Source organism: Ascaphus truei, chromosome 5, assembly GCF_040206685.1.
Source record: "Ascaphus truei isolate aAscTru1 chromosome 5, aAscTru1.hap1, whole genome shotgun sequence".
Taxonomy (NCBI): Eukaryota; Metazoa; Chordata; class Amphibia; order Anura; family Ascaphidae; genus Ascaphus; species Ascaphus truei.
The window spans coordinates 289,718,527-289,790,615 of record NC_134487.1 but is presented as its reverse complement, the minus strand read 5'-3'; positions in this window follow the sequence as shown (position 1 = coordinate 289,790,615).

Sequence of the window (72,089 nt, the reverse complement as noted above, 5' to 3'; positions counted from 1 at the left end):
CCCTCTTACCATTAACCTTTACAAATGCCCACAGATGGTTATTCAAGGGGTCCTCTGGGCTAGGGCCCATACATTGGGACAACAGCGAATAAGGTTCCACGCTGTTGCATTGCATGGGCTCATCATTTAGTGGGCAGATTTTTGCTGTGTGGCCCCTCTCATGACAATTTACACATTTAGGTACATAGTCTGTGTCCCACTTAGAGCCTTTTCCCGGCTCCCCATGTTGGCTATTGCCCTTAGTGTGCGAACCACTGTTGCTTGTGCTGCGTGAAGGGGGTCGCCGCTCTTCAGCGCCCCTTAACCCCGGTACCCTTTTACCGTCTCTGGAAGAGTCCTGGAACCTCGGGTAGTGGGGTTGCTCCACGACTGTGGGTTGCGGGTGCTCTTCTGCTGCATTGTACCTTTCTACGAGGGCCACAAGCTCATCCGCATTGTGGGGGTCACTCCGACTGACCCAACGGCGTAAGGCAGAGGGAAGTTTCCTCAAGAACTGGTCCATGACCAACCGTTCCACGATGTGGCTGGCTGAGTTGATCTCGGGTTGTAGCCACTTCCGGGCGAGGTGGATGAGGTCATACATCTGGCTTCGGGTGGCTTTATCCATCGTGAAGGACCATGCGTGAAACCTTTGGGCGCGAACAGCCGTGGTTACGCCGAGGCGGGCGAGGATCTCGAACTTCAATTTTGCATAGACGTTTGCTTCGGCTGGCTCTAGATCAAAGTAAGCCTTCTGGGGTTCGCCGCTTAGGAAGGGTGCGATTAGACCAGCCCACTCAGCTTCTGGCCATCCCTCTCTCTGTGCCGTGCGTTCAAACGTGAGAAGATAGGCTTCCACATCATCCGAGGGTCCCATCTTCTGAAGGTAGTGGCTTGCCCTGGTCATTTTCGGAACTGGGGCTGCCGCTGCCAGTGGAAGGTTACTGATAGTCCCCCTCAGGATCTCGAGTTCCTGCTGTAAGCCCTGAGCGAACCGCTGTTGCTCCTCTCTCAGCAAGCGGTTTGTCTCTTGCTGGTTTGCATTCGCGTTTTGCAGGGCTTCATTCGTCTGTTGCTGGTTTGCATTCGCCTGTTGCTGGTTTGCATTAATCTCTTGCTGGGCTATTAGCAGCTGTTGCTGGGCTGCATTCGTCTGCTGCTGGTTTGCATTAGTTTCTTGCTGGGCTATTAACAGCTGTTGCTGGGTTTCATTCACGTCTTTCTGGGCAGCGACATTGCGTACCAGCGCACCCACCACGTCTTCCATCTTGTTTGCAGAGGATGAAAAAAACTTTTTTTTTTTTTTTTTTTTCTTTCAAAGTTCTTCAACCCGCAGACCCCCTAGTGCTCTGCCCGCATTCTCCACCATATGTGACAAACGGCTTACTCCGGGGCTCCGTCGTTTGTCCGGGACTGTTTAGAACACGGTCTTTTAGGGTAGGTTAAATGATGAGGCGTCACGTACTGTTCCTTTAAACAGGCTATGCCTGGTTTATTCAGTCCCAGGCACTGAGACTGCCACAGTGCATACAACAGAAAACAGATCAAAACAAAAGCTGCTCACCTGAGCGATAACTTAACTTAGATATCCCTGACTCAGGGTTGGAAGTGGCTTTTCCACTCCCAACAACAAAACAAGGTACTTTTGCAGTCTTACACAAATGAACAGAAAGATTGAACCTGTTTGGGGAAGAGGCTTCTCCCCTCTGTAGTTCAGCAGCCTTCCAGCCTCCTGGCTCTTGTGGAGAGACCAGAGCAAACAGGAAATCAGTCTTACATACCTGATTCCTAATTAGCATGACAGGTGACAGAAATCAGGCAGCAGACAAACTCTGGTCTGGATCTCTCATCCCTCAGTTCCAGCGCTTGCCAAACTGTGGGATGGAGTGTATGTATTATAAGGCTGCACTCCCAGGCCAAACAGGATAGAAACTGTCTAGTATCCTGGGAGCCCTATATACGGAATTTATTACCATCCCCTGGTTTCTGTCACAATACATACACACATACATACACACATACATACACACATACATACATACATACATACGCACATACATACGCACATACATACGCACATACATACGCACATACATACGCACATACATACACACATACATACACACATACATACACACATACATACACACATACATACATACATACACACATACATACACACACATACATTTAATCGGCGTTAGCGGTGCAAAATCTTTATTTTCTGGTCTTCCCCGCTGTCTGTCGGCTCCACGCTTCATGCCGCGCGCACGGCCCTTGTGTAGAAGGGCTAACTAACCTCAGCCATTTATAACTGCCGTGCGCACGCACGGTGTAGCACGCGCCCGCACTATAGAACCAGCCTCAGGGGCCTCTGAATTGGGAAGTGTTTGTCAATCAAGTGTTATCTTTCCCCTTATCCCACCCTGTCCTTATCAGAGAGCCAATAAAGATAAGGGGAGGTGGGGAGGTGGGACTCTGGCTGTACAAGCACTTGCTGATCTCACAGTGACATCACACAGTGACATCACACCCCTTCCTGGCTGCAGGGATACGCACTCAGGGAACACTACTTTTAGCTTCCCTATTCACTATTATTTCTCTTCTCATGGGCTTATCTTAAGCGTTTGCAATGTGACTGCATAAAATAAGTAGGCACCAGGAACGTTTCAAAAAAAAAAAAATCAACTGACATTTATTTAAAAGTTCACAGAAAAAAATAAAAATACTTGACATTTTACAAACAGTAATATTGGTTGTTTCACTCATACAAATGCATCTTTAAAGAACAGGAGGTAAACTAGAAATCCCATCAGGCTGTTTGTAGTTGCGTCTTAATAGACCATCCCGAGGTGGGGTTTTGTCCTTTGTCAAAATTAACAATGCCTTTTGTTGGTTGCTTGTTCTCAAATACAAAAAGAGCTGAGGCAGCGCACAGCCAGACGGAGCAAGGGTCGGTGGAAATACAAAAATCATTTTATTGATCCATGGACAAAAAGAAGGCACAAAAATCCTCCAACGCGTTTTGCGCATCTCCTTGATAAAGCATCAGCCGGTGCGAAACGCATTGGATAGTTTTTGTAACTGATGCTTCTAATTTTCAATGGTGTCTTTCTGAAGATTGCTGACTTGAACTGAAGAACGAGGTTTTAGTGATGAGAATCTTGACAGATTTTTAATTTTCTATACCTCACTGGTTACAAGTTACAACTTACAAAGAAGAGGGTAAGACCCATTTAATATATTAAATGGGAAATTCCGGGAAATGGATTTGGACTGGTTCGTGTATCTCTAGAGATATGTCCCTGCGTCAGGTGTACAGTAATATGTATTTAGAAATCTACGCCTACTGTATAGCAGAATATACAGCACATATATTCTAATTAACATTTTTAAATTTAATTTAATTATTTATATTATATTATTTTATATTCTATTATATTATTAATCTTACTATATATTTCTGAAAGCATTGTATGTATGTATGTTTCCCTGGTGTGATCCCTGTCCCTAGCGGCAATCTCATTGGTCCCTTGGCCCGCCCGCCCCCGCATACCTCTCATTGGCCTCACACACTCACACCACTGCTTCAGGCCCCCTTGGCCCGCCCCCGCACACCTCTCATTGGCCTCACACACTCACACCACTGCTTCAGGCCCCCTTGCAGCTCACCTTCCCCCCTCCCGGTGGCCGTCACTCTCCCCCGTCACCCGGACCGCAGCTCACCTTCCCCCCCCCCCGGACAGGCCCCGCACCTTCCCCCCTTCCTGGTGGCCGTCACTCTCCCCCGTCACACGGACAGGCCCTGCACCTTCCCTGCTGCACGTTTCCCGGCGGCTCGCGCTCACAGGTGCAGAGAGGGGGCGCGTGCGCAGCGCTCCCCGGACGGGAGGAGGGAGAGCAGAGAAGGGCCAGGCGCGCGACAATCAGAGGAGCGCGGGAGAGAGGAGTGGTGCTGTGAGTCCTGGCAGAGGTGAGGGGGCTTTATGTGTGCGTGGGGAGAGGGGGGAACAGTGTGTGTGGGACACTGTGTGTGTGGGGGGGGGAGGGACAGTGTGTGTGTGGGGGATGGGGGGACAGTGTGTGTGTGGGGGTGGGGGGGACAGTGTGTGTGGGGGGGAGGGGGGACAGTGTGTGTGTGGGGGAGGGGGGGAAAGTGTGTGTGTGGGGGGGACAGTGTGTGGGGGAGAGTGGACAGTGTGTGTGTGTGTGAGGGGGGGAACAGTGTGTGTGTGTGGGGGGGGACAGTGTGTGGGGGGGAGAGGGGGGGACAGTGTGTGTGGGACACCGTGTGTGTGTGTGTGGGGGGGAGGGACAGTGTGTGTTGGGGGGAGGGACAGTGTGTGTGGGGGGAGGGACAGTGTGTGTGGGGGGGAGGGACAGTGTGTGTGGGGGGAGGGGGGGGACAGTTTGTGTGTGTGGGGGGGGACAGTGTGTGTGTGGGGGAGGGGGGGACAGTGTGTGTGTGTGTGGGGGGGAGGGGGAGGCAGTGTGTGTGAGGGGGGGGACAGTGTGTGGGGGAGGGGGGACAGTGTGTGTGGGGGGGGGGGACAGTGTGACTCCCGGGCAACGCCTGGTCTCTCAGCTAGTATATTATATTCATTTAAATTACATGTTTGCGAATTTGGATCCACAGCAAATTGGCCGGTTCCTTTGGTCTCCGGATTTCAGCGGCTCAATGTCAAAAATGGCGATTTGCGCTTTGTGGATTTTTACATTATTATTACAACTACATTATGCAGATTCCGCAACCCGCGGACGGATTTGTAGAATACAATCTGTGGATTCAGCGATCAGTTGCATGGATTATTAAGAAACCGCCAACGGATTGCATTCTACAAATCCGTCCATGGCTTGTATCCAATGGCGGATTTTGATGATCCGCTTGGATTGAAACGGCCCAAATTTGTTTGTGGATTTTACACCGCAAAACGGATTTTGGGGGGTAACATCAGCGAACATCCAGGAAATGGATTCTGGCGGATTCGCCCGTCTCTATTATACTCACTTTCTTCATGCAAGACCAATAACCAATAACCTCAGCTGATATGACATGGATCTAATTGCATTCTCTTCACAGGTATGTTCCTGATGTTGAAACCCTGTGTAAAAGACTGAATCTGGCCTTGTAGAATTGATATAAGTATGTTCCTGATGTTGAAACCCTGTGTAAAAGACTGAATCTGGCCTTGTAGAATTGATATAAGTTAGTATGTTTGAATTTAAAAAAAAAATTCTCCTCTTAACTCTGTGCTGTTAATTGACCAAATGGAACAAGCTGACTGATTGGGGAGGGGGAGGGTCATGTGACTGTTTTAGTTAAAGACTAAATTTGTAAAGCTTCCTGTGACTGAGCTCCTGATTAGAACCAACGCCAACACCACCCTAACACCTGTCACTAGTTTTAAATACCTGGGCTTATGGTTTGACTCCCACTTAACATTCGGGATGCACATTGATACCCTGACAACCAAGACCTATGCCAAACTAGGGGTACTTTACAGGAACAAATCCTCCCTAAGTCTCCTGGTCAGAAAGCGTATTGCACAGCAGATGCTAATGCCAATTATTGACTATGGAGACATAGTATATGGCTCGGCTCCTCAAACCCACCTCAGCAAACTTGACACCCTCTACAATTCAATTTGTCATTTTGTTCTCCAATGCAACTACAACACACATCACTGCGAAATGCTCAAAGAACTAAATTGGTCATCACTAGAGTCTAGGCGCAAAGTTCACCTTTCCTGTCTCACCCTCAAATACTTTCTGGGCAAGCTACCCAGCTACCTGAACAAGCTCCTCACCCCTACCACATGCAGCACCTACACTGGCGACACATTTTATTCTCAGTGGGCTAGTTCCGCAAGCCGGGAGATTTCCCGGCTTGTTAGCCAAATCCCCTCGGCATGCCGCACGTCACAGATGCGCGGTCACGCTTCATCGGGTGCCTGCGCCCCATGCGCGTGTGCCCAGGGCTCCCTCGGGGTGTCCCGCGATGTGGGGGACGGAGGTGGGGGGTTCCGGGGGACCCGGCAGACCCGGAGAGGGGAGGGAGAAGCCCCGATCGGAGGACCGCTCCTCCGAGGCTTCGGCGCGCGCACGGGACACCCCGGCGCGCGCCCGGTTACTGTCACAGCCGAGACCGGGTAAATGTAAGAATAAACTTGGCCGTGACAGTATCACCTGAGATCAGACTCCAAAAGACTATTCATGGTCCCAAGTCTCAACAAAGTATCCGGACGTTCCTCCTTCTCCTTCCGTGCACCCCAAAACTGGAACAACCTACCAGAGACTCTCATATCCACCACCAGCTTAAGTTCTTTCAAATCTAAGGCTGTCTCACACTTTAATCTGGTCTGTAACTGTTTCATACGCTCATAATATATATTTTCTTTAACTGTGCACGCAATGTCTTGTATATAATGTATACCTTGTTCATTTATGTAACTGTACTGTACTGTAACCATGTATTATTTGTTTTACTCTGTGCCCAGGACATACTTGAAAACGAGAGGTAAATCTCAATGTATTACTTCCTGGTAAAATATCTCGTGCTAGTCATATCTAAAGTGCCTTCTCTTTTTATGTTAGTGTTGTCTCTGCGGGTATTTAAATATACTGATTACAAGTACTGATGTTAGAGATGCTCTTCTTTACCCTTAAAGTTCGTTTCAAAATTAGATTATGCTGAGTTACTATAGTATATGACCATCCCAACATTTGATTTTGAGATTTTACTCAAGACCTATCAGGGTGTTGTTCTTTAGACCAGGGGTGCATAAACAAGATCATATATATATATATATATATATATATATATATATATATATATATATATATATATATATATATATATATATATATATATGCAAATACAACTGTATGCTCATCTGCATGTCTTAGGCAGTTCTGCAACCCCGCCTACATATATATATATATATATATATATATATATATATATATATATATATATATATATATATATATATATACAGTGTTCGACAAACCTATACATTTGCTCGCCCCGGGCGAGTGGATTTAACATCGTGGTGAGCTCCTATTGGCCCAAGCAGCACACGTGTGGTACTAGGTGGCGAGTAGATTTTTTTGTTCGGCGAGTAGATTTTTTGGCGATTTGTCGACCAATATATATATATTTATATATATATTAAGGTTATGGTGGGTAAAAAAAGTGACAAAAACCCTCCACAGTAAAGCATAAAGCAACTGTAAATATTCCTGTATATTCATTTGCATGTCTTAGACAGGTCTGCAACCCTGTCTTTCACCATTATCACCCAGCACTTCAACTGCAGCAAGGGATTCTGGGAAATGACATGCAAATGAGCACACAGTGCCACCTTTTATCTCAAGCTCACATTACATGAGCAACCCTTAGCCAATGCATACTGCTTTAGACATAGCTTTTAAGCAAGGGCTTGGGAGATGCAAAGCCAGTAATCCCACTCACAGACATGTTTCAACCTTGATGGGTATCATCAGTGTGAGGTTGCTGGCATTTGCTCAAATGAGATAAGAGTCGTAATCACCACACTTATTAAGGTTATGGTGGGTAAAAAAAGTGACAAAAACCCTCCACAGTAAAGCATAAAGCAGCTGTAGATATTCCTGTATATTCCTGTGTGCTCATTTGCATGTCATTTCCCAGAATCCCTTGCTGCAGTGGAAGTGCTGTGTGCTGGGTGATAATGGTGAAAGACAGGGTTGCAGACCTGTCTAAGACATGCAAATGAATATACAGGAATATTTACAGTTGATATATATATATATGGAAGAAGTGGGTCCATGGGAGGGAGAGGGTGAGTAAAATGGGTAGGGTGACATAGGGAAGAGAGAGTGATATAAAGGGAGGACGTGGAAGGGGGGAGAGAGTGACATGGGGGGAAGGACATGTAAGGGGTGAGAGAGTGACATAGGGGGAGGACATGGAATGGGAGAGAAAGTGACAGGGGATAATGTCCATACCTTCTCTCGTGCAACTGCATGGTCCTCAGGAATGAATTGCAAATCGAATTGGATTTAGGGAGGGTTATGTGTATTTACCAGCAATACAACAGGTCTGCACTGTAGCTAAGACTATTATTGTCTTGTCTGATGAATGTTTTCATGCATTTTTTTGTTTGTTTTGTGTTGACTAAAGATGAATATTTAACATTTTGTTGAATATAGCTACATACAGCAAGTTTGGTATACAACTAACTTATATAAGGAATTGTAATGCTAAAAATGATCACATTGCAGCTTTATCGGGTATTAGCTAATATTGGAGGCTGTGTTATCATTGCAGTTTTCTAAATTGTCAATAGAGGGCGCTGTTAATGTTTAACCTAATTGACTCCTTATGAGCACCCGTACCCCCAGTGAGAACGATTATCGCATAACATTGTGGCCTTTCAGAACTGGTGAAAGTTGACCATGTTCAATATCATTCTCTGATGGCACGTCCCTTGCCCAGCCCTCACTTTCTGTGACACTTTCATACCCAGCGCCAGCAAGTTGACAGACTCAAGGGAAGTAATGAGTAACTGATCCTGGTATGAATAGGTAAGACACCCAGTGCCAATGAACAGGCAAACAATTATTACATTAAAACAATGTAATTCATGCTTAGTCGGCATTTGAAACTATGTCTTATCCTAGTTCTCATTTGTGTATAGCAGTGGTGGGCAACTCAAGGGCCAGAGTTCCGGACCCTCAGATTCAGGCTGATTATCGATAACTGGAGTCCAGGTTCTTTGAAAGAGAGAGTGAGTTTATTGATACTTACTATACAAACGAGTGCAGGGAGAATCAGTTTTTCATGCAAGAATTCAGGCTGATTCTCAAGAAAGGCATTTTCTCTTCCGTCTTTCTACAATTTGCTACACATCACATGTTACGTTACCAAGCAGATTACAAAAAACTGAGTTGTCATTCCTTAGCAATTCTATATTAAAAGGCTGACTTGTCTTTTCTCAACAATTCTATATTAAAAGGCTGACTTGTTTTTTTCTCTGCAATTCTACATCTATCTTTATCTTGTAAAAACAGGCCACAACAGAATACCGTCTATCACCTGCTCTGTAAGATTCACCAATCCTGCTGTTGATTGTAAACTGCCTAGTGACAGTTTTTTAACTGAGCGCTGAGCCATTAGTCATCCGAACATACATACAGACACATTTAACTCTGGCCACCCTCTGTCAGCCAAAAGACCTTCATAGTCCAAATTTTCATATCACCACCAACAGGTCAGATTTTTAGGATATCCCTGCTTCCGCACAGGTAGCTTAATCAAACACTGAGCCACTGATTGAGACACCTGTGCTGAAGCAGGGGTATCCTGAAGACCTAACTTGTTGGCGGCCCTTGAGTACTGGGTTACTAATCCCAGGTGTAGAGGCTATGGCTATAGCTAGCTTTGTTGTTTCTAATCTGAGAATGTGAGAAAATACACATTGTCACAGTCTAGGAGATGGAGATGTTTTAAAGGTCAGCAGTGTCAACTCAGGAAGATGAAATACTCAATGGAATGACCGGCAAGGACAATACTAGCAGGGTACCACGTCAGGCACTCTACCAATCAGAGGCAATTCTGCAGCTCTAGAAAGGAGTATTTGTATTAGCCTGGCATTATTCTGATGAGAGTGAGAGGGAGAGACACAGCTTCTGAAACTGAGTTTGTTTGTTTGTTGGTGAGTTTCACTTAGATCACGAGAAGGGGAAAAGGGAAGAAGAGAATGAGCAGTTATTGCCTGGGATTGTACAGATACTATGAATTAACTAAGGAGGGCCTGGTGTTAAGGTATGCGTGTGTTGTGTATGGGAAGAGTGGGTTGTGGTCTGGGGTGAGGATGTTAGTGGGGCAATGATCAGAATAATGTGAGTTTAAAAGCCATAGTAAATAATGGTGAAGGGAATTGTGAAAAATAAACATGGGAAGTCAGATAATCTCATTATCAATGCTCAAGTTTTTCCCCAGCTCTGCTTTTTTGATATCACTGCCATTTTCCCACAATGGACCACCCAGAAAATTAATGGGCCAAGCAGGCTCACCTGCAGGGAGGCAGGTGGGAGAGCGCTGATATCTATCCCGGGCCCGGTGGCGAAGAGGTTCTCACCCCAGCAGTTTGATCCCGGAAGTCAGGCTCAACTTCCAGTGTCAGTCGTACCTGTCAGAACTGAACCTTTCTCTCCATTCCCACAGGTAGGGCCCGGAACAGTAGGAGGGAGAAAGAAGGGGAGGGTGAGATAGAGGAGGCAGAGGGAGAGTCAGAGAGGGGTGGAGTGTGAGAGTGAGAAGAGGGAGGATAGCAAGAGAAAGGGGGAGGAGAGAGAGAAAAGTGGGGAGATAGGGCACTGAGTGTGAGAGAGTGAGGAGTGAGACTGTTCAGGGCCGCTAAACAGGGGGGAGAGCAGACACCTCCTCCCCGCTCAAAAACCTGGGGCCCCAGTGGAGACTATAGTCCTGGGCACCAGGAAAGCTGTTGGCTGCCCTGGGGCCAAGGAATGCTTGGTTGAGTATGACATTTTCAAAGGTAGCGTTTTCTCAAAGCTGTGCCTATTATACATCATCACTGCCTGTGACATTTTCCTTCTCTGGACCATCTAGGGATGGGGAGATACAGGACCGGATATGACCTCATGAGTAGCACTTTCTAATTGGACATCACTGTGTGTGAGATTTTCCGTACCTGGGTCAAACAGAAAATGATGGCTCCAAGCAATGCTGGAGCAGGTATGGCATCCTCACAGGTAGCACTATCTTACCGCTCTGTCTGTAGTAAAGTGTTACCTCATGGTACAAATGTTCACAGGTAGCATTTTATCACAGCGTTGTTTGTAAATAATTCCTACCGGCAGGAAAATGTCGCAGGGTAGCGATTTCTCACACTACAACTGAGCATGTGTGAGACTGAAGTACTTAAAACTGCAGAGAGGAGGAATTATCACATGGTCGCTATGTTCCGCAGCTGTAAGTGTTCAGAGTAAATGTGACACATTTTTCCAAAGGTTCGTCACTATGACTTATGCAGCAATTTGGCGCCCTGGGAGATTGGTGTTGTCATTAAAGCTGTGTTAAAAATAAAAACATGAAACTGTAGTCACTAATTACGGTCCTGTAATCACTAATCACATACTGAGCCTTGTGCTTCCTCATGTGATAGCCTAACTTGGCTCTGTTTGCTTTGAAACCCTTTCTGCAAAAGTGCGAGCCCTCCCACTCATTAGCAGCAGCGTCGTTAGAAAGTGGCTGATGGCAAGTTGTTAACGAGATGGTAGTCTCAGCGATAAATAAAGAGAGGTGTGTAAACACTGCCGATGATGGAGCACAGCACAGAAACCTTCATGTTCCTTCTATACTGTAGCATGGCCCTAAACTTTGAGCTGAACACAATAGAACACAGCCACAAGGAATCAGTGCATTGAAGCACTCGTCACTAAGGATGGGCAAAACAGCCCAAATCTGTGTGTCAGAATTCCGGGCAATGTTACAGGAGAGCTTCAAATATAATAAGTGTTTCTAGTTTTGTATATACCCCCTTAAATGTTCCTCCGCTTAAATTAGGGAGACATGCCTGTGCTGAAGAAGGCGCACACCTCAGGTACCTAGCTGGGAGATATGCTAATGACCATGCAAAGTATATTTAAATGAGGAGAGAGAAAATGTATTTAATTTGAGTATTCTCGTTGCGTGAACTTTCATTTTTTCGCAACCAAACGAAATTAAAGTTGGCAGAAACTAATTTTTAAAAGGCGCATTTCCATGCTTTGTTTTACAGCTGGGAATTGTGTCATCAGAAACTGCGCTGATGAACCTTCGTGAGTTTGCGAAGACTGACGAAAGTTTGCACAAATGTCCATGGGTCAAACTTCAATAAATTCGCCAGTTTCTAATCTCGTTTGGATCTTCGGGTCGAACTTCGTAATGAACTTCAATCCGAGCAAAACTCGTCCTTGAATTCATTTTTGTTTTATAAACTGGGTGAACTTGACTGTTTGGATCATTTTTTTTTTTTTTTAATTTTCAGAAAAAAAGATGACAGTAAATAAAAATACCACTTGTGAGCACATTCGCATGTCTGAGACAGGTCTGCAACCCTGTCTCTCCCCATTATCTCCCAGCATGCAATGCTTCGACGGCAGCCAGGGATTCTGGGTAATGACCGGCAAATGAGCATAGTGGTCTCTTTACTTCTCATTCCTTTTAGCATAGTGCCCCTATAAGCTTATGCCTGCTGTATTACACAGCCTTCCAAGCACAGTCTGGGTTAAAGATGTGCATAGCCAGGTAAACTGCTTACAGACAGCTATTACAAAAAGATCGAGAGACACCTTTGTTTAAATGTAAAAGAAGAGAAAACAGACGAGCACAGCTTGTATAAGAAAATTGTATTTGTACACCGATAAAAATAATATCCTTCACTACATGTGAGAAAACACCGGCGGGTGTGGGATAGCGCGGGCACAGGGATGCGTAGAACACGGAGATCGCGCTGGCAGTCCAAACAGATGTCCGGCTGTTCCTCCAATGTTGGCGTCCTGCGCCCAATCCCGGAAGTGAGGGGAAGCAGTCTCGCACGTCTTTGCATCCATCGTCTCTTTGGCGCCAAGATTCAAACGGCGAGATTGCTGCTGTCCGTGACCACTCCTTCTCCTTGATGCTTTGTGATGTTTTCTTGTATTTCCTCTTGCTCCGTGACTTGTATGCATGAGGTCCGATCGCGAAAGATTGAGCCACCTGTGCTGAAGCAGAGATATCCTGAACACCTGACCTGTTGGAGGGTCTTAAGGACTAGAGTTGAGAACCCCATATCTAGATGTTTAGGTAGAGGTCCATAGAAGCACATGATTACTTACAGATATATATTCCATTGGGAGCTGTGTAGAAGGTGAGGCTGTGTTAAAATAAGGCCGCGTCCATACTCCGCGCGGTCAAATGGCCGCACTTCTATGAGGCAGGCAATAGACCGCGCTAGCGATGCAGAGCGACCGTGCTGCAGATTTTCCAGGCGACAAATAAATTTGTTTTGGTCACATGAGCAGTTCAGCCAATGAGGGCAAACCAGCTGTGTGATGTCACGGCCAAGCCTCTGACACGCCTCCCCATCGCGTCTCGCCCTCCCCATCCCAAAGGCCACGAATCGCCTCTGGGGCTGGCACGCGTGCCTACTATATCCACGGCCTAATGGAGGCATGGAAGGAGATAAGAGGTATGAAAACCTATCTCAAGACAAATGCCCTTTTTGTAACATACAAGACATTGAGGAATATCTGTCAGGGCACATCGTCATGCGTTTAAAAAAAATTAGCATTAGCAGAGGGGAGAGGAAGAGGTGTGGAGAAAGTAGAATAATTAAGACATGACTAATTGCTCATCAGTTACACCCCCCACACGAAGAACACACACCATAACGAGACATTTCATCAAGCGGTTAATTATACTAAGACGAGCAGGGCATCCATGCTAACACTTTTGCAAATGAAAAAAAAAAAAAAAACAAGAAGAAAAATCAGGTTACTGAATTATCTAATGCTGCTATTAGAGCTCAGAAAATTAAGTTTGCATCACTATACAGTACATTTCGATGCCTCTGCAATGGAGCAGTGTGCGAGTTTAACTTAATTGGGAATAAGTTCATTCATCAAAACCGCTTGTGCTTTGCCATGTTTCACTGCTGGGGCTTTTCATTGTGGACGTGTATTGATGCCGCAGCGAGAAGGAGTGGTTTCTGTTTTCCTGATCCCTTTGAGTGCCAAAGGGGCCCCAGCCTGAGGGAGCCAGGGTCCCAGGGGCCCTCGTGGTCACGTGACGGTGTCTCCAGAGTGATCACATGATCGCTCCATCGATGATGACACGGAGCGGGAGGAGTCCTCCCCGATGCGTTCTGCGCTCCATGGGAACAATGAGTAATAAAATGAGGATGTAGCTACTACATCAGAGGTGCACAAACTGGGGGGCATGAGATTTTTCAGGGAGGGGCACGGCGGTTGCAAAAGCCCCGTGCTCTTCCCCAAGGCATTTAAATTAAATGCCGGGGGATCGCGTGAGGCCTCTGTAACTTCACTTACCTTGTCTCTGGCGAAGTGTCGCCAGAGCAACAAGGTGTCAAATGATGCCACGGGATCATGCGACGTCACGTTGCCATGTATATATATATTTTTATTTATTTTTTGATAAATTGAAGTGACCCCCCACTGCTGTATGTAATGATCAATCATGTAATAATTGTTTTCATTATTATTATTTTTTATGTGGAATGGTAAGAAATGTTATGTCTATGAGCTTGGTGCATTGCCACTTAATCCCAGGGATGATTCCCTAGTGGCTCTTATCATGTAAGTAGATGTGTGCAATTTTAATCAGTTTATTCGCTTTTAATCAATTAATTTGCAATAAATTTGCAATTAGTATTCATCACCTTCCAGGGTATATATATCAGTAGGTAGCAACTCCCCCCTCATCCACTGATGAAGTGACCACATTGCATCACGAAACGCGTATGGAGAGGGAGGAGCTAGAACTGACACGGTCTTCAGAAGCAGGAGCATAGAGATCAGGAGAGACGCCAGAGTGTGACATCACGAGGCTTAGCGCGGGATGACGGCAGTTACCCAGAGAGGTGAGCAGAGCACATTCTGCAGTGCTGGCCACCTCAAGCTGAGATAGAGGATGCTATAGCAAATAGAGGGGGCGAATCTCCCAGAGTAACTACTGAGAGTTAGACGCCACTTCAGGGTTTGCAAACAACAATAGCGCCATCCTCCCAGAAGCCTGTCTACCTGATTGTATCAAGCTGCGGACGGCACGTTGTCAGCTGTTTTTATACAGCCTGGTTTATGTGAGTAAGCCCTTGGCTGTTTTTTATTTTTATTGTAATAAATTTTTATCAATCTGCACCATCATCTTTCATGTTATTTCCTTTCTGGGAACACATGGGAACTATGACCAAGTGGTAATGCTGTGAACAGACAGAAAACCTGGAGGATAGACATACAACACGTGGGATTCGTGATATCTGGAAGAGAAGAGGTTAAAAGCACAGATTGTCTCAAAGGAACAATAACACAGCAAGTCTGTAAGTTCATTACTTTAATCTGTTGTGGAGTTATTTATGGATTCTTGTGGCTGCGCAATGGTCTTTTCCTTTTTGTCCATTACATACTAGGAGTTCGGAACCAGCAGCCAGCAATTGGATCACCATCGCTCCATCAGCTGGAAGATTGAAAAGAACTTTCCATATCCATATGGACTAATCATTGAACTGGGGTATTGTTGTAGCCTGAAGCGCCGGGTCATTGCATTTTTTGTATAATTGTCTGTAATGAGTTTGTGAGGAATTTGTTTGGCAGAGACCCCGTGGCAGCTTTCACTTAGCAATAAGCTTATTATTCACATGTTGTATTTACACTTTATATATTTTTTTGCGCTGAGTTATAGGGTATATCTTTTTTTAGTTTATCGTCACGTTGCCACAGTGTCATTTGATGCCGGAGACATGGTATGGAGGAGGGCGCGAGCAGGGGGAGTGCAGACAGCGGGGCACAGTGGGGAATATTTGCGCACCCCTGTACTAGGTGTCATAGTGCCCCGGAGTGCCAGACTCCATAATGTACCAGCTACATCCATAGGCACCCAAAGTGTTACAGCACCAATCTGTAGCACTCCCTGGGGAAATAATGAACATATTATGTACAGCACTGTCCTTAATTATCACTAAGACCACTTGCTTTGGTATGTACATATTGCCTTGCAAACCAGGACTGTTACCGGTCAGGACTGAATCTGGGAATTCCCGTTCTAGTAGAACACCCCTATCATCCCTTCTACTCTTCCTGCTTCTCAATAAACCCCTCACTGCCGTTTCTGAGCATTTATTTTTGCCTGTATTAAATCCCACCGCTGTAATATTACGTGTATTCTTTTCGCAGGACTAGCACTTGTGTTTTCTTGATTTGACAACAGCTGGAAACTGTAAAAATCACATTTTAATTACTGAATTGTACAGCACCTTTTGCAACAGTAATTGACATCCTATGCCAAATAGCTCTAAAATACTTGTAACCAGTGTTCCAGTAATCCAGGACCACTCCTCTATTCAGGATTAATGCAATTTTAACTTGCGTACATCGGGAAAGGTTTGCTGTACATAGTCCACAATCTGTTGTTTATTATTATTTTAGTAGCCTCTCGTCTTTGACGGAAAACATACAATATTGTGTCCAAGTCCACATAAAACAAACTTTTCGCCCTAAAAGTTCCAAAATGAGTGCAAAACACAAACATTCTTCCTCTTGATTTCTTGCCCAGACCCATGATGGGCACCAAATATAACCCTCCCGCCCAACTACTAGGGAGATACATTGGTGTGTTATATATGGCTACTCCACATGGGTAACGTTGAATCAGGGTGCTGGATTCAGGCGGCTGGGCGATGAGGAAGCACGGTTGTAAAATAATGAGCGCCATGAACATTTGTGGTACTACTGTCATTTATTCGTGTCCCCAAGCACGGACTTCTTATACACATGTTGACAACGTTGCACTGTATTTTATACTAGACATACATGAATACGTTTCTTCCATCAGTGCCCACTCTTAACACTCAAATGAAGGTACTGTGACTTAGTTTCTCTGAGTAGATGTGGGACCCGGTGCCCCTTGTTGCTTCGGAATCATCATCGATACTAATCTGATTACCCTGGTCCCCTACAGGTGGGTCTATATTACCGAAACCATTACCAGCAGCGGATTTGAAGATCTGCCACCCCATGGCACTTGCCTGTTGGGGCCGCCTCCTTGCTGCCGCCCCCCTTCTCCTTCCGAATCATGACGTCACGACTCAATTTGACGTCGCGAAGTCATGCTGCCATGGCAACATGACGCCATGTGATGTCACATCGGTGATGTCTGCGCGACATTCCCGATTTACGGTAATAGCTGATCTGCCGACACCCAGGAACTATCTTTCCGGAGGACCTCTGTGGTGTGCTGTATTCCTTTACCTTAACTATTTAGGATTCCATTCCTTACTTCTTTTGTGGATCCTAACTTAAGGGGTACTGTCCCTATCTACAACATAATAAACATGGGGTGTCTGGTCTATGCTATTACTTTATAAATATACTTATCTACTCTCCCCGATACTGCTCTCGTCTTGACCTTCGGGAACCTAACTTTCTAGAATAGTCCCTCCTCCTTAAATACCCCTTTGTGACGTCTGGATCCCCGTTGCAACCCAGGGTGGGGCCCTGCCCTTAAGGATGTGGGTTACAATTAGTTTAAAGATATTGGGAAAGAACAATATATGCCAGATATTTAAACTAAACAGACCTGGAACAAATAGGTGAGGTATGAATATTTTTAAAGAAGTCCAACTACACTAATACAAGAAGTTGTTTAGAAAAATACAACATTCTGAGCCAGTTATAGATGCGACTGCCGGTTGTAGACTGCTTGCCAAGGAAAATCTGTGACCATCAAGCAGTAACTCCTGAGATGGTCCACAGCAGGCTGCAATGGCCCATCAGATTAAGACAGCAGGGGTACCTGCATTTGAATGGGACTCGCAGACCAGAAAGATTCACACAGCGTGAGTTCCATTCAAATGCAACTGTGTTAACCCGATGGGTCATTAGTCTGGCTGCAGGAATCTCGCAGCATGGGATGGGTTTAAGTGCAGAAAGGGCAGTTGCAGCTGTATGTGAGATTGCCTCTTGAAGACTTCCTACAAAGTTTGACCCATATATTTATTAAGTGGTGCTATGGCTGGAAAACGCTATTCACTTGAACAGGCCCAATGTGCTTTTGCAACCCTGGTACTGACAGTGATAATCATCCAGGTTCAAACCCTAAACATGCCACTGCCATTGATCCATGCCGGTCCTACCAGGGACTGCACCATTTGGTTGTAAGCTCTTCGGGGCAGGAACTCCTTTACCTTTTGTTTTGTCTGAAGCTCTTATTCCCATTGTGTTATAATATGATGTCACATGTATGTAAACACACACACACACACACACACACACCTTTAAAAAAAAAACAAGTCCATGCCATCTCCAATAACTGCTAATGAATCATTGTGAATTCATTGTTGTGGGGAGGCAGATGCTGCTGCTAATTATCCTGATGAGAGTCGCGCGTTCTCACAAGTGGGCTCTTTCAATCAATTATATTCTACTTGGTGTTTTCATTATTTTTTTTTATGTACATTTTTGCTCCTAAATGCAGCTTCGGCTTGATTACCGGGGAAAGGAAAATCTCCCTTATCACAGAGGTGTTCTCAGGGTAAGATGTAGCCTTCAGCTCCGGTGAAACCCCATGCTTTCTATAGCGGATAGAAAAAGGGGATGTTAAAAAAAAACATAGTGAACATGGACAGCTGCTTTACCAGAAAGCCAAACAGTAGGAGATTCCACGTGTGGCAGCTTCTCATTGCATAACCAGCAAACCATCCTCACACTGACGAGACCCAAAAGGTCAAAACCTCGGTCTGTGAGAAGGTTTGCTGGCTATGTACTACTTGAACCCAGGCTGTGCTGGATTCCCTTTTTCTTTAAAAAGAAAACAGTTAAGCGTGACAATAAAAAAAAGGTGTGGGGTACTCTGGATCGGTAAATAAAAAAGTTAGGGTGGGTACGTTCATTGGTGTTTTGGTCCTTAAAAACAAATGTCTTTTGGTTTTGCTGGAATTCAATGTGTGTGTGTGTGTGTGTGTGTGTGTGTGTGTGTGTGTGTGTGTGTGTGTGTGTGTGTGTGTGTGTGTGTGTGTGTGTATATATATATATAATTTATGGGAAAAAAACTAAAAAGCAGCACATTAAAAAAATATTTCCTACAATCTTTTTGTAATAGTTGTGAGTCGTTTAAGTGGCTCTGCACTTCTTTAACCCAGGCGGTGCTGAAAAGTTGTGTAATACGGCAGGAATAAGTCTATAGGGATCCATGTTTGAATGGACAACAAGCAAAAAGTGACACACTGCTCATTTGCATGTCATTACCCAGAATCCCTGGCTGCAGTGGAAGCATTGTATGATAATGGGGAAGGGCAGAGGGTTGTGGACCTGTCTGAGACGTGTGAATGTGCTCACAAGTGAGATTTTTATTTGCCGTTCACGTGTGGTACAGAAGGGGAGCGCAATCTTCTTTCCCCTGCGCCCCCCGCCGGCTGTCCCCTTCTCCGCGCACTCCCCTTACAGTACCTCGGCTCCGGTGTTCTGGGCGTCATGACTTCACGTTGCCATGGCAATGTGATGCCACATGACCCCGCTGTGTCACTTGACACCACGTTGCCATGGCGACGCATCTCCAGAAGCCATCTGCGCCAAGGTAAGTGAAGCCGCTGCTTCCCCGGCATTTCATGTAAGTGCCTTCGGGTGGCGCACGGGGCCTCTGTAAACCCTGCGCCCCCCAGTTTGCGCACCCCTATGGCAGAGGATGTTTATTCAACTAAAGGAAGTGAACCCTCTGACACGTCTTAGCTCACCAGGTTTACAATCTAATAATTAAAAGTTCTTTCAAAATATAGGACGCGCAGGTTCAGAGGTTCGAATGTCAAAGTGTGTTCGGAAGTTGGTCTTGAACATTATTTTGAGCTTTCGTACTCCCTCCGCTCCCCTCTCTCTCACACACTCCACCCACCTCACACTCCCTTCTCCCTCTCTTCCTATCTCTCCCTCCCTCCTCTCACACTACCCTCTCTCCCACACACTCCCCCACCCTCTCATCACCCTCTCTTCCTATATCTCCCTCCCTCCTCTCACATTCTCATCTCTCTCACACTTTCCCCCTCTCTTGCACTCCCCCCACCCTCCCCTCTTACACCCGTCCCTTTCTCTCACACTCCCCCTCCCTCCTTCTCTCACTATCCACTATCTCACACTCCCCTCTCTCTCTAACATTCCTCCCACCCTCTCACACACTCCCCTCTATCTAACACACTACCCCTCCCTCCTTCTAACACATCCCCACCCTCACTCACACTCCCCCACCCTAGCTAACACTCCCCAACCCTCGCTCACACTCCCCAACCCTCACTCACACTCCCTCTCTTTCTCACACTCCCTCTCTCTCACACTCCCCCTTTCTCTCACACACACTCCCCCCTCTCTCATACTCCCCCCTCTCACACACACTCCCCCCTCTCTCACACACACTCCCCCCTCTCTCACACACTCCCCCCTCTCTCACACACTCCCCCTCTCTCACACACACCCCCTCTCTCTCACACACTCCTGTCTCTCTCACACACTCCTCTCTCTTTCACACTCCTGTTTCTCTCTCTCTTTCACACTCCCCTCTCACTCCCCCCTCTCTCACACACTCCCCTCACATTTCTCTCACACACTCCTGTCTCTCTTTCATATTCCTGTCTCCTCCTCTCTCTCACACACTTCCCTCTCTCACACACTTCTCTCTCTCTCTCTCTCTCTCTCACCTCTCTCTCACACACACTTCCCCTCTCACTCACACACTTCCCCTCACACTCCCCTTCTTCCTCTCACCTTCCTCTCTCTCTCTCTCTCTCTCTCTCTCTCTCTCTCTCTCTCTCTCACCTCTCTCTCACACACACTTCCCCTCACACTCCCCTTCTTCCTCTCACCTTCCTCTCTCTCTCTCTCACTCTCTCTCTCTCACTTTCTCTCAAACACACACACACTCTTCCCTCTCTCTCACACTCTTCCCTCTCTCTCACACTCTCCCCACTCTCTCACTCTCCCCCCTCTCTCTCTCACACTCCCACTCACTCTCTCCCACTCACTCTGCCCTCTCGCTCTGTCTCCCCGGGCACACACTCACATTTGGCAAATAGATGGCTTTAGTGGACCAGTTTAATTTGAATTTGTTTTTTGTCAAATATCTGGTACATTTTTATAATCTCTTGTAATTTCCACTGGCTACATACAGTACCTCCAGGGGTTTTGAAACTGTAGTGGCGACACCCTCCGGGAACCTGACCCGAGCGCAGGTGGCTGATCTACCACTCCACTGGGTACAGAGGGAGAATGGACATACGCTACAGCAGATCTACCCACTCGCTCTGATCAGCTGTTTTATTAAAGCCACAATACTACATTCCCCCTCTTTTTTTCTTATTTGTATATGTAAAGCATGTGACAATATGTAATTCTACATTCTTACCTAAACTTGCAATCGTGTAGTGCTCCTGTTATACAGTAAATCTGTCAAAATCCTCATTGTGTGCCTACCATAATGGCTGCTTTAGTCCGTGTAACTCAGCAGCTACAATGTATCCTTAAATTACTAAGATAACTTTACTATTGTTACAGTTTACAGCCTAAACTGCTGGGAAATTTGGCAACAACTTATCACAAAAACATTAAAGTGTTGCAAAGATCTGGCACTGCAGGGGAGTTGGGCTAAAACCGGCTATGGAAATCAGAAGATGCTTTAAAACTCATTAAAAATGGCATTAATGAAAAATAAAATAAAAATATTGCAACTAGCTTACTAATGGTAGGAGAAAGTGTAGGACACTGCATGGGTAAGTAGAGGGCATGTCCTGTCCTGCACACTGTGGTCGGAGGCGCTAAAGGAGAATAAACTCCTTCCAAGTATCAGGTTAAAATGCGTACTCAATGCAATCATTAAAGAAACCATGAACGCTTGCATAAAAACAAACTTTGGTCACAAAGATTTAGCTCCTTAAATACGTCCGTGGCACTGGTTCAGTTTGGAGACACGGCGCCTTTTAGTAAGAAAGGAAAAAGTAAAGCACCCGTTTTATCTGTAAATCATAATTCAAATCCTACAACAGAATTCTGTTGTCAGGGGCAAGTTATAATTGCAAGTGTATGATTAATTATTGATTAGGAGCGTGTTTCTTGTCATGCACATTTGTAAGGATTTATGGATCAGCTATAGAAAAGATGACAGTGGAACACAAGAGAAGATGATTCATCAACATATTACAGCAGGGCAAGCAGACAAAGATTTATACACGAAAATATCGTGTTGGTTTTTTTTGCCAGGCTGAAAATGGAGAAAGAAGGTCCTATTTAAAAACTTATCATCAATGGTAATTGTTATAGCGATGCAGAAACAATGGTTTGTACAGTTATCACCACATTCACAAAGCTGATACTGTAACATGCAAAATCATGGATGTATTGTACTTATTCATTTCTTGCAAGACAGAGTAGCCAGGGAAGCATTGCGAATCCATGCCTAGATGGACACAATGGCGTACAAGGGAAGGTCATACGCCACCTATCAGAAGACCTGTCAAATTTGTCTAATGCAGGGGTGGCCAACTCCAGTCCTCAAGGGCCATCAGCATCAGGTTTTAAGGATATCCCATGCCTTATTTCCCAGGGTTCAAAGTGACTTCATTGGAGATTCCCTTCTTAACACTGCATTCTGCGTTAACATTTTCTGAGCTTTAAATATATACGGTCACCAACATTTTAATCTTTTCCCCCGAAATGTGTTGCTACAGGTATAGTGATATATTTTAGCCTCACAGTATCTCAATGTCACCACCAATCTAAGGCTGCGCTTATTGTGCCGGAGACAGCGACGTCGCATTAAAACAAATGCATTGCCGCCATCGCATGTGCTTATAGTAAGCGTGATGCGACAGCGCAACAGGGCGACGGCTTGGTCGCGATCGCTGGAAGTCTTCTCAATTTGATTTTTCCAGCGACCGCAGCCTGACGTCGCCGTTGCCGTCACTATAAGCGCAGCCTGACGTCGCCGTCACTATAAGCGTAACCTTAGTTCTTTTAAAACTAGTTGTCTCACATTTTAATCTGGTCGGTAACTGTTACATACTGTACACCATAACATATATTAACTGTAACTGTTCCTGCTAATGTCTTTAAATATAACGCATAACCTCTGTTCATTTAATGTAACCATGTACTGTATTATTTGTCACCATAACTCTGTGCCCAGGACATACTTTAAAATGAGAGGTAACTCTCAATGTATTACTTCCTGGCAACACATTTTATAAATACAAATAAATAAATAAAATACTTTGCCTCGTGTTTAATTTGTGATGGGAGAGTATCAGTAGAAGTTCAGAAATGCACTTATTGCATGGAGATGTAATCAGTTCTGCATCTCTCATGTAGTTACCCATTCCTTACTTTGCTGTTACAGATGTAGCATTGTACGGAGGCACACAATGCACGTGTGGGAGCAGACACTATTGTCCTTCCATTTGCCGCGTGTTAAAAGGGGCGTGACTAATGTGTTATTGCACCCAATGGGCTAGTCGGTGCACTAACTGCTGCTACATCTGTATGAGGTGGCCAGTGATCCATGTCAAATGTAAGACTTAATCAAGAACCTTCTGACAATTGACCAAGCCAGTGGAATATTTTGATCAAAAAGAAATGGTCACCCTCCTCAGAACATGTTTCTGTGTATTGATAGAGGCGCTTTGCTACACAGCCACCACTGGCAGTTAAGGGGTTAGACTGCACAGAAACAGATCACGGCGTGACAGCTAACGCATGAGTGAAATTAATATTTTGGGGAAAATGAAGGGCCAAGTTCTAAATAAATAGGACACTGATTCAAGCATTTGTGTCTGTTGAAGGAATGTGGGATGCTGAGTTTCACCAGCTGAGTCCTGTCTGAACACACATTTTACCCTGAAGCTGTGTAGCTGTATTTACAAGAGCTTGGAGATATAGGGGAGCAGCTGGATAGGCCGAGCTTAGTGACCTGCACAGGGGAGGAACGTAACACTGGAATTTGATGTCCTCCTTTCAACTAATGTCGACAGCTGTTCTGGACATAAGAAATAGAGACATTAGGGCCTATTCTAGTAGCTTCGCTTCTATAGGGCCCTCTCTGATCGGCTTGGCAGGCTTTGCTATTCTGTAACCCATTCTCGCATGTCCAATCCGTGCCTTAAAAGATTTTTTGGAAGCATTTTCACTCCGGCTCTGACAATCCGGTCAGTTTGTCAAAAATCCTCCAACTCGCTTTTTTTTACAAAACCTGTTTTTCTCGTAGCTCTGTTTTGCAAACCGCTTCTAAAAACTGGCATTTTCTTCACACCACCTCTAGGTCGGTGAGATTGGTTAGAGAGTTACATCTAGAGCCTGAGATATGTGTTTGGCTGAGAGAGCAAAACCCATAAGTCAGACTGGGGATGGCGTTAGCACCACCTCTGATGATTCCGCTTCTAAAGAACGTACAATCCGGGCAGTTTGGTTGTTAAACCGGGCGGTTTCTCACTTTTTTATAGACATGTTGTAGAAGCTGTGATTTGCAGTAAAGAATAGAGCTTAATCTCACATTTCATTCCGCTAATGCTGAATATGCCAAACCATGCGGTTCGGCACTGACAACTTCGGAGCTATGAGTATAGGTCCCATTAATTACTGTATCTGGTGTTGTACAACAAGAGGTATTGCCGCTCTCCACCAGTAGTGTGCAGTATGAAAAATAGGGTGCATACTGGATAGATGATTACATATGAGGGGGGGAGGGTACAAAGAGGGTAGCCCAAAAAGAACCAATTTGCACTCGCTATTTCAGATAACACGATAACACGATAGTAGTTACTACATAATTGGTGTGCAGAATTTTGATACCCCAAAACAGGCTATGTATGTTGCTGTGCAGTGGGTTTATGAGCAGGAGCAAAATACTACAGGTCTGTTCCCATGCTTCATGTGAGCAATAGAGAAGCTTTCACATCCCAGTGAGGGAGTTGTTATAGTATATCTCGTATCTGATTTCACCACTGGCGCCCTAGGACTACCTATGTGATACCAGTACAATAATAATACACACACAGGAGGCACCTAGTGTATCACCCTCCGTCCCCACCTAACCCCTGATTAATTTTTAACCCATTCTTTGGTATATGTCTTTGCATAAGTGTTTAATAAAATGTTTTAATATGTTTTTTTAAATGGTGTATGGGCTTCTCCCAAGGATTCAATTGTTCCTAACCATTTATCTGAAATAGCGAGTGCAAATAGGTTATTTTTGGGCTACCCTCTTTGTACCCTCCCCCCCCTCATATGTATCTGGTGTTGGCATGAGCGCATACAGAGTATATTTAAAACCAGAGACAGAACATGAAACACAGACAGAGCTCAGTGCACATCCAGCGAAACCCATACACGGTACAGTGCCTAAATATATATGCATAGATATCTATTAAATAAAATGGTCTTTTAGTTTAACATTTTGGCCAAAGTGTTGTAAGCCCCTGAGCCACTACACGGCAGACCACATCTCAAGGTCCCTAACACTAATATAAATTCTTAATAACCTGTGCATTACCTGGAAGAATGATTTATAATAAATCTGTCAAAATTAGTTGCATAGTTCTAAGTCTGATTGAAGCTTTTATTAACCTGTACATTACCAGGAAAAGCACTCTGTATTAGATTTGTCACAATCATACTGCAAGCAAGCAAGTTCCCCTGAGAGTGGGAGATGATATGGAGTGAGCTTTTAACCATTTAAATGTGGGAGGGGGTGAGCTTCAACAAAATAGGAAGAGCCACCTTCCAATCAGCTAAGACCAGCTGAACAAGATTTGTAAAACATACAGGACACCTGCAAGCTCATATTGAACCCCCAAAATAACCACAAATCGGAGAACAGAATTCTAGAACCTTTCTTTGAGTTTCTTCTAGGGAGCAACTAAAAACTCCAGAAGTTTGTTTATTAAATTATCATGAATGGGGCACAAGGATTACCTGGGACTAAATATATGCCCTCTCTAGCCCATTTTATTTATGTAAGGCCACAATATTTATTGCTATTTTGATTTGTTTAGAATACTAGCACCTTCTACAGCATGCATTACATTATTTTATTATATCTCTGATGTGTATACCATGTTTTACAATATTAATTGAAGTGCCCCTACAAAAATACTGGTCCTTTGCATGATTTAACGAAAGCAGTGGTATTGTATATGACAAATAAAAAATCTGACTGTATTAAACATTAGAATAAAGCTACTTGCACCATAATTTAGAAAGACTTATACATGGGTACAGGGTGGATATAGTGTGGGCCCGGGGTGGGTGGTTAGGCCTCCAGGGTGTGTAGCGGGGGAGGGTGGGTTAACCCCTTAATTACTATAGTGGTTATTAACCGCTACGGTGATTAAGGAGTTAGGGGCCATTGGATTGTATTTTTTTTTGTATTCTTTCTGGCAACGGAGGACATGGCCCTGCAGTATGCTGACGAGGACACCCTTCATGATGGCAAGGGTAAGTAGAATAATTTATTTACTTTATTTATGCTGCCTGGCTACTGTTTGATTTAATAATGGGCAAATGAGCTATTATCCATATCTGGATAATAGTTATTTTGCCCATTACTGTACTATATGTGTTTGGGGGGTGGAGGGGGGGTGTATTTATTGCAATGTAGGGCAAAACCCATGGGGACTACCCGAGGGCCTCAGACACCTGTGGGAACCATCTGAGGGCCGCCAGACACCCATGGGAACCACCCAAGGGCCCACAAACACCAATGGGGACCCCCAAGGACACTGCGGGGACCACCCAGGGACCCCTGAATACCCACAGGAACCAACTGAGGACCCCCAGACACCCACGGGGACAACCTGCGGGGATCACCCGAGGGCCCACAGACACACACAGGGACCACCTGATGACCCCCGGACATCCGCGGCTTCTGTTTTCAATCATGTGGGGGTAGAGGAGGTGGGAATTAGTGTTTATTGTGGGTAGCTGGGGTGGGTGAAGGGGGTATTTGGCCCAATGTGGGTAGCGGGAGGGGTTAACCCCTTCATTACCTTAACAGTTAGTCGTTAAGGTAATGAGGTTGACTGTAAATGCATTTTTATTGCATGGGAGTGAAGCCGGGGGTCTCCGGTGCTGATATTAATGGGTATCAGCTCCAGAGACCCCTGGCATCAATCTGATGCAGGAAAAAAGCATTTTTCCAAGTCTTGTCTCGCTGCCTCTCAGCAGGTTCTCACCACCTTTACGTCAACTTTTCCTTGCGTGAGTATTTTGGGAGAAACTCGCCATTCTAGAGCCACTCGCCGCTCACTCTGCGATTTATTTTTTTGGAACGCTGACATTTTTGGAGATTCATTATTTTATCGCCCACTTATCAATGCTTACAGAATCGGAGTAGGCATTTTGGGCAATAAGTGCTCGATACGTGGCTTATGAACGCCTAGTGAATAGGCCCCTAAGAGACTCTGTGGCTGGGATTCATTAAGCTCTGTTAAGTGGTATAATATCGCCCTTTGTGTGCCAACTTAATGGTAGTGCAGTGATTGGTGATGCTTGATACACAGCAACATACAAACGTGAGTTCGAATCCAAGCATTGTATAATACTGGAGAAGCCACTTCCGCCCACAGTTGGAGTACAACCGGAAGTGACCCAGGCGGATGCGTGCGCTGTATAGCGGTGTGGCGGTTTGATCCGTGAAACGTGCAGCAGACCAGTGATCTCTTCAGCAGCTCTCTCCCATGTATTTTTTTAACATTATCAAATGTGAGTGCAATTGTTTACTTGTTACTTTGTGCAATATATTATCCCTACAATATCGCACTATTGCGATATCTCTCTTCTTATTTATGACTGTTATCTGATGAGAACAAGTGGCTTACAACAGAGGGTGTATTACAACACAAACCCCTATTGAGGGACACACAAAAGGGCTCCCATCAGAGAGAGATGAATCTCTGATATGCTGTATTACATCAGAAGAATATTGTGAGTGAGACCAACACTGAATTAATAGATTGGCATATTTTTATCACAGACTGCACTATTATTGGTTTTGTCTCTCCCCTTTTTTTCTTTATATATATCACTCATCCACCAAGCGCTCCCCCCTTACCTGAAGGAAGGAAATTGTATAATACTGTCAGACAAGCACAACAGGATAGAATCATATTTATTGTTATATAGAACTTGCACTATATTAAGAGCTGTATAATGATACAGACGCAATATCCCTCCCAGGAAATTAGGAAAGAAGCATGAAAAGACCTCCACAACTTGACACTGTTCAACAAAGGTTGCGTATAATGCTGATGGAATATGGCATGCAGAACATTTACATCACGCAATTAAAAAAATATCGTGCAAACAAAATGTGAAAGAATGACACGGCTTTAATTAGTCTTTTAATTAGCACGTTAGCCTGTCGAAGGTCTGATAGGCATGTGAAGGAAGGCATGTCAATCCGGAGATGAGAGTTAAAGGTAAGTAATAAGAAACTCAGATTAATAGAGGGTTTGTATTAATTGAATGTGATCCACGTTGGGGCATCTTAACTGCAGTGCTAATGGCTTTGTGTTGCCTTTGAAGTTCAGTGTGAACAACTACAGTATCTCACTCTGGTGTACTGTACTACATTTTATAATACTGTGAGATGAGCACACCAGGGTAACATCAATATGTATTGTTATGAGGCACTTGCATTATAATAAGAGCTATATAATGATACACATGAAAATAATGGCTCTCCCTGGGGAGATGGCTATCTATACCAGGTCTTGTTTAAGCCTCCTTTCTGAATATTAATATGCAGCATAATATAATACCAAGAATACATACAGTACACACTTCCAAACGGATAACGCTTCTTCTACTAAAGAACAAAACCCCAAAAGGCAGCATTCTCTACCCACCTTCGACAGTGAAGAAACTATTAACAGGGCAAATTCTAGCCCCGTTGGTAACTACTGTGAGTTTAACCATGTCACTGCCAGAGAGGCCGGCCAAGCGCTACAGTGTCGCGGGCCCCACTGCCAGCAAAGTGAGAGAGAAAATAAAATGCTGGTTCAATATATGTTTGGTTCTGAAAAAGGTCAAGAAACCTATTGCATACCCCAGCAATTATGGAATAGAACAATACACTTATGTAAAGATGGGCGAATATATAAAAATTCATCCCGTGAATATTTACACGATTGTTCGTTAAAATTCGCACCGCTGACAAATATTCGTCTAAACGTTTTTTGTTAAAAAAAAATAATATATGTACAGTAATTCCACCAGTTGCCAATATTCACAGTTTTGTCCTAAACATTCGATTAGCCCAAACCCTCTTTCTTGCTATGTTTAGGGCAAATAGTTGCCACTGCCGGAATAACATAAATTCGCATTAATTTGTAAAAACTTTTTTATGTGATGTGAATCAATGTTTTTTCTTTTATTATTATTAATCTCTGAATATTCACACTTGAGAATAAATGTTATATTTGCTGCAAATTCGAATGTTGGTGAATAATTCGTCCATCTCCATTTCTATGTTACTCTCAACCAGACAGATTTGTTTACATTAGAAAAGAGGCTTCTCCAGGTCGATCTCAAAATATGTTTAAGACGTGGGAAACCAAGGGAATAAAAAATATAGGGCAGTTGGTAGATACAGGACGGGAGCGCTTCGTCAATTGAAGAGGTCAGAGTTAAGAAGGAATTCCCACAATCTCAGTACTTCCCCTACATTACTGTAAGAGTTTACGTCTTCCAGGTAAGGGATACTTCACCTTCTCCTGTCTATGCTGTTGTGTGCTCTATATCAATAAACCTCACTTTTTAATAGCAGCTTTATTGCCTGGTCCCCGCTTTCTGGTTTGCTGTGCTCTTCCGGTTCCTTACCTTTGTGGATTCATATGAACTATCCTGCTTATGCAACATCAGTGGAGATGCACGCTGCAGGAGAGCCCTGATCAGCAACAGACTGTGAGTACTATCAACATTTCAATCAATGCCATTTTGCTGCTTGTATATATTGGATATTTCACATTGCTGCTGTTCACTTGATTACTGGGACAAAGTGCCATCTGTGACTACCATCAAGATATATTGAACCATCATTTGCAAGTCTATTGTGGCTACCTGGGCTTTCACTAAAGATCAGTCATTTAAGATATATACAGGTTGGGTATTAGTGGTTTAAGCCCTGGGAGGGACTCAGCCTCTTCTTCACATTAATATCCCAAATGGAAATAAGAGAGATTTTGCAATAGTATAATACTGTATAAATGATCTATTGCACAAATAACAAGTAGAACAATTGCACTCACATTTTAGTGATAAAAAAAGCTGTGTGTGCTGTGCACGCGCATAGTAAGTGAAACTTCTTTGACTTTTGTCACAGAAATTGTATTTGTGTTGGTGATGTTTTAATTAAAAATCAAAACACAATTTCATTGACAAAACGCAAATAAATTTGACTTAGAATGCGCGTGCTGGGCACACATCCCCTGTATTAGCCATTTGCACTAAGTGTGAATTCCTTGTGTGTGCGTGTGACTAAGAGTGTGACTGAGAGTGTGCGTGACTGAGCGTGTGCGTGACTGAGCGTGTGCGTGACTGAGCGTGTGCGTGAATGTGCGTGCGCGTGACTGAGCGTGTGCGTGACTGTGCGTGAGTGTGCACGTGACTGGTGACTGTGTGTGCGCGTAACTGTGAGTGTGTGCGAGTGACTGAGTGTGCGTGTAACTGTGAGTGTGCGTGTGACTGTGAGTGTGCGAGTGACTGAGTGTGCGCGTGACTGTGTGTGCGTGTAACTGTGAGTGTGCGCGTGACTGAGTGTGCGCGTGACTGAGTGTGCGCGTGACTGAGTGTGCGCGTGACTGTGTGCGTGTGCACGTGACTGTGTGCGCGTGCACGTGACTGGTGAGTGTGAGTGCGCGCGTAACTGGTGAGTGTGCTCGTGATTGAGTGTGCGCATGACAGTCTGTGTGTGACACAGGAGGAGAGTACGAGTATATCTGAATGACGGATGGCAACGCTGGGCCCCTCCTCCACCTTGATCGGGTGCTCGGTGTAGCAGGAAGAGCCCTCCCTGTAGTCCTCCTATGAAGTTGTCCTGGGATGACTTGGGCCCCCCCACTTCCCCAGGGTGGGGCGGCTCCTCGTCTTCCTCCTCGGCCCCCCTCAGCTCCTAGGTCTCCTCCGCCTGCTCACCTCCCCTGCACGGGGGTCCAGGGGGAGAAGCAGGATCCCGGCACGTCCGCCTCCCCCCAGATATCCAGCAGGGTCTCCATGTCCGACAGACATCCCGCCGGGCAGGGGGTCGGTGACCGGCCCGGAGATGAGCTACCAGCAGGAGGCAGGCATGTGGCGTCCGTGAGCATCACCATGACTACCGCATGCGCGGCATGTCAGCGGGCGCGGGGAACAGCGCATGCGCGGCATGGCAGCGGACGTGTGGGGGGAATGGCGCCGCTGCCAGCCGCTTCTGCGCATGTGTGGCGTCCGTCAGCGGCGCCATCACAACTGCGCATGCGCAGCATGGCAGCGGGGAACGGCGCGGCGGCCGTCCGTGTGAGGAGAGCGGCGCCCGTTAGTCAGCAGGACACAGTGGGACAGCGGAGGTAGAGAAGAGGGAGGAGAGAGGCTGAGCAGCGGCTCCTCCTCTCTCAGCCGGAGTACTTGCGGGGCTTCCGCCATATTACTACACCCGCAGCACCGGAAGCTCTGCGGCAGCCATCTTGCTATACCCATGGCAGCGGACGTGTGGGGGTAAACGGCGGCCGTTAGGAGCGGCGCCGGTGGCTATCGCCGCTGCATGTCACAGCGGGTGTGTGGGCGGCATGTTACAGCGGGTGTGTGTTGGGGAGCGGCGGCTGTTAGGAGCGGCGCCGGCGGCTATCGCCGCCGCCGCATGTCACAGTAGACGCGGGGGAGGGGGGAGCCGTGACGTCACTTCCGTTTCACATTTCGCCCCCAACTCTCCCGTTTTACCCCATCAGAATAGGTGCCACTAAAGAAGTTTCACTTCAAAAAATATACGTGGGAGAGAACCGCTGGTGTACTGCACGTCTCGCCGGTCTGACCACCTGGTCGCTGTAAGCCGCACACGTCTGCATACGTCACTTCCTGTGATGTTTCAACTGTGGGCGGAAATGGCTTCTCTGGTCTCCTCGGCTCTGCACTGCCAGTCACTTCAGTCTCTGGTCCTCACAGGATCATAGTTTCAACGCGTTTCGCTAAGGCTTCATCAGGAATCATGATACACATGAAAATAATGGCTGTCCCAGTTGATTCCTGATTAGTAATTACTATTACTAATCACTGTTTATTTTCCTTTTTCGCTCACCGCCTTTTATCTTTATCGTTCCGTGAGGATCAAGGGAGGATCCTCTTTTTTGGTTGAGCAGCATCACACCACCGGACCAGTATTGTACCATTTGGGTTTTCTGTGCACATCTTTTACACTTGACGATTTTACATTTTAACATGTACTAGAGGGAGCGCCCCAGATATAATCTATCAGTGCTGGACAGTACTAGATGCTCCGCAGAATCAACATTCTGGGAAAGTTATTTGAATTTCGACTTTCTCTAAGAGGAAGAAGCTGTGGGAAGTATATCGATGTATCTAGTAATGCTAACACCATTCTACAATGCACCCTATTTATTTTCAAGGAGGTGTAAAAATACCACTTCAAAAGCCAAGATCGTACTTGTCAAATGTAGGCGAGTAGACAAGTATTTGTTTTTGTACCATCTACATTTGACAGGTGCGTCTTAATGAGGCACTGACTCCGAGAACAATGACACAGAGTTTGAGAGCACGGGAGCCTGGTTCAAATCCTGGTGTGAGCTCCTTATCTTGGGTAAGTCACTTTATCTCCCTGTGCCTCAGGCAACAAAGTTAGTAAGCTCATCGGAGCAGCGACTGTGTAAAAATCATATGTACGGCGCACTATACTGTAATTGTGAAGCGCTTTGAGTCCCATTGGGAGAAAAGCGCTATATGAAAAAAAATATTATTACATTAAAAAAAAGAAGTAATTATATATAGAGCACTTTCACTACAAAGGAAAGACGTGATAAGTCAGCACTAAACTTTGGTCCCACTGCCTTTTTCAGTGTGTGTTTTTTCAATAATAGCTCATTTGCTATTCTCTGTCATTTCCATGTTGTGTATAAACTTAAAAGAGAATAAAACAGAAGAGAGGAGAACAAGGGACCGAGAACCTGCAGATGTACGAGGGAAACATATTCAGGAGATTTCAATAGTGGGCCCACACACCCTTTTTTTTTTTTTTTTTTTTTTTCTTTTAAGATTGAATTCCGTTTTAAATTAAACATCAAAAGTGCAGTCTCTAGAAAAGCCTTCCAAGAATAACCTGTCCATTAACAAACCAAATCGCTCACCTCATCTTCTCGCTTACTTCAATTGTAATTAGGACAAAAGTGAACTAAGGACAGTGGCAATTTTACGGTTTCATTTTGAAAAAAGATACTAGGACAAGAACACAGTATTTAAAAATATTTTTTAAACTTGATTCGTTTTCCATGGAAAAAAGTCTTTATCTAATGCAGTTTCGGCGTGCAAGGCCTCTGTATATCCCTTACCTTCTCTCCGGCGGCTTCTGGCTACACGTCGCCATGGCAACGCGGAGTCAAACGACTCCCAGGGTCAAATGGCAACGCAACGTCACATACCGCCAGAGAAAAGGTGTGCAGGGGGGGAGGGGTGCAAGCAGCGGAGGAGAGCAGGCAGGGGGCGCAAAATAGTTTGCGTACCCCTGGTTTAAAGGAGCAGCTATGCATTTTTTATTTATTTTTTAAATTGGATTGAAGCAAGGGTTCTCTGGTGCTGAACCCCATTAATTTCACCTCCGGGACCCCTGCTTCTAGAGATCTTTACATCCGTAAGGGGTGCCGGTATCTCTGGGAAGTTTAAAGGTCCTGGTCACACGGGCAATAGGAATCCGTAAGGGATGACATCACGGCATCCTATTGGCCTGTGTGATGCGGAGAACCCAAGCCGGAGCTCCTACTGGCACCCCCTACAGAGGTATCTCTGGAAGCAGGGGGTCCCCTGAGCTGAAATTAATGGGGTTTAGCTCCTGAGACCCCCTGCTTCAATACTACTTTTTTTTAATGCATAGCTTGTACTGCCTCTTTAAAGAAGTGAATTACACTGAGCTACCTAATTTTTTGACGTGCCCTGCGGCACCGCCCCTTTAACCATGAGGCACATTGTTATTGCAGAATCTTATAGCTCATATTTACTAATTGGTGCTATGCCATAACATGCTTTACCCCCTAACAGCCCCCCTGAACAGGCCCATATCTCCCTCCCAACCCCCAAGGCCAGAGTCCTGGGCCCCAGTGAGCAAAACTAGGTGTATTCCCGGTTCTAAAAAGTTTATGAAGTAGCACTGCTTGTAACCTGGATATTGGCCTACATGGTGTTCCCTTACTGGAAATATAGAAAAACTGTTTGGTGGTTAAATTTGAGTTTTGAAGCATTATCGTCCCTTAACTACAAAGGGCAGTAAACCCTTCCCGGGTGAGAGGGTAGCAGCTGTTTTGGAGGTTAGTGGCTCCTCCGACCCAGGGTTTAAAGCTCGCCCCTCCCCACTGTCCAAGTAAGCAGGTTTCATTTTCATGCAGCTGGTTGCGACAGGTTCAATGCCAGGACCATCCTTCCTCTAATTACAGAGGTAAATAAGGATTTTAATCAGTTAGTGTTAGGACCTGCGAACTGGTCATGCCTTGAAAGTGGCTCGCAGTCTTATGCGCTTTGGCCTAAGGGTTAACTAAATTACCCTTTTTCAAGAGATATATAGGTATTTCACTGTGTATTTTTGTCAAATTGAATGTTGCTTCTTTCTTTCTTGTTTAATAAAAAAAGTGGATAGACAAGGTGTCCAGAGGGTCTGTATTTCAAATTATGCTGGCTATATAGAAAATATTACTAGTTCTAAGGAGCTGTATTCAACATGTACACATCTACAACAGTTCAAAACCCCCAAAGCTGTCAAAAGCCACGATCAAGGAAAAACAAATCATTTTTCTCCTGTACAGAATGTTGACTATAATGTAATGCACTGGGGCTGTGCAAAAACCACATGAACCACCCTATACTGTATGAACAAATGAATGTATTTTTGTTTAATATTGTGCTTTATTTAAAAGTGACGACTTCACCTGTTTGCTGCCAGTGCGAACGAGTTCAAATCTTAAAATCCAAAATGAGATTTTGCAATATTGGATTTACAATAAGGTGAAAGCACTTAGACATGCTGTACCTGGGTTAACAGTTGTGTTTGCTAATCTGATTCCTTTTTGCTATGTGATTTTAGAATATATATATATGTATCTGTACCGTGTTAGCCGAGCTTCAATAATCATGTGAACTCTCTTCCCATGGGTGTTAAAGGCCATGTCTATACATACTGTGCTATATGTATCACACACAGCTGTCTCTTACACATACACATACTCCCTCTTGCCTCAAGGGCGGACTCCTATCTATAATTTAGGGAGACTCCTCCCGGTTGCAAAAGGGGAGGGTATCGGATCTGCACTAGCATTGGTTGCCACACAGATCCAAGGTTACCACATCTTATGCCAATCAGGGAGGCTGCGTGAAGGGGCAAACCCATAGAATAGCCTGTCACTGCCTGTAGCTACTATGGCTTACTGTATGTGACAGCGGGGCAGAAAGTTAGCTGGACCAGCCATCGCCATACATACAGTATATGTGTGTGTAATTAGTAATATGCCAGTGTTGCGGTTGCGTATGTCGCATTGTACTGTCAAAGAGACAGACCCGCTAGGCAGAGGTGACGCGAATAGACATGCCCGTACCTGGAATCTAAATCCTGAATCAGTAGACTAGTGGGGTCCGGTTCCTGGGCTAGGAGAGAGGCAGAATGGTCGAGGTCACAGTTCCGGGGTCAGGGCTGGAGAGAGGCAGAATGGTCGAGGTCACAGTTCCGGGGTCAGGACTGGAGAGAGGCAGAATGATCAAGGTCACAGTTCCGGTGTTAGGGGGTGACGTTGCTCGTCTCCGATCAGGAAGCGGACCCACAGGGCTGAGGTAGGGATGCAAATTAACCGACCAGAGCCCAGGACAGAGTCCTGTAAGAGGATCTGTAGTCAGTAAGCAGGCAGGAGGTCAGGGCTGGTGGCAGTGGAGCAAAGTCCAGGCAACAGGCAAAGGGTCAGGGCAGGTGGCAGGCAGCGAGGTCGGTCATCACGGTCTGGGGTCAGAACAGGGATTCCAAATGAACAGGCTAGGCACAGCAGCAGGGAAGGCTCACGAACAAGGAAGGCTCGGCTACTAGAAGCCAAAGTGGCCAGGAACACGGGAAAACATATATAATGCTAAGGCAGGTGCTGGAAGTCGCTGGCTGCTATTTAAGCCCTTGAACAGGTGCATCTAATATAGCAGGCTGCCAGTAATCAAAATGTCAACAGAAGCCAGGTAAGGGCGGGTTCCAGCCAAAGCCTGGACTGGAACCCTTACATGGGCGTGGAGAGAGGCAGAATGGTCGAGGTCGCAGATCCGGGGTCAGAGGTGGAAAGAGGCAAAATGTTCGGTCACAGTTCCGAGGTCAGGAATGGAGAGAGGCAGAATGGTCGAGGTCACAGTTCTGGAGTCAGGGCTGGAAAGAGGCAGAATGGTAGGTCATAATTCCGGGGTCAGGGCTGGAGAGATGCAGAATGGTCGGTCACAATTCCGGGGTCAGGGCTGGAGAGAGGCAGAATGGTCGGTCACAATTCCAGGGTCAGAGCTGGAGAGAGGGAGAACGGTCGGTCACAATTCCAGGGTCAGAGCTGGAGAGAGGGAGAACGGTCGGTCACAGTTCCAGGGTCAGGGCTGGAGAGAGGCAGAATCGTTGGGAATATTTCCGGGGTCATGGCTGGAGAGAGGCAGAATGGTCTGTCACATTTCTGGGGTCATGGCTGGAGAGAGGCAGAATGGTCGGTCACATTTCCAGGGTCATGGTTGGAGCGAGGCAGAATGGTCGGTCACAGTTCTGGGGTCAGGGCTGGAGAGAAGCAGTGAAGTCCGGTGCCAGTCAGGCAGTGTCAGATTTGCCATTAAGCCCATTAAGGCGGCAGAATTTGGTGGCGGAAGATTTCCCTGCATCCTGACATCACAGACACAGTCCTCAGACTCGCTGCCTCCATCGAGCCTGGATTGGAGGAGACATCTGAATTGGGGACTGAAAGCAACTGCACAGCGCCGCGGGAACAATGTGTCAGTTTTTTATGAACATGCTGTGCAAGCTGCTGCCTGTATGACCTCTGTGAGGAGGGGGCAGGGAGCAAGCTGCAAAGCAGCCACTATGGTGAGTGAGTGAGGGGGAAACAGATTCTGTTGTTGGGGGGGTCCCTTTTGGGGGGGACAGATATCCTGTTTTGTGGGTGGGAGGCAGATCCTGATTAGTGGGGGGGGGGCAGATCCATTTTGTGGGGGTGGGCAGATCTTTTTGTGGGGGTGGGCAGATCCTGTTTTTTGTGGGGGTGGGCAGATTCTGTTTTTTTGTGGGGGGAACAGATCCTGTTTGGGGGGGGGCAGATCCTGTTTTGTGTCGGGGGCAGATCCTGTTTTGTGGGGGGGGGAGGTGTAGAGAAAAGAGGAAACTGGCGCACAGTCCAATGAAATGGGTCCCAGGATAACAAAAATAAATGTTTATTGATGTGAAAACATCCAACAAATGGAGGAGAGCAACCTCCTATGCGTTTCAAACAGTAGTTCCTTGACAAAGAATTACTGTTCGAAACGCGTAGGAGGTTGCTCTCCTCCGTTTGTTGGATGTTTTCACATCAATAAACATTTATTTTTGTTATCCTGGGACCCACTTCATTGGACTGTGCGCCAGTTTCCTCTTTTCTCCACAGCTATCCATATCTACTTGGCTGCACATCTACCAGGAATCCAAAGGACCAGTGCAATATGTAAGTACTTTTATTAACACTTTGAGGGGGACCATCCCCATTGGAGGTATTATGGGGGTTTATTGCTTGCCCCTACCTCAGGGATCTTTTGGCCCCACAGAGGATGTTATGTCTTATTAGCCTGAGTTCCTTTCTCCATCATTTGTGGGATCAAACACTGGAACGCAGTTGTCACTATAAATTTTGTGGGGGGGAGGGCAGATTCTGTTTTGTGGGGGGGGGGGGTGGACAGATCCTGTTTTGTGGGGGGGGGCATATTCTGTTTTGTTGTGGGGGCAGATTCTATTTTGTGGGGGGGATCCTGTTTTGTGGAGGGGGGCAGATCCTGTTTTGTGGGGGGGCAGATCCTGTTTTTTGGGGGGGGCAGATTCTGTTTTGTTGGCAGGGGGATTCTGTTTTGTGAGGGGGCAGATTCTGTTTTGTGGGGGGCGACAGATCCTGTTTTGTGGGGGGACAGATTCTGTTTTGTGGAGGGGGGCAGATTCTGTTTTGTTGCGTGGGGGATTCTGTTTTGTTGGGGGGGGGCAGATCCTGTTTTGTGGCAGTGGGCAGATCCTGTTTGTGGCAGGGGGCAGATTCTGTTTTGTGGGGGGGGGGACAGACAGGTTCTGTTTTGTGGGTGGTTGGATTCTGTTTTGTGAGGGGGGAGGGTTCCATTTTGGTGTGTGTGGGAGGGTGCCATTTTGTGTGTGTGTGTACTCTGCATGGGGGGTGCAATGTGTGTGCTCTGCAGGGGGGATGCCATGTTACCTGTGTGCTCCTGTGTGCCTGGGGGGTGAAAGGCAGGAGGGGGGGTGAAAGGCAGGAGGGGGGTGAAAGGAAGGAGGGGGGGGAAGGGGGGAAGAGGTAGGGCCCGGGGGAGGGGGGGAGGGCCTGGGGGAGGGGGGGAGGGGGGGAGGGCCCGGGGGAGGGGGGGAGGGCCTGGGGGAGGGGGCCAGGGCCCGGGGGGGGAGATCCCTCCCGAGATCCCTCCCCCTGCGGTTCCTCACCTCACACACGGCCGCGCTTCTCCTCGGGCTGCCCATTGGGCTCTCCTCCCTCCTGGCCTCTCCCGGCTAGCGGTCTGACGCAAAGGAGCTAGGCCGCGGCCCCACTGCCTCCCGGGCAGGCCTCCTCTTCCGGGTTTTAAGAGGCGGGGACGAAGCTGCCCCGGCAGCCCCACGCGCACTCGTGGGCCACATTGAAAGCAAAGTCCTCGGGCAGCTTGGGCGGCCGGTGCTCGTGGCGGAAGTGCACGCATGTCACCCCCCGGCCACGCATCACCCTCCCCTCTGTCTGCATGGGGGTGGAGGGGGAATTGGGAGAGCGTGCTTAAAGGCGTGCAGTGTGTGTGAGGGGAGATGAGCATTGTGTGATAGTATCCAGCGGGCCAGGCCACGGGGTGAGTGGCCTGGTGGTTGTGCGTGTGTCTTCCCCCCCCCTCCAGGTGTGGGCGGATGAGTGTGGCAGTTGAGCCAATGAGAGGCGTGCGGGGGCGGGTCCGGGCCACGGACCAATCTGATTGGCCAGAGGGTGAGTGGCAGGCCAACTGACCAATCAGATTGGCCTTTGGAACAGGACATACAATGGTTTCAAAAATATATAGATAGATATATACATACACACACCAGAATATATAAGTTCTTCAGTATTTGTTAATACCTTTTTTTATTTGGACCAAGAATTTCTGTCATGGGACAAGCTTTCAAGAGTTTTCCTCTCTTCCTCAGGTCAGCAATACCATAAATATATACACACATATACATACACACTGTGTGTGCGTGTCTATGTATGTGTGCGCATGTTTGTGTGCGTGTGCGCATGTTTGTGTGCGTGTATATACGTGCGTGTGCGCATGTATACGTGCGTGTGTGCATGTTTGTGTGTGTGTATGTGTGCGTGTGCGCATGTTTGTGTGTGTGTGTGTATATGTGTGCGTGTGTGCGTATGTTTGTGTGTGTGTGTATATGTGTGCGTGTGTGTGCATGTATGTGTGTGCATGTGTATGTGTGCATGTATATGCGTGTGTGTGCATATATATCTATATCATACACACACATACATACACACCTGAGCTCCACACAAAATTAAATATACATATTGTTTACAGTATGATATATATACAGATTTGATTTTAAATGAGTTGTTAATATTTAACATTAACTACACACATGCAATGGAATAAGGTTTAATTCATTCATTCTGAGCTACTCTATTCTGCTGCTCTGACAATTCTGTGGGGAAGATCATGTGACCAGGCAATGACTGATACATTTGTGCACGTGCACGTGCACGGCTATGGAGGGGGCAGGACTCACAAAGGAGTGTGCCAGAGGCTGTGACAGAAAAGGAAGGGGTTGTGCCTTTCTAAAGGGTTGCTATAGAAACAAAAATGCTCGTTACATTAGAATACATTACAAATTGTCTTTCAAAGTTGTTGTTTTTTTTAAAAGAAAATGCTACAAGTATTTTCTCACAGTACAGAACTGGTTTATTAAAAAAAACACACATGCAGGATATTGACTGAACTGCAGCTTTAATTGGCTGTTTTAGTACCCAATCTGAAGACGGACCTTCGTGGTGGGGGAAAGAGGGGGGGGGGGGCAGGGACAGATTTGGTCAAAACAATCCACGGAATAGTTTTTTGCCTCTTTTATCCATGAAGAGGAGGATATACACAGGACGCAGTATAACACTCGCAGTGTAGGAACCTACTGAAAGGATCTAACCTTGCCAGGGCAGCAGCTTAACATGTTTTGGACAACAAAAGATTGAACTAAATGACCCAAACTTATGAAAAGAAAATATATATAAACAAACTAAATAATTTGATTGCGGCGACTTGGTTTACTGTTTCAACAGAATGTTGACCACAACTTAATGGGATCACCCACTTTAGGAAATAACTTGTCCGTATCGGCATTTTATGAGGTCCTGCTCCTTGCACGCTCTTTGGATTTGAAATCTCCAGCTCTGTATAATGAAACAGCTGAAAGCCACCACACAAATTCCTCCTCATTACACAGAGGTTTTGAACCTTCAAACACCAGAGAGCCTGGTAAGCTGTTTAAATTGCCCTCTCACATCAATGTCAAGATTTGCAAGACGGGTCCAATATCTTGTTAGTCTCCAAAAGCAGATAACCATGTCAAGAGAATAGAATGTTAACAATTGGATCGTGTCATCTGCTTTATTAATGTTTGGATATGTTTGCTAAACCAGTGATTCTTAAACAAATTTCCAGGCTGATGCCGGCAGTTGATTTTTAAAATACATACACCACAACGCATTCTTTTTATAATGTTTTTCTGGTTCCTTTAAAATCTAATGTGGTTTTCCCAGTAAGAAAACGATCACCCTATTCAAACTATATTTCAACCTTTCCTTTTTTTAAACGCCTGATCTACGGGAGTAACTTTTTATCTTTCTCAACATACAGACGTAGCAGGCGTTATTGCACCCAATGGTGATTTGCTCTACATACTATAAGGATCTCCAACATGGATGCCCCCTGACTTCGCTGCCTCTACCAACATGGCCGCGGAAGCAGGAAGTCAGCCTCTGCTTGAGCTGGATTTCTCAGACCTGCCTTCACCATTTATATGGCTTTCATTCCTCTCTCTCCTTGCCTGTGCTAGGTACTCCTTACCTTCTCTCCTGTTGCTGTTTTGCCTGCCCCAGACCCCTGCCTGCCGCCGGACTTCTCTGCCTCTCTGACCCCTGAATTGTGACGACCGCCATTCTGCCTCTCTCCTGCCCGGAACCGGACCCCACTATTCTATTGATTCAGGATCTAGATCCCAGGTACGGGCCGATCTATACTTTCCACCTCTGCCTAGCAGATCTGTCTTCTGGACAGTAGTAAGCAATATACACAAACGTCACACATTGCACAAGCACCCAATGGACCCTGCAGAGGTGGATTAGGCAGTGTCCCTCCAGGGCCAACTCTTGGGGAGTCACTCCAACCACCTGGCTACATTGGATATAAAATTGGACTCCATCGCCTCCACCTTGGAATCTCCTCGCTACCCATTTTCTCTGCATCCCCTGCTGATTCCTCTTCTGCACCCAATCCTCCGGTCCAGCAAGCTGCACTGATTCCAGTAGTTCTCAAGGAACCAACTTTCCCCAACCCTGAACGTTATGCTGGATCCCCCTCTAGCTGCAGGGGGTTCTTGAATCAGTGCGAGATCAACTTTGAATTACAACCATACTCTTTCGGTTCCTATCGCTCTCGAGTGGCGTGTATCATGTCTCTCCGGCCTGGTGAGGCTCGGGCACGTGCATCACCTTTGTACGAGAAGGGTTCTCCACTCCTGTACGACTCTGCAGCCTTCATCCAAGCTTTCCGAAGGGTCTTCCACACTCCAGATTGGGCAGTCACTGCCAAAGCCACCCTTATGCAGATTCAACAAGGGAATGAAGCAGAAAGAGGGTGAGTACTTCCTCTCTCTCTCCTTCATACCCCCCCTTCCTAAACTTCCCCTCCCTTCATCTCACCACTACTGCTGCCTTAACCCCTACACTGCCCTTTCCCTCTGGACCTAAACTCCCCTCCCCCATCATGCCCCCCTTCCTAAAGTGTACAGAGGGCTCCTTGTTTTTGCCACAGAAATGCCTTGATACGTACCCAAAAGTGTCTTTAAAACGGATTTGAAAAACAAAACCAGAGGGTTCTCAGGCAAGAGATTTATTTTATTGTTCTCCCTTCTACAAAAACATGACACAGCCACATAAGATTTAATAAAAGTAATAATTCTTTGCTGGTCCTGCAAGCTGACACGAGGTTAACATCGGTAGTTACGGGAATGAAGGTTTCAGATTTTCCTCTGAAACCTTGTAGTGATTAAGTAAAAGGTCGGACGCTGTCCTGCTTTCTTCATAAGAAATAGGATATCAAATAATAACATGTTTGCCCGGCTATTGTATTAAAACACCCCTTTGTAATTCTCTAAATTAAAAAGCAACACCAAAGCCACAGGTCTGTAAAATGAATAATAGATGCGGTCACTAGCAGGTGCAGGCAGTGTCTGCAGCCAGCGCTCTGTTGCACTAAGCTTGATTACATTTATTAAACAAGATGTCTGTGCCAAAGACTGAAACTGTGAGACCAATGCCGGTTAGGATGGAGGTCTATTGCCAGAAGACTTATACAGTAACTCAAGTAATTGTGTCTACGTTCCTCGCCATTTATCTCTATGCACTGAGATCCCAGCATGGGGTATGTTGTCAGGGGCCAACAACACCCACAGCGGCGGATTTCGATATCCGCCGTCCCTAGACACTTAAATACACCGGCAGCCTCCTTTCTGCCGTGTCACGTGTGCTCACCACAAACAGGACTAGACCGCTGGGCCGAGGTGGGGATGTATATAACCGCCGCCCTACAACCACGGAGCCAGGTCCGGAGTGCAGAGTCAGAGACGTGTAGCCGGGTCAGGGTAGGAGAGTTCGGGTAAGTTGTGGTACTTGCCGTGGGCCGGGGTTGGAGAGAGGAGAGTCGTCAGTATCCGTAAGCCATAGTCGAGGAGTGGAGAGAGCGGGAGTCCAATAACAAGCTGGGGATACAGAAAAAGACAGGTCCAGGTACGAGCAGGGGGTCACAACACGGTCAGGCAAGGCACAGAAACAGGCAAGATCCAGGAAGTAGCAAGCACCTCACATAAACAAGGGTTTATGCTCAGCAATGGGCAGAGAGACAGACAAGACATAAATAGGCAGGGAAGACCAATCAGAAACCAGCAGATGATGACCTCACACATAAGCCACCAGCCGATCGGATGGTGCTGGATTGGCTGCAGGTGTAACACAGCTGATGCTACTAGTCTTCGTTGCCACGCCGCTTGTGCGCACACGAGGCGCGCAGGGTGGGGGCGCATTGTTAGAGAGAGTAGGCGCTGTGGTGATGCGGCGGGAGCGCACCTCCACGGGCGGAGCATCGCGTTGGTGCACACGCACAGATAGCAAGCGCCAGAGGTGCTTTGGGCGGGGCCTAGCAGCGATCCTGACATGCCACCCTCCTCCTCTTTACGATTCGCAGGGTCAAATGAAGCCCACAGTCTGCAACATAAAGTATAGGTTTTTTCTAGGCCAAAGATCAGCTTTCTCCAGTGTATGAAAGTCCATATACGTCTATAGATAACTGCTGTCTCTTGGCATCAAGAACACAGCGATATGGCCCGCACGCCCTAGTGTCCCTAGGGGTCATGGGCACACACGTGTGATCTGTAGGGAGACCAGGTAGAGACAGAGAAACAGTTCCCTTTCCTGCCTTTTAAACCCCTGGCTAGACTTAGCGGGTCTCGTTAGTTAACCTGCCATCCGCCATTCAGGGACTAACCACTGCCTGGCCGACACACTGCAGCTCTAGCTGTTGTAAACAGGCTTCCCCGTTACAGTTGTGTTACTCAATAGACCCATCTCAAATATCCCGAAAGGGAAGCATAAACTTATCCCTCATATCTCAGCAGCAACAACATTTGGCATTTCAGCCTCTCGGAAGCAGAAAGCCCCATGTATCAGGCAATGAAGAACAAATGATGGCAGATTGTCCAATATGAAAAAATCACAGGCTTTCTTAATGATTCTCTTACAAACTTCACTAAGGCCAGGTCTCCAGTGGCCCTGTGTGTGGGCGTGCTAGGCGCGATGTATGCTGGCAGGGAAGACGCGGACGCTGCAGGGACGAGAGCCCTCCCCTCAATGTCGCCGTGCCCGCTGCGAGGGGGGGCCGCAGCACTGTGGCGAGAGTTGCTCCTGCTCTCAATAGAATTGAGAGCAGGACTCGCGACGGAGCGCTAAGCCACGCCCCCCGGCGGTTCAGCCAATGAGGGCGAACCTGCCGAGTGATGTCATGGCCGCGCCCCCGTCACTCCCCCGCCACGCCCCCCCCCGGTCTCTCTTCCTGCAGCTCACTGCGGACCGGGGAATCGGCTGCACGCGCCACCAGTCTCGCGGGCGCTCGTGCAGCGGAGGTACTAAGGCCTCAGCCTAACGTCTGGGATCCATGGATAAGAAAAGAGAAAAGCACAGGTTTTCCTAAAACGTTATTGACAATATAATACAAAATTGACCTCTACTTGCAAAAAATTATATAGGTTCATATCCTGAACACTTTTGGGTTTTAAAATGTGTAACTCAATAATCTGTAAAATAGATGGAGACCCTCCTCAATTGTGCTTATGGGGCACCTCTCATAGGGCATCCCAAGCGTGACTGGTATCATGAGCTATCCAGAGTGACATATTATATTACTGTATTGTGGAAAGCGTAAATAAAAAACACAGTGTGAGGTTATTTTGAAACAGAATAACACGTGAATTTATTCAAGTCAAGTGCACAACGGAGACAGCTTCAAAACAAAAGCTCTCTAAATAATAACACGATATGCCATATATTTATACCCTAAATCCTAAAGCTCCACCCCTTTATGGGGGGGCTTGCACGTCACTAAACATTACCTCATTTTGTAATACATAACAATACTAAAGCTGATGTCATTTTGTAATACATAACAATATTGTATAACTACCTGTCAGCTAGAAACCATTCTGGGGTTAAATGGGATGTGCCTATTCTGTCGCCTAGCAATATGTTATGAGAATAAATTCTACTGCAAGAATCTAAACTTATCTCATGGGTTCTCATAACTTTTAGCCTGTTTACACTTTCAATTTGAAGCTGATTGGATGAGGAAGAGTCAATAAGAGCGAAAACCTTCCTTTCTCTGCTTCACACATTTGTTTATACAGAAATGAAACACAGAAATTAGACTCACAAAGACAAGACAAGATGGCGGATTGAAATATTCACACAAAATGGCTTCATCCTAAATGCTGTTATGTTGTTATGCCAGACCCCCTAATGTCTCAACTTCGTCAGTCCCTCCTCTGATTCTTTAAAACATTGCTTTTTGAGAATTATTGGTATGATTTTAGTCCAGAAACACGTTGGGAGGCACAAGGGTGCTCCATCATTTCATAATGTTGCTTGAGGGTGTAGGACAGTGCAAGAGGGTGCCTGCCAAATGTAGTCATAGTCTCGTAGTATGGCGTTATAGCCAAATTCTTTTCCGGAGTTAGAACATTGTACTTGGCATCTTCTTTCTTCAAGGGACTGCTGTAGATTGTTTCAGCAAACAATGGCATCATATCTGCAGAGGGGGTTGCATATTTGTGGATCATGCCTTTGACAAACGTAACACAAACATAGATGACAACGAGTATCACACTCACACACATTACCGCATTCAAAAATTTCGCTCCTAGTGATCCCACCAATCCAGTCAGCCCCAAAAGGTCCCAGTCTGTGTCACCTTCCTTCCTAAGTCTTTCTTGAATTTCTCCTATCTTATCTAACTCATCTTGTACCTTGCCACTCTGATCTTGGATGAAAACACAACATTGTTCTTTAATTAGGGCATATACACCTCCTTTTGATGCTAAAATATAATCTAAAACCATTCTGTTTTGTAAGGCCATAAGCCTGATCTAAACCTGTTCTTGGTTTAATGATGAAATTAAAAACTGCAAAATTAAGGCCACATCCTTCCTGTAAATTGTTATCTGACTGAACATACATTTTTACACAGGTTTCATTGGTTGGTGGAGACACTTGACCCATAAATTGATTCTTGTTCCTAGTGTGTGATACACCCTTTAAAGAGGTTCCCTTAAAAAATGGGAAAATACAGAAATTATACACATAATACTAAAAACCTTATTTTATGCAAGCAACCTTTCTTTGGATATGCAGTTGCTAGATAAAGGAAATTGCATCTTTCTCTATCATCATATACTTTCAGCTATTACTGAGAATTGAAGGGGTTTGGTATCTGTGGAAGCGAAATGCATGATCCTCACCCCTGCACGCATTGTATACATCATTCACTCAGAATATCAGAACAGACAATGTCTGCGATGGTCAACATGGCTGACTTATGATCCTATCCTTGTGGCTGACACACCCCCTGGGTGACCCCCTCCTCTCGTTGGAGGTGCAACACACTTCTGGATCAAAGTTTTGCTGCATATGACACATACATAGAGAGTGAGGAGTACTGCCAAAACACATACAAGAGCTTTCACAAGCCACGCTTCCAGGAAACCAATCCTCCCATCAAGGCTCAATTGTACATACACCTTAAATTTCTAACTTAAACACACTCTAAAGAATAAAAATATTGAGTCTCTGAAAAATGAAATGTTCTGATAGAAATCAGGAATATTGAGTCTCTAAAAAATAGAATGTTTTGAGTCTTTGAAAAAATGAAATGTTCCTGATAAGATCAGGCCTCTGCCTGGTATCTTATTTTCCTCGTTGGTTAACGGTCAAAGTTTATGTCTCGTCAAAACGTTAACTTGATGCGGCTGTGCTTTAGATGCCTTTGGTCTTTGGTGGAGCTGGAATGAGCTTTACTGTACTTTGGGTCCAGGGAAAGAACTCTGCCACTTTAATTGCTGTATTGGTGGTTAGTACGGGCCCTTTCATCTGGGATGAAGAGCATGCTTGTTTAGGAACTACTTGACCTTTAACTCCGTCTCGTGTAGGTGCACTTTTATCATACCTTATGCCTAGAGAGACTCAAAAAATATATTAGTGGCATACAATACTTATTAATTGTTTTATTACCAATAGATGGTCCTTAATTTGTTCCTTTGAACTACTGATAGTCATAAGTCATCCCATAAGTGTCTCATAGGGAGATAATTTATACCTAGGAACAAATTCTTGTATCAATGTGTTTACTACTGTCTTAACATCCGCATATAGACAGAGGTATCTCCTATTAATGCTCCTCATATTTAAAACTAAGCAGCTAATGTGGACTTTACTGTACTACAATCTAAGTTCCTAAGGCTTCGGGCCTCAGTCATTGTCAAACCAATTGCTTCCATAATCAACTCTATCCTGTCTACAGGCCATATCCCTAAGACCTGGAAAACTACCAGAGCTGTCCCAATCTTCAAAAGTGGGGACAAAAACACTGTCTCAAACTACAGACCAATATCTCTTCTCCCAATACACACTTGCTCTCATTCATGCCTCACTATCATCTCCTCCGATGCAAATGGTATCAACCTTTTCATAAAATACTAACTAACCTTAAAACTTGCCCCACAAATTAAACATCCCAATAGCCTGCACTCATGGCTATTATTTCACACACAGTCACTCCTACCACACCCATTGTGGCCAAGCACTGCCATCTACAGCACTTATTCCCTCACCTGCTATCTCTGTAAATTTCCCTTAAACCTTAGATTGTAAGCTCTTAAGGGCAGGGATTTCCTTTCCTATTGTCTGATTTTGCTGCACTTACTATTCTATCATAATTCCCTCTACTGTATTCTTTATGAAGTGCTGAGAACATTTTTGACGCTATATATATAAAGTCATACATTGCAATACACTACTATCCAAAGTCATGGACAAAAATGTGTTCACTCCCAATTAAACAATTACTATACTAAGACAAATACCCCTAGCCAATTCCAGTCAGGCCTCCACCCCAAACACTCCATTGTAACTATTCTGCTAAAATGTGAAATGCCTTGCATATAATATATACTCTGCTCACTTATGTAACTGTATTTGCCACTATATATCACCTGTCCTTTAACTCTATACCTAGAACATATCCAAAAATGAGAGGTGACTCCCAATGCACCACTTTGGCAAAACATTCTACAAATATTTTAACAATAACTACTGCTTATAATAAAATTGTACACCTATGGAAAAATAAATGGTTAAAAGTTATAAAATATATCACATATTCAGTTAATAGACAAATGATTTTGTATAAGACTTCACACTAATGTCTTGCTTTATATAATCTCTTTGCACAGTGCTGAGCACACGGTCAGCATTATTTTTTTTTTAAAGACACTCAGAGAAAAATTTCAGAGCTTGTTTATCTTGGGCAATTTGCCAGCCCGGGCGTTTCGCCAAAAAAGACCTCGAAAGTGCAAAACAGATAACAAAACAGTTTCTCCGTCTTCTAAATATTAATTACTGGATTGAAACTTCAGCTCAAAGTTAAAAATGGAGCTCTCTACACAGCAATAAAACCGAAAAAATGTATGGCCTCTCAAAAATAAAAATATGGCCTCTCAAAAATAAAAAATATGACCTTTCAAAAATTAACCAACGGGCTTTTATATAGCTGAGGTTCATATAACTTCTTAACACACAAATAACGCCACACGCTCATGCTATCTCCCTCCACTCAGTTCTCTTTAATGCCTTCTGTATGAACTTTCATAGTTTCACTGATTTAATTCACTACAAATTTATGCTATCCTGTTGCAATTCTGTCCTTTCTCAAGCTACACAAACCTATTTCTTTCCATTAATCAACACTCATAAGTCTACCCCACACAAATTCTTCCTTCATCTCACCCCAGGACTTTTGCTGACTATTTTTAAGAAAGAGGTTTAATCCATACACCAGAACATTCCCTCTTCTTCCTCCTATCCTACTTTGCTTCCAACTCTCTACCTGCTTTCCTTGACTCTTTTTCCACTGTCTCAAAAGAGTGTCACCATCACTGTTGATCTCCTCTTCTCCCTCTAATCTGCTACATTTCCATTCTCCTTCAAACATGTAATAGTTATACCATGACTCAAAAATAGCAAGCTTGACCCTACCTCTCTTTCTAACTACTGAACTTGTCTTGCATTCTCCTGTTTGCTCCATTTTCTCACACCCATTCTCTCCTTAACCCTCTACAATCTGACTTCTGCACTGCTCCCTCCACGGAGACAATTCTCACTAAAATAACTCATGACCTATATGCTGCCCAAGACAGAGGTCATTACCCTCTGCTCCTATTACTCCACCTCTCTGAAGCATTTGCCTCTGTGGACTACACTCTTCTCTTTTCTCTGTACACACTCTCTCTAGGTGACCTAATAACATCTCTTAGGTTTAAATATCACCACTATGCTGACAACACCCTCATTTACTTTTCAACCCTTTACCTTACACCTGCCATACAAACCTACACTGGCGACACACTTTATTCGAGCTTGGCTAGTCCCACGAATTCGGGTATACCCGGGTGTATTGAGGTTTGTGACTGTTTTCTGCCCGAGTACATTGAGTTATTTTCCAAGCAGGGATTGAAGCATTTTATTCCCGCTGGCTGCAATACTGCACAGTATATATATATAAACTGCATTACAATTCATGAATTTATGCCATCTGGTAGACACGCGAAGCATTGCAGCCTATTAAATCCTAATCATTATCATTTAACAGATCAGCCGCCCATCAGCCAGGCATGAACCCAGGCTGGGAAGGCAAATGCAACGGGGCTTGTCAGAGGTTAGGAGTGGCGCATTCCAGGTATCTGCCAGGTACATACCGGGTATTTACTCGAATAAAGTGTGTCGGTGCAGTAAGTTTCTGAATGTCTCTCTGTTATCTCATCCTGGAAGGCCCTCTTTCGCCTTAAATTTAACATGGCAAAAACAGAGTTCCTCATACTTCCTCCCAAACCTGACCCTATTATCTCCTTCCACATTACTCTTGAATCTTCCATCCAGTAGCTCAAGCACGCTGCTTAGGGGTCACTCCCAACTCCTCTCATATTCTCCTCTTTCATTCAAAACATTTCTATAACTGTCGCTTTTTCTTCCACAATATCACAAAGATACACCTGTTCCTCTGTTGCTCAACTATTAAAAACTCTGATTCAGACCCTCATTCTCTCCCCTCTTGATTACTGTAATCCCCTGCTATCCCAGCTTCCTGACTTTCACCTGTCTTCCCTACTATCTATCCCAAACGCTGCTGCGAGAATCACTCTACTCTTTAAACTCTGATTCTGCGTTTCCCCTCCTGAAATTCCTCTCCTGGCTTCTAATCAAGTCCTACTGTTTCTATATGCTCTCCCTACCTACCAAGTAGATTGTAAGCTCCTCAGAGCAGTGACTTCTCTTTGCTCAACTTTTACTTTTATGTCTGGATCACTTATTCTATGACCTCTTACCTTTACCATTTGATAACTATATGATTACGACATGCACCACTCCTGTGAAGCGCTGAGCCTATTAATGGCGTTCTATACATGAAAACATACAATACAATATATACTTGAAACAATGCTTATGAGCTTTTACCCATATTTTTAAACACAAAATATTCCAAGTGTTTTTACTGGTTACACACAATACAGAACACACACAATACAGACACCCAAAGAACATAGACACAAACTTCTCTCCTACACAGCGAATCAGCTTCTCATATAAATAACCTGCTTTTATTCTCTTTCTAGTTGCCATTAGAACAGAAGGAAAAAGAATATTTTCTGGTTCAAAAGACCTATTCGTGTGGCCAGTACGAACAAATCTTTTCAATTCCATTCTTTTTCTTCTACTCTCTCTCTTAGGGCTGCTCTGCAATTACTGGCAACATGTCCTACCTTTTTACACTTATAACACTTTCTGTCCCTTCCAAACACTTTCTGTCCCTTCCAAACAATATACACACAGTCTCTAATTGTATCCCAATTTCTGCATATAAACCTGTCATAAAAATAACCCTCAATATCTACTTCCTCAACACCACATATGCCTTAATTATCTATCGGCAAATTCACTTGCTATTTCTTTCCTATTCATTTTTTTTTTCACTTGTTATTATATTAACTTCTGTCCTGGCAATGGTAAAAATTAATACAGCGGGATCCTTCTGTCCCTCAACATAATTCTTTTGACCCATATTAACGTAAGGTATGTTTCCCTGTGGGATTCAAAAACACATGAGACGGCGCTCCCTGAGCCTATCAATCCCACAGAAAAAGACCCCTCTTTCATTTAAACATCTGCGCAATTAGTTGATAATAGTACAAACAAAAACAGTGCCATTCACTGGCCAACAAAATATTTATATTGTCTCTTTTCGTTCTCTGTATTCATTCTTTTTTATTTTCGTCTGCAGACACACAATCCTTTGAGAATTTTTGGTTTCCCATTATTCCCCTGTTACAGAAATCAAATTTAATTGACCTGTACAATACTTCTTCGGTTACAGAAATCAAATTTAATTGACCTGTACAATACTTCGGCTACAGCAATCAACTGTTAATTGACCTGTACAATTTAGCGTTACAATAATCAACGCAAGCTGATTACATACAACTCTTTTGGCATGTTATTGTTCTGAATAGTGTAAATATGCAGATAAGGACCTGTCACGAGACTGTTCCCCAATCACATTTTCTCACCATAACTATACCATAGAAAAACTTGAATCACTTCAGCGGGTCCAACCCAGTCCTGATAAACCTTATACTTTTATAACATGGATACAGATAAGACTTTCTAACCAGATCTCCATGAATAACTCACTTGGTAAGTAAATGACAAAACAGAGCAAATGTACAATCAGGGACCCGTCCTGCTCCGACAACAAAAATATTTATCACAACCCAGGACGGTCTGAAAACAATCCCTTTAAGCACAAAAACACTCACTTTCATCACCAAAACACCAAAACCTTTAACGGGACTCTTACCTTAGCCCCTAACAACTCTTAACAACTCTTACACTTTAAAATGAATACAGGAACAGAGAATAATAAATTCACGTGAAACTGCTAGGGATTCTTACTCGTCACATCAGATAAGACACCGTTCAAAAATCAGCTCCACGCACCACTCAAAACAATTTAATCAGGCTGTTTGTCTAAAAAATGCAGGTAGCCTTACCTTGATTCATATGTGAGCTCAGATTTGAGTGATGGAGGAGTGATTCATCCGGGTGCTCGATTCCGATGATATTGAGCCCCTATTCGGGCGCCATCTGTGGAAAGCGTAAATAAAAAACACAGTGTGAGGTTATTTTGAAACAGAATAACACGTGAATTTATTCAAGTCAAGTGCACAACGGAGACAGCTTCAAAACAAAAGCTCTCTAAATAATAACACGATATGCCATATATTTATACCCTAAATCCTAAAGCTCCACCCCTTTATGGGGGGGCTTGCACGTCACTAAACATTACCTCATTTTGTAATACATAACAATACTAAAGCTGATGTCATTTTGTAATACATAACAATATTGTATAACTACCTGTCAGCTAGAAACCATTCTGGGGTTAAATGGGATGTGCCTATTCTGTCGCCTAGCAATATGTTATGAGAATAAATTCTACTGCAAGAATCTAAACTTATCTCATGGGTTCTCATAACTTTTAGCCTGTTTACACTTTCAATTTGAAGCTGATTGGATGAGGAAGAGTCAATAAGAGCGAAAACCTTCCTTTCTCTGCTTCACACATTTGTTTATACAGAAATGAAACACAGAAATTAGACTCACAAAGACAAGACAAGATGGCGGATTGAAATATTCACACAAAATGGCTTCATCCTAAATGCTGTTATGTTGTTATGCCAGACCCCCTAATGTCTCAACTTCGTCAGTATGTTACATTACAGTGGGATTTATGTCGTCATATAATGTATCCCCCATTAAGTTTGAAAATACAAATCAAGGGCAGTTGTAAAACACAGATGGTGGGTATTATATGTTACAGTACAGGCCGATAACTCGCTGCATTGTGAGTTTGTATATCTGCGGTGCTGCTTTACAATTGAGAATGACTGAGGTGTTTGCAGCTAGCAATGTTCAAAGGCATATAACTATAGTACAACACCGTAACTTTTAGGAGGGGAGAGAGAACACTGGCTGCCCAACAGGAGTCATTTCACAGGTATCCGGCGTGACATTGCTGCAAGCTTCCTTACAGCTTAGCCTTGTTAAAACAGACTACAGGACACCTCTGCAAGGTGAACTATTCATCCTTCCTTCTGTTCTTTTGTCTGCCTCAGGGTTTTCTATTCACATCCCTGCACACATATTCTTCTTTTATTGTTGCTATATCAGTAACTAGGCAATCGAAAGATTAACTTTGCTTTTACACTGGGCAATGACAAATGCATTAAAAGTACATATGCACACAATACTCGTGTATACTGTATATGTATGCATACGTGCTGTGATACCAGCACTGGCATCGAGGTGCTGGAAAGAGTTCATCCTCCCTGGAGTTGTCAAGAACACCTGAAATCTAATTAAGCAGCCTGGGCTGATCTGCTGAAAAACAAGGAAGTGTTTGGTCACAGGCTGAGCCTGACCCAGAAAGCCAGAGAGGCAGTGAGAGAGACTGACCTGTTTAGCCTCAGAGAAGGAGCTCCCAAGCTACCAAAGCCTGGTTAAAGAAGTTGGCAGATTGTGAGAGAAGCTGCTGAGAGAGCCGTGCTGAAGCAGTGTAAAGAAGCTGAGAGAGAGTGAGAGACACTGCTGAAAAAGCCGTGCTGAAGCAGGGACATCGCCAGATGGACTAAGATAAGCAAAACCCTTTCTATTGCTACAATATGACAAAAGACTATGCTGTTTCTTTATTGCCTATGCCAGGGCATGTTTTGGGTGGGAACTGGCTTAGCTGGCTGCCCGGTAGACAGGGCTGAAGAAGTAAGTTAGATCCCTGACTGGGATAGGTTTTTATTTATGCTATTTATTTTAGTTTGGTTTTCTTAAAGGGACGGTGGACCTTCGAATACGTTACTTAAACCCCTATAAATAAACCCCACGTAAATAGAAGTACTGTGTTTCCGGCCTTATTTGGGATCAAAGGGACCTCAAAGTGTTGTGGTTGTCACAGTGCGTGTGCGCGTGTGTGCGTGCGTATGTATATATATATATATATATATATATATATACTGTATATAGGCAATACGATACCGTGGTGAGACGAAATCAAAGGCAGCACTCCAAAGTGGCAATGGGTGTTCAAGAAGATGTCTAGTGGAGCTTGTGGTGGTAGATTCAACCATACTATGAAAGCTTGAACAATATATGTGGTTAATGTGGGCAACAGTACTTGCCAACATGCAGTTGAACCCCCAAATATTGAAGATATGGGAAAGTGATGGCCCTAATTCTAAGACAGATTGTCCCTGGACATGACAGCTTTCAGGAAGAAGGCATGACGGCAAAGGATGCTAATAATCCCTGGAGATTAAACACCAAATGTCATTGAAACCTCCACCTACTGTAGTTACCTGCAGTACAACTTCCGGACTCTCTCCAGTGAAGCAGCACTGCAATAATTGGATGATCAGTTTAAAAAATGAAATGAGATATTGTTGGCCTTAGCGAAGTAAGAAGAAAAGATGAAGTTACATTTTTCAGGAATTGTATTGAGCACGAGTGAAAGTTCCAGCACTGAGGAGGACTCTATTGGCAAAGACTGTTTCTATGGGATTTGGATAATCCCAGAGGACTCACGCTGCAGGACTTTACAATCTAAGTGGATAATCTTAAACTTTTTTCTTGATATATTACTTGATTTTATGTTTGTGTTACATTAGATTGTTTGTAAACATTTTGTATATTTGATTTGTTTTGGGGTATAACGGTATAGTTGTGTAATTGCCAGCAAGAAAAGATGAAGGCATCGTTAAGCTCAAAACCGTTTTGACACAAGAAGTGAGCAACAATTGGCTTGCTGCAAATTACATCTTAATGCAAAGATGGGAAAAAGAAAAAAATAATCAACATTAAAAACCTCAAAAATGACAGCAGAGAATTTAAACTGGAGCTGAAAAATCATTTCAGCTTGCTTGGGAAGCATGGGGAAAGTAACAAAAATGTATGAAAAATTGGCAAACATTGTAGCTGAAAGCACAGAAAATACTTGGGGAATCGATGCCCTAAAAAACAGGATACAAAAATACTAGATGAGACAAGGCAGTTACTGAGGAAACGACCAGAAATTAAGCAATCCCAGAACAGAAATTGAATATACAGAGCTGTGGAAGTTGATCCGCAAGTGTATAATTGAAGATGTAAGACCATTTTACTGCGTTATATGATATTTAAACTTTTATTATCTTCAATAAAACAAACCAGCAACTTATGATTGGGAATAAGCAAACGATTGCACTCAAACAAGACGACGGATCAACAAGAGAGTTGAGGATTTCTGCGTGAAATTGTACAAGAATCACACAGGGTATAATCAAGCAGATGAAGAGTAAGAAGAAACCACAACTGAAGTATTATATGTCCTTCCTGAAGAGGTAACAAAGGCAACAAAGTCCATGAAGAATGGGGAAGCTCCAAAAATTGAAATTACAACTGAAATATTGACAGAAGCTGGCAAAGAAGTAGAGAACATCCTTGCAAAACTCTTTACATGTTAAAGAGCAGGAAAGTTCCAGAATAATGGAGCAATGCCATAGTTATCCTTATCCACAAGAAAGGAGACAAGGAAGACCTCCAAACTACACAGTATAGTCCTTCTACTCTTTACCGACCTCTTACCAACACAGTGGGGTCCCTTAACCGTTTGCATATGCATAACACCAGCACAGTTATTGAACCATACAATCTGCTTACAATCACTTACAAGATTTTTATGAAGATACTCGCTAATCAGTCACAACAGACCCTCGACTTTGCCCGCTCAAAAAACATGCTGGATTTCACAATGGATACAACACAATGGAACACACTCAAGTTGAGATTTCCTGATGTTATACCGTTTAGATTTGGATTAATAGATTATGAAAAAGCATTTGATTCTGTGTACATGTCGACCATTTAAAAGGAGCAATCCATGCTGGCTAATTTTTCGGTGAAGTGTTTATTCTTTTTTTTTTTTTTTAAAGCATTGAAGTAGGTGGTCTCTGGAGCTGAATCCCATTAATTTCAGCTTCTGCTTCAGGAGATCTTTACCTCTGAAGAAGGTCCCGGTAGCTGCTCCGGCAGAGCAAGCAGGGCTTTAAAGTTTAAAGCTCCCGCGTCATGTGTCAATAGGATGCCGCACCAATGACGTCATGGCTTCCCATTGCACCACACAGTGCGTGAAATCTTTGAATAGCAGACTGACTATTGTGAACCCTGATAGCCAAGGACAGTGACTACCGGCACCTTCTTTGGAGGTAAGTATCTCCAAAAGCAGGGGGTCCCCGGAGATGACATTAACAGGGTTCAACTCCAGAGACCTCTGGCTTAAATGCTATGAAAAATAAATAAAACAATTCGGGAAAAAATCCGCCAGCATGGATTGCCGCATTAAATGCATTAAGCAGACCAAGTGTCTTGATATTATAAGGAACATTTAAGAGAATGCCGCATCAATGATTAGATTACCAGAAGATACCAGCAAAATGAGAATCGGCACGGGTGTGTAACAGAGGGACCCCATGTAACCAAAGCGTTCAACATCACACTGGAAGAATTGTTCAAGACATTGAATTGGGAAGAAAAAGCAATCAAAATCAATGATGAATACTTGAGACACCTATGAGTTTCAGACAACAAATCCAGCAACAAATCCGAGAACTTGCTGAAGCAAGTAAGAAGGTGGACCTCAGTATGAATCTCAGTACAACTAAAGTGATGTTCAGCTCTATGAAGATTGAAATACATGGAATAGAACTAAATGAAGTCAAGAACGATGTCTACCTGAGACAACAAGTATGAATGGATGGGAAGAAGAATGGAGAGATGTATGCTGGGTATTAAACGAAGAGACAAAATAAATAATTAATGGACATAAGAGCAGCCAATAATAACGGCGATGGAAGAGTAGGGACTTCGAGGGAGAGGAGCCTTTCAAAAGGGAAGCGGCCGTGTTGATCAGATCTGCGCAAACCTGAGGGGATTGCACGTGGCAGCAGTAGCAGAGATCGAGGTTCAAGAGCCGTCGGAGGGGACCTTCAGCGGCTACAAAGCCCAGCGGTACCAAAGCACCCTCTTAGAAGCACAGGCCTGCAACAGTTAGTGCACAACGAGCTCCCTCGGTGTTCCGGCACTATCACAAATAGCCATTATACCCAGGATTCGGTGGCTAAAGCACCACTGACACTAACTTACACCTTCGCAGTGTTATTGGGAACTGTATTAGCATTGTATGTTATGCGTACTGATCCTCTACTGAGGATAACGGTTTGCCCAGGTTATTAAGAGTGCAGTAAACCCGTTGTACCATCCATATACTCTGTCTGCATTTTCTCCACACATTTTCTCTGTCGGACCGGAGGCCTCGAGTGGCCATTTAGTTTCAATAGAGAATCAGGCCCCCACCTCAGTAAAAATCATAAGTCTGAGAGTTAAAGAGGGGTTACATACATTTTTAACAAATATAGTAAAATAACTTTGCTCCAATGTTAAATACATGTAGAATTTTTTTAAGTCATATTTGAGTACCAGTGCTTTTTTTAATCTGTTAACCCTTTTAGCCAACTACTGCTCTGGATGTTAAAAGGGTTGAAATCCAACTGTGGTGAATCTTGATATGTTGTGTCCCGTCTCCTTGCAGCAGAGAGTGAATGTGGGAATTTTACGCCAAAGGATCACATCAACATATGAAGTGCGAACATAATTACAGTCTCAGAATATAAGCACTTCCCATTGTGCTGAGGTTCTCTTGGGCATTGCTTCTTTTCCTGCGATAAGATATGACTGCTCTTTGTTAATTCATCTCCAGTTAACAGCGCCACAAGATAACACGCAGGTTGATTGGAAAAGGCTTATCTAGGTAGCGATGCATGAAAGAAGAGAAAGGGAGTATAAAAGGCATGTGACATAAATGAGAGAGAAGAAAGGAAGGAGGAAGGAAAGGGGCGGAGGATGATACACGGATAGATATAAGCTGTCTGATTTATCTCCCACATGTGTTAACCCATTCAGGGGGCAGTACAGAAGAAGAATCCGGACAAAGCCATCTTGGATTCCACGACACTGGAAGGCTGGCATGCTTGGAGTTTCATCTCACCTCTGACTTCTGATTCCTCTGGAGTCGAATCGTACGAAATGGTCCAAAATGTATTTGCAACTTTTTAAGCGCTGTTTTCCCTAAATTCGATTCCCTGCAAAAAAATGTCACCAGGCCCCCAAGGGCTAATAATATCGCCAAACGAGTAAGCGGTCAGCGATAGATCACTAGACCGTGAGCGAAACCTGGTGTGTGCCCCCTTATTTACAGTCTTGGCACAAAGTGTTTCTAGATTTTAGAGAATTTCACAAATTGTCACATTAAACAACATTAAAGACGCACATTTATTTAACGCATGGCGAATCGCTTGCTAACGCTCATTTTTTTCCGTTGCTTAAAAGGGCACATTTTGCACGGTTTGCGACCTCATGCGGAAGTTTCACCGACCTCTACTCTGGAGCAGCGCCCACCTGGTCCCTTTCTTTTTCTCCTTCCTCTGATGTTTTGCATGGCAGCGGCAGGGGAAAGGACGGGGCTGTAAGGTTCTCCAGAATATGAAGACATGAGATGAGTAATAAATCTCGACACAAGTAAAAGCCGGATACTTTCAGCGTCAGAGACAACCACAATGTGCTACATGAAGATTCATTTCTGCGCCTTGGTCATCATTGAATTGTTGTAAGCTGGAATTGGGTTATTAATCAATATCCCAATGCTGCAGAGAATCAGTTTTATCAACGGGGAAAAAAAAAAAACATTGATTTTGAAGGCAGAGACATAATATTTTTATTATAACTGTGTCGGATGTAGATAATTGACTCTGAGAAATAAAAATAGAAAAGCAGAATTTGATGTATACTAACTCTTTGAGTGCCACAACTTCTCCGGTGCTCGCAATCATGTGACCACTCCATGGCGCGATCACATCACTAATGAGGGTAAAGGAAGAGTAGGAGTTCTCTTCTGTTCCACGTCCGGCCAGGTGCACTTCAGCGCTCCGTAGAACACGATCGCCCCTAGAAATGAGCAGAAAGCCTATGACATAGCCACTATGTTACGTGGCCTCTGGAGTGCCAGACTCCATGAGGTGGTGGCTACTTCATGGAGCATCCAAAGGGTTAATATATGAATGTCATTCAGCTCCTCCCTAACTCCTCCTACCCTTCACAATTGTTAAACTACAAAATATATGTGCTGGGAAATATTGCCCACTATTCAATATTGCTGTGATGCCGTCTTCTCCTAATTAGGGTTGCTAGGTGTCCAGTATTGAACCGGACTGTCCTGTATTTGGACACTGTCCAGTACAAAATTACAGGTAATACTGGACTTGTATGTGTATACCGGTATTACCTCTCTGAACACAGTGACCTGAACAGCTTAGGGGGGCTATGGGATTTCCCTGAGCAGGACTGTTCCTTGGGGATGGGTAACTTCCTCCATCCTGATTGGCTGCTGCTGGGTAATGCAGCCAATCAGGTGGTGCCAGGAGCCTGTGGGTGAGGTCAAGGAGAGGAGGAAACAGCATGGAGCAGTGTGTGCGTCTCGAGCACGTCGCAATTTTTTTTTCCAGAAAAGCCACCTGGCAATCCTGCCTGATCTGGAAAAGAGTTCAGCTCTATTCCAATGAATTGAACTTCAAATATTTTCCAGCATGGGGAATCCGGAATGACAGCCTATTGAATATAGGCCGTGGCCTGAGTGCCGATGCTATAAGATGTAAGGTAAAATGGCCTATTCTAGAGTAAATTTCATGCCAGATGCACATTTTCTTTTTAATTAGCCTCTGTATTATTTTTTTATTTTTTACAAATTACAATCGCCGGCCATAAATGCAAAAGTAAATTATTATTAATAAAAATGTATATTCAACAGACAGCATTCAGTATGCAACGTCTGAATAAAGTCCATATTTATTTGAATAATAAGGCATTCCATATGTATTTGATTGCTGGAATGATAAAATGTACTAATTATAAAATGAAATTCAACAGAATAATTTTATATTATAAACATAACGAAACCAGTTAGGGAGCTCCGTTAGGGAGCTGGTCTGCTTTATAGGGCATAGGTTTTACTGGGGAAAAAATAAAATCAGTGCTCGATGAGAGGGGAGGCGTCTTACATTGTCATTGGCAGCAGACTGCAGGGGTGAAATGGGAAAAAAGCATCAGAAGTAAGAAATATACTGAGAGGCTTGGGTAGAAAATAGAGTTGTAGGTCATTAACATTTGTAGGACATCTCAGCCTGAGGCTGGGGTAGATATACCGTATTGTGACATACGTCCCCTGTGACATTTTCCAGCCTCAATTCATTATTTTCTTGTAACTAGAGTAATCACACAATGTATTTTGTTTCCTTTGGCGCCGGCACTTTCCATACGACAATTATAGATACAATTGGCTTAGAACAGGGGTGGCCAACTCCAGTCCTCAAGGGCCACCAGCAGGTTAGGTTTTAAGGATATCCCTGCTTCAGCATAGGTGGCTCAGTGGCTCAGTGGCACAGTCAGAATAACTGAGTGAACTGTGCTGAAGCAGGGCTATCCCTAATACCTTTCCTGTAGGTGACCCTTGAGGACTGGAGTTGCCCACTCCTGGCTTAGAAGAACCCTTGCGTAAGGGCACATAAGTCGATACAGGAAGCTCTAGGTTACTACACACGTCCTACCCCTATTACAATCATATGCCTGTTTTAAGTGCCCTATTTCCTCGATTCTAAGACGCACCTTTTTTCCGATTTTCACATGTCTGAGATCGGGGTGCGTCTTAGAATCGATGTATTAAAAAAAAGTGTCTAGAGCACTAACCCCCTCTTTTCACCTACCATGTTTCAGCAGAGGTCCCATTTCAGCGGAGGACAAAGCGGCCGGCGGCGGCGGCGGGAGTGCGGCAGGAACGGTCTCAAGTCGGCAGGTGAATGAAGATAAGGCCTCATCCAGGGTGGCGCTGAGCGGACGCGCACGCTCACGCTGGACACGTTACGACAATGCGTGTGGCCTGCTTGAGCGGGCGGGCGCACCTGCTCGGCCCTCAGCCGCTTGCCGAGCAAGCAAAATTGATTTTGCTTCTCGCAAGCGCGTCACGTGAGCGGTTCGCTCAATGAGGCGAACCAGCTCCGTGCCGTCGGGGCCGCGCCCCAGACGGCCAAGAAAAGCACGGCCGAGAAGGGCGCGGCACTGGAGCGCCAGCGCGCCTGTTTCCACCCTGGAAGAGGCCTAATAAGGCAGTGGGCAGGCGGGCGGCCGGTGGCGGCAGGAGATCATTATAGCAGGAGAGCTGAGCAGGAGCAGAGCAGCACAGGGGAACAGCTTGGGAAGTGCACACTGTAACCGGAAGTCAGACACCGGTCAACTTCCGGTGTTAGTGTGCACCTCCCAAGCGGTTCCCCTATACCGCTCTGCTCCTGCTCAGCTCTCCTGCTATTATGATCTCCTGCTACCGCACGGCCGCCTTCTTCTTATCTTCATTCACCTGCAGGCTTGAGACCTGTCTCGCCGCACTCCCGCCCGTTGTCCATCTTCAACCATCTGCAGACGTGGGACCTCTCCTGCCGCCGCAGACCGCTTCATCCTCCTCTGACATGGTAAGTGAAAAAGTAATTTTCCTCGATTGTAAGGGCCAAATCGATGGTGCGTCTTACAATCGAGGAAATACGGGATTTGTGTTAGTCTTTAATTTGGTTTTACAAGGAAAATGACATGTTTACAAGTCAAACAATAAAACAGAGCGGGTAGACATAAAAATATACGGGGGCAGTATACAATAATATGGAACGTATAAATGACAACAGGAAAGAAATATCTGATGTTTTAATTTTTTTGTCGGTTTTGCATTCAAGGAAAAAAGAAACCTATTTTTCACTGAATCAAACATTATTTCTTGCTTTTTTTAACTGTTTGTGGTTCACTTATGTCCACGCTGGTAAATATGGGAAATTTAAGGGGATTTTGTAGGAAAGTGTCTACTGTCTCATCATATTCTGACATTGATTAGGGAGAACTTTCTTTGTAGGAAAGTCAGAAAAATAATAACATTTTCAGTAAATCGTGTGTGTGTGTGTGTGTGTGTGTGTGTGTGTGTGTGTGTGTGTGTGTGTGTGTGTGTGTGTGTGTGTGTGTGTGTGTGTGTGTGTGTGTGTGTGTGTGTGTGTGTGTGTGTGTGTGTGTGTGTGTGTGTGTGCTAACCAGTGCACCTTATGGTCCTTTGACCCACAATATTTTCTATCAATAGAAACAAAGGGTTGAAGTTGATAAACACGGGTACAAACTCCCTCAAATAGAATAGTATGACCATATGAATTTGGGGACTGAGCCACTGATTGAGCCACCTGTGCTGAAACAGGCTCTTCAATTGAGCCACCTGTGCTGAAGCAGGGATATCCTTAAAACCTGACCTGTTGATGACCCTTGAGGACTGGAGTTGGCCACCCCTGCTCTAGGAACACATCACAAAGCTGTAGTAAAGAAGTGAATTGCAGTTGTTACTTACTGTACTTGAGGGTGGAAAACCTTTTGCAGCAGTAATTGAAACATATTAGTATGATGTATGCAAGTATACAGTAACTACAGAAGAAATAGGGTACACTACAGACTTAAGGGATTATTCTATACCAACTGAAGGCGGCTGTTTTCAGACAAAATTCCTTATTGAGTTAAATGTTGAATTTCGGTCAAAAACGCCCTGATCAGCCACTTTGTCTGATGTAAAATAAACTTCTTGCTGTGTAACCCGGCTGTAACAGGGAATTAACCCTGTCTCAATGAGGCTTCACTAGAAAGCCTCAGTGTTTGGAGGAATCCAGCAGGGAGCTGGTTAATTGCAGCTAAAGACAATTAACCAGTCTTTACCTGGCTAATCAGAGCTGTAGAAAAGCCTCCTGTAGGAAGCTGCTTAGAGAGACTCCTTAGCACAGTCACAACTGTGCTGACAGAGGAGATGATGGCTTGAGCACATAGGCTGTGCTGATATCAAGACACCCGGACACCAAGAATAGAGATTCCTGGACACAGAGGACCCAGGTACCTGCCAGAGATTGGCCCCTCAACGAACACTCATCCAGACCCAGAGACTGACCTGAAGGGCCACCTGCTTTGAGGTGCCTCTTGAGACTTTGGGGTCAAAGGCTGGTAAGGGGATTTTCCTCCCAGCCTTGCAGATAAGGACTGGGGAAGTGAGTTAGCCCTTGCACAGGGATAAGCTGTTTGTTTATTTGTTGGTTTTGGTATGCTGTGCATTGTTTAAAGGGACAGGCTAAATAAAGCCATGTTTTAATTTCCCCAAAACTGTCTCCCTGTGTGTACCTCTGCACATGTCTCTTACAGCCTCCTTATTTAGATTAGGCAATGCAGTTTGAATCCTAACCACATCCTTCATTAAACCTTCAGGAGTGACTCTGTACAGTACTGTATGTCTGGCAGACTCACTTACTGAATTTGCAGTTGAGTTTTTGAGATGACCACCAGTGGGTGATGCAATTAATATATCTGAACAAGAATGACAGATTATCTATGCTGTTAGGTGGACTACTGTATGTATCAATACCATCTTTGTCCTCAAAATGATGCCTTTTGAATATGTATAAATGCAACAATGAATGAATCTGTGTTGCTCCTCTTTTACTCTCCTTATGCTAGTTTGGGATTTGAGAAGTGGTCGAGTAGAAATAAACATGAGTTATTGAGGAGTTTATATACTATAACAGGGTGTATTCATTTATGCATCTAGGGGTTCTCTAATCATTGCCAAGTCTTAGGTGGCATAAACTGTGCAGATTAACATTTGGCATCCAATGTTAGAGAGTTGTCTGCCACATTTCCTACTTTTGAACAAGGGGATAACAAGTTAAATGTATTGATAGACACACTGCAAGAGCCTCCTCAGTGGAGATGGGTGATTTTTTTATGCGGATTGGCTGGTTCCTTTGATTCGCTGATTTTTTTGCGGATCTGTCTCAAAAACTGAAATCCGCTGTTTTTTTCTATCACTGACAATCCGCGGTCGGACTGTTAAAAACCAGCCTTTAGGAATAGAGAAGCATATCTAATAAGCAGTCTTCTGCCATGAGATACCATCTGGCGTGGGAACACACTTTACACTCCATTTATTTGAATAGGCTGTAATGTATTTCAGCACCGAAAGTGCCTTATGCAGCACACTGCTTAGTAATACGGCCCACTGTCTTTATCCTGTGAGATTAGAAGAACTAATTTAAGTCACCAGCTCAGTTTGTTATTATTGCATTCTCTCTGCATCTTTTTTATTTGCTGCGCTTCACCTTGTTTTTACTTGTGTGTGTCAGAAGACGTGTTTTATTTAATCTCACCTGGTCTCAGTAACTCATAGACCTCAGAACATATTATTAATTTGTGCCTGAAGTCCTTTCAAGGTTACAATCAACAAAATAGATATCTCTTGGAGATATGCTAGTAGACAGTTACAGTGGTGACTGTGCTAGCCATCAGCTCGTTTAGCTCACACTGCTAGAGCTGCTACCTAGAAAAGCAGTCGTGAGTTTTAGTCCTGTTGCTTCTGACACCAGTACACCATTCCAGTCATACGTGCCTTAGGCTTATCAACACAATATATAGTAATTGTTATGGAAATCCTTTAAGGAAATGTGGGATGGGACTCATTTAAATATACTTTACATGTCCATTAGCATATATCCCAGGGTACCTAAGGTGTGCTCCTTTTTCGTCACTGGCATCTCTCCCTAATTTGTTTGAGGGGATATATATATACAACTGGAGACAGTTAAATTGAAAGTCTCTCCCCTCCCACAAGAGAGTTTGGTGGGAGGATTGGATTTGCACAATCTGGGAAAGGGATTAGGACACCCATCTCTACTGCTCAGTTTGTAGAAATAAATATAGAAACACACAATTATATTGTTAAAGTGATAAATAAACAATGTCGTTTTAACCCCTTCACATTTGCTTTGTTTTTTCAGGCCCAGGCTGTCAGTAAAGGGTTAACCGTCACACATTCACCATGTCCTCTTACAATCCAGTTGCTGAGGTTGTGAGTCGCCCTGGCACCCTCAAGGTAGACAGACAGATGTCAACATCGCCAGTAAAATCCGAGTGCGCAATGACAGCTTGAGCAACTGAAAGTAAAGATTCCCCTGCCCTGTGCAGCTCCATCTAGCAAAGGTGTCTTGTCAGAACTTTATTTTATGTTTTCTGACAGCTGGTGCTCTTCATTCACATTGAGTATGAGACAATTTCGAAACCTCCATGGCCTTCAGCAAGAACCTTGCCAGAAAATGGAATGCATGGCCAATGACATATGGGATTGTTGCAGCAAGTAACTTATCCTGTGGGCTTTGCTTTCGTAACATGCCACTAGCAAGAACATTTAGTCCATAGAAGCGTTCCAGGTTCATAACTCACTGCTGTATGTTGTCAGTCCAACTCTTTCTGCTCATCTGTCATCTCACTGCATCGCATGCAACAAATGTAGCACAATTTTACTCCAGTCATGTACAGGTAGCATAAGACAAAGATGAGAGCAAAACGGGTGCAAAAAAAGCGCTTTATCAAACAAAAAATCCCTTTTAAAAGCAGTGGAATATTATCCATTGTTATATCTTGTGCTGTTTCTTGCACATTACATTTGGGGGAAAAGACCTCTGATGTTTGGAAAGTCCTGTACAGGCATACTCTGGTTTAAGGACACTCACTTTAAGTACACTCGCGAGTAAGGACATATCGCCCAATAGGCAAACGGCAGCTCACGCATGCGCTTGTCAGCACGTCCTGAACAGCAATACCGGCTCCCTACCTGTACCGAAGCTGTGCACAAGCGTGGAGACTATAGAGCCTGTTACAAATGCGTTATTTTCATCAGTTATGCACGTATATGATGATAGCAGTACAGTACATGCATTGTAAAGTGGAAAAAAGGTAGTGCTTCACTTTAAGTACATTTTCGCTTTACATACATGCTCCAGTCCCATTGCGTATGTTACTGCGGGGTATGCCTGTACACAATAATTAAATCTATTAGTTTGCCCAGCCTTTCCCGGTAACACCCATGACAGGGGCTCATCTGACTCCACCGGATCATCTAACCCTTCAGATCCCTTTGGGGTAATAAGACCCCCTTGAATTCGGTCCCACCTTACTCGCAGCTCTTTGAGGTATGCCTCATCATCGAAATCCCCGGGAGCCCACCAATGGTCAACTACCCCATCCCTTTCTAGAATGAAACGGGTGCGGTCTATCCAGGCGACATAACCCTCATATAGCGGTGCCCACCATCTAGTTTCCCGTACCTCCTCCGAGTTGGATTCTAGTGGCTCTTCCTCTACAGACCCGCCCGATGATACCCCTGAAGTACCCTCAGATTGCGTAACCTTTCCCCCACGCTGTGACCAGTGTCCACCCGAGATGCCCAACACACTAGCACAATCCCTGGGCACCGACCCTTGTCGGGAAATCCTCCCTCCACCCTCCGATCCATCATCCGAAGTTCCCCAGTCCAGGCTTCCAGTCCGTTCCTCGGTAGGAACCCGGGAATCCCCTGACATCCCCAGGCTAGAGGTAGACCCGAATGAACAGGTGACAGGGACAGGGGATTTAACTAGGGCCTTGGGGCTAACTTTGGGGATGGACGGGGTTGGGGGACGGGGCCGGATGGTAGGTATCGGCAGGGTTAAGGCCTGCTCCTCAGCAATACCTGACACACTTCCGCCACAAAGTCCGTTCTTTCCTCCGGCAGCTGAGCTTCTCGGTCTCCGGCTCGAGCGCTCACTCCGGCTGTCAGTAGGGGATCGACTTCCACTGCTTGACCGCACAGGCGCGATCACCTCCCACTCGATGCCGCTCTGGTCGTCCGGAACTGCTTCTGGACACGCACGTGCTGCGACGCCATCTTGGGTTGGGTCCCCAATCGAGACCTCTTCCTCCACAAGGACATCCGGCAACGCCCGTCTGCTATGCGGTCCAGCCTGACCCTGGATCCGCTCTTCTTTCACCTCCACCCCCTGGATCTGCGGCGAACACTGAGCTAGCCTACTGCTCCGCAGCGTCGGGGTGGATCGACCTCCTTCCGACCCGCTAGTCACCACGACAGTGGGACTCCGGCGATCGGGTTGTCACGGTACTGGAGACACTCGACTCCGTGTCTCCACACCACGAGGAATAGCACCTCGCCACGGGATACCACTGGTATGGTACTCCGTCAACAAGTCCTATGCATCTGCCAGCCTGGCACACTCCTCGTCCGAGGACTCTAATTTACAGTTCGGGCAGGGTATTCCAGTAGGGGACCGTCGATGGGCTCCTTTCCGGTCACCTCTCCGATGGCTAGTTTTCTCTAACTTGAGAACCCGGCTTGATTCCTGCTCCGCGGGGCCTGCACTCTCACGCCACAGTGCACCCGGAAGCTCCGCCGCCGACATCGGAGTACAATCCTTCATTCCCCCAGCTTGTACCGGCACAAACGTCGTCATGGGCCACATATATTGCAGTCCACAGTGAGGACATCGAGCTTCGCTGCCCACAGCTCCGCCCGGCAGTCTGCACTGCAGGCAGAGACAGACCACTGCCTCCACACCCTCTACGCGGATAATCAGGAAGCCTCCTGGAACCAAATAGGGATGGGTAGATATCAAGGGACTCTGATCCACTTTTTCGGAATGTTCAGCCATAGTCACCAACGGAGGCACTCTTCTTAGAGGTCTGTGTCGATCAATGGCTCTTCGCAACTGAAGGGCAGGGGATGGTTGAACAATCCTTCCCCCTACTTCCTCCCTCGGCATCCGGTGGAACCGCAGACCACTCCCCCTGGTTGAAACTAGAGGGATGTCTCCCAGACTTGTATGCTGACCCAGCACAGGTGCAGAGTGAGTCATAGTCCATGAGGGCGCGGCTCCAGCTTTCGCGCCAAACTCCCCAGCTGGGTGGGGTTTTCTCGTTGCTGCCAATCCTGGCCAACAATTAGCAAACTGCAAAGTTGCAAGACTTTCTGCAGCTGGCCCACGCGGTAGCCAGGGAACGCGGGAACCGCCATCTTGGTAAGTACTGTCCTTCTTCATATTTGAGGTAGCGTCTGGCTGTTTGTTTATTGGTGTATAACAAAGTCCATTTCGTTCCTCCCATCTCGCAAGACTGTCGTCCTCACTAGTCTCGAGGGTACTTTCCCGAGAACATAGGCAGGACAAACACGGCGCAGCCACGGCTTTCACGCCATTCCATAACAAACACACAAGAGTCTCTCCTGTAGCTTGTTCTTCTTCCTCTGTCCGGCATCCTGGACCTTCTGCTCTTTGCAGATCCTCCATTCTGACGGTTGTTTCTCGATCACTGTATACTGGATTATTGTACATGGAGCTCCGCTCTGCGGGGCATCTACCACATCAGTACAATAAACATGCCTTGTGCACCACCTTATGTACCTAACGTAGATCTAACTCGTGTTTGCACTACCTCAGTCTAGGCTCACTCTCTCAGTGTCTACTGTATCTCCTTCCTCCCAGTCTGTGCTCCCTTCGGTAAGTGATCTGGAATGGGCTAGAGTACTCTGGGGCTTCCATGCAGTACTTGGGCATCTACCTCTCTTGGTCAGCCTAGTGCAGACCCTCTCCAGGAGTCCTGACCTAGTTAACAGGCTATCCCTTCAGGCATCCTACCCCTAGCGCTACCTCAAGGTGACTCGGACAGCTATAGCCCCTCTCCAGACCCACTAACTCCTCTCAGGTTCCCAGGCTACTCCTGCAGTTCCATCCCAACACAGCACAAAGTGGCAGCATACACTTTCCCTGTTTCCTAGTGTGCCTAGCAAAAGCCTGTCCTGTTGACAGATATATCTCAGCAGCGCCTCCAATTGTAACGGGTTTCCCCCCCCCCCAATCTCACATTGGCCCGGGTACTCTAACAACCAACCCCCATTACGTGTTTGTGTTTGGTGGTGCACCTGTAGGCAACAGGACTCCTGAGTCTCCCGCTTGATGGTATTAGGGGATGTCATCAGGACAGGTAGCTGAGGTAGTGGGTGCGAGTTCAACTTACATCATGTGCAGCGCCTCCACCTCATCAGGATCTGTGCTTCCGCAGGGAGATGGTCCTGGTGAGGAACTCCTTCTTGGTGGTGACCGCCACTGCTGAGTAATCTCACACTCACACAGTGGGGGTTTCATTAACAAGGTCATCTTTATTGTAGATTGGGATGTAGCAGACTGCCCCGTGCAGCTGCCGGCTCTAGCCCGACATCTCTCCGTGCTGTCCCTTTGCCAGGTACGCCCTCCCAAATTGAAGTGGGATTCCCTCTTCTCCTAGGGAGATCCTCTCTGTGCCAGGTCCCTGGGCACAGAGTGGCTTAGACAGGCCGATTGGTCAACCTGGACCGCTAGTTACTGCACTAGGGTCACAAAGTGTTCCTACAATCCCTTATGCAGGAAAATACAACTTCCCAACAACTTCCCACAGCTGCTGGAACACACTCTAACTAACTGTGTTGTGCCTTATATACTTCAGGAGGCAGGCGCCTCCTTGATGTCACTATCCAGTGACTCAGAGCATACAGCCACTCCCCTCCATACATAGGGCATCTCACCATGGTGTGAGGGAAAACCTCCATAACTACTGCTGGCATACCTGTACTTACCAGGACTTACTGCCAACAGAGAGGAAAGTAATATACCATTATTATGCATGGCTATACATGTATGAGGGAATATGGACAAAATGAACTAGGTAGAAAAAGTCCAAAGTAGGGGAAAAGAAATACACCAAAAAATATATATAAGGAGGTCAAAAAAATCAATAGGCAATAAACGTACTCAGTCAAAGAGCAGATACTTCTGGAAGCGAGAACCCAAACAGAAATCGAATTGGAAGAATCTGAAATCCAGATATACAGAGATATTCCTCCTGCAACGCTACTAAGACTGCATTTGGGAATGCATGGACTGGAGGAGGAGGAGGAATAAGAAAGGGAGGGGAAGGTAGGTAACTCGGTCACTGCTGGTCAGTGTCAACAGCAGGAAACAAAGTCTACCCACTCACCATCACTGCTTCAACCCCAGCCAGGTGCTGCTTAGCAGTGGTTGTGATTAGTGCTAATGCCCTTGTCTATGGGTAACCTTGTTATACTACAAGATCATGTACAAATGACACTTTCAATATATTACTGGCACAATTTGAGCCTCAGTAATGTACACAGCGAAATCCTACTGTATGTACAAGCCCTTACAAGTAAAATATTGATTACAATATATACTGTAGTTATGCTCTCAACAAACAGCAAGTCAGGATACCTTTCTGCTTATCGTTGCATTTGGCATTTAATGAAGAGTAAATGTTTTGCCTGTTTCTCTTAATCCTTCCCTTGCTCTTCAATGACACTGGAAACCAATAAACATGTTGAAAATTACATCCCCCCCCCCCCCCCCCGCATCTTGTTTGAGAACGGATTAATTTCCTGTTCCTGAATGCTGGTTTTTTTATATATATATTTTTTTAAATTTCCATATAAAAGGCTTTATTTTTATTTATAAATAATCTTGTCTGATTTCCATAAGAAAAGATTGCAGAGGCGCGGAGGCACGAAAATGGGTGGAAATTGCTTTAGACCTCACGGCGCTGGGGATCGGAGGCAAAACGTGCTGCCAGCAATCCTTGGAATGCATTTTGCTATTAAACATGGAAGAAAGCATCTGGGATTTATTCAGCCTCATTCCTCTGCTGACAGAAGGTGATCTCGTTCATCAGTACGAGTCAGAACCAATGAATTCCCTGCTAATGCATTAAGTAGCCCCAGCACAGAGCCACACGCTGACAATGGAAAGGTTTTGGCTTGAGACAAGTCTGCACTGTATTCATTTTGTGCAATGTATAGTACTCTTGATCCCAATGCATGGATTTTTTTTTTTTTTTTACTCCTCAGGATATGTTGCCTTAATCAAGATATTTTTTTTCTTTTACAGCTTTGGGAGCAGGTCTATACATAGAACTATTTTTTTAAGTCCTTTGATACAGCTTCCATAAACCTGAGTTATAAATGACAAACAATCTACTGACAACAATGGGTTAATGTTCTTTTAATAAATGTTATGTTGCCTATTGTGTTTCTTTAGCGCTGGTTTTGCAATCTTTGCTTTAAAGCTACAGACCAAGCAAGATCCTACATGTGTTTGTTTTTTTTTTAGATAAATCAGTTCTGTACTATGAGAAAATACTTGTAGTATTTTTTTTTAAATCAACTCTGCATTAAATTTTTTATGTATTACAATGTAACAAGCATTTTTTGCTACTGTAGCAACCATTTACAAAGTCACATCCCCTTCCTCTTCTGAAACATGCTCTGGCACACCCCTTTTTGAGCCCTGCCCTCTCTCTAGCAGTGCACCAATTGTATCGAGTGACTGCCTGGTCACATGATCTTCCCCACAGAATTGTGCATCTTTGGTACTCTTCTGCTACACTGACAGCCATTTAGTGAACCCCCGAGCCGAATCTTCGCCGATCGTTCACAGGAGAACGGATAGACCGTCAACTTAGCTAATTACTTATCATTGTGGGGATTGTATTGATGAACATATTAAAAGGGAAAAATAAATAAAAACGGCAGCTTGAACTGCTGCTTTAAAGAAAACTTTAATGCACCACCCTTATATTTTCTGCATAAGGATTGATACATTTGTCACGCTGGAGTACCACAAGTCAGTCGGGAGCAGGACAGAGAAGGGTGAGGTAGTGTCTCAGGTGCCAGTGGCC